Below are 52857 nucleotides of genomic sequence, written 5' to 3' on the forward strand. Positions count from 1 at the left end.
TATATATTATATATATATATATATATATATATATATATATATATATATATACACATATAAAGAACACGCGTAAGGCAAGCTCACAATATATAATGCTTTATAAATATGGTACATATAAATATACGGATACAATTTTTCTTTTTAACGCTGCTCCGGCTGTCCCGTTTCAGTCCATTTTTTGTTTTGAATGAGAGGAAATGAAACAGAAGGAAACTTCTTTTATGTTTAACTTTAGTTGAAAAAGAAAACAAACGAGAACGTTTAGCGATATAGATCGACCACAACTGATTGCTGTCGTGTTATATATATACATATACATAATGTCTACTTAAGCTTCTGAGGAGATAAAAAATGGAAATTCTTAAAACGACGTTTTGATTATAAATAGTGTAAATTTTTTATATAGCGCGAGAAAGGAAATATTCTTGGTTGCGCGAGTTCGACGAGGTGCGGCGTGCACCGTGTATAAAAAAATGAGAGAAGTAAAGCAAAAACGAAATATCACGCACACATGCATCTCGCGCGCATACACACATGAAAGGCAGAGAAAAACAAAAGAAAATACAAGAACGAGGAGCCCACGTGAGGTGTGGTGAAAATCACGCACACAGGGTTTCTCGGGGTACATGGAGACGTTCTTCTCGATCTTTTAGAACCCAGTGAACTTCACGAGAACTCAAAAACAAACCGTGGAACAGTTATTTCTCGTCGTTCGTTCTTTTTTTTGTATACCTTGCATTACGGATCGCGCGATCCCAGATCTGCGCGTGTCTCTATGTAAAGAGAGGGAGAGAGAGAGAGGGAGAGAGAGAGAGAGAGAGAGAGAGAGAGAGAGAGAGAGAGAGAGAGAGATATCTGATTCGTCCAGCCAGCGAATCGTTCTTGCGTACAATATCCTGTTCCTCAAGCGTGTTGTACTTTTTGTAAAATATGTAAAAGTGGGCGAGGCCATTCAACCGTATTTCTTGTACACACAGAGTTTGGTATGGTCGTTTTTTGTAAATTTTCTGTGCGAGATGATACACACATGCTTCGTCGACGAAAATCATTCTGTTTATAAAAGAAAAAGGATCCGAATCGCGGGATTTGTAACGCAATCAGTATGTATGTATATATATATATATATATATATATAAGTATATCGACTCTTGTTCTCTGGTCCATTGTGTCGCGCGCGTGTGTAACCAACAACAAGACGACGGCGAATTGCAGGAACGAACGACCGGTTCGTTCGTTCCTAATCTGGCAGCGCGCGTATGCGCACGAAATCCTCGACAATTCGAAATTCTCTTCGAGATGAAAATACCGAATTGGGAAACATGCGTTCGAGAGATTTCACACGCCCCAAAGGACAACCACTGCTGACAGTAAATAATTCGATCTTTTCTTGCGACGCCCATGCTAATCGTAATTTCTCTGTGTATATATAATAACGAGTCAGTAAAAAAAGCAAATTTCAGTCCTTTCCGTTTTCGTATCAATCGTGACAGAAAAAAAGCCGCCGGACTCGCCTCGATTATCACGGTGCCCAAGAAAAAAGTTCTCAAGCAACCGCACACAATCGCTCGTCTCTCATTCAGTGAACAAAAAATCAAAATTATGCTTTCTGTATAGGAGAAAGAAAGGAAACATCTGACCGCTCGTTACGAGGCGTACAGATGAGATGAATCTTCTTTATATCGTGCGAAAGTAATACGACAGCGTTTCCACACGTTGCGTTACGTATAATCCCTTTTGCGCTGCTCCCACCCACACACCACTCCCCTTTTCAATCAACGATATTTGTACTTTAGATACGCGATCGTCGTCTCTCTAATCGCTGTTTCTCTTTCGTCCTCTTTAACAAAACCCCCACACGTGGGAGAGCTGTTCCAGCGTGAATATACGACAGGGAGAGAGATTGAGAGATTGAGAGAGAGAGAGAGAGAGAGAGAGAGAGAGAGAGAGAGAGAGAGACACAGAGACAGAGAAAATATAAGGAATGAAAAGAACAGAAGGGAGACGGAAGGGGTTCCCGTTTGGGACCGCGTTCACGAGGATTTGAAAGAGAACACACAATTAAGCAACCCTATAAATAATTGATTATACATATATACATATACATATATATATATGTATATACATATATGTATATGTATATGCATACCTTAATGAAAAAAAAAAATGAAACTTTGAAACCTATCGGTATCTGATATATATGTAATAAGTACTATTTAAATATTGTAACAATTGTATATGATTTTAATACTACATGCTAATTGTATTATATATATATGAAGGATCTGCGACCTCCCACTTGTAGTACACACCTCGGATCGTATGCACGCAACATTCATACGAACACACACTTGAATCCCCACGATACATCTACACGTGACACGACACTACACATACATACACTCACACGACAAAGACGAACAGATATTGCATCTCAAAATGGCACGTTTCATCAGCACACCCACCGGTTTCAACTGCCATGGCGCTATATATTTATGTGTACGAGCAACCGTTAGTCGAACGACAAAGAAAATGCAGTGAAAAAACTGATTACGCGCCTTTATTCGTAGACGGTGGTGTGACTTGGGCGTTCGAAGGGAAAACGAAGAGGAAGTTAGAGGTTTAACATCCCTCGGGAATGGTGCGCCCTGATATTAAAGACTGATGTACAGTAGCGCGCTATTCTCATCGCGAACCGTCATCTCGTCATCTCTTGTCATCTATTGTAATCCCATATACACACGTAACACGAACATCTAAATCTCCTCCTGTACACACCACCATTTCACACCTATATAGACACACACACTATCATCACGGATTCGCAGGGCTAATTGAACATATATATACACATACACACACACATCGTATATATTTGTCAGATATATGATATATATGTATGCGTACTCATTCGTTCGCCTCATACGCCACACTGGCTCATACACACTCGCACGCGTCGGACTTACCCCTCGATACTCCACGGAAATTTGCTTTCGATTTATTTTCTTTTTCTAGTTTTTTCTTTTTTTTGGTTTCGTATCATCCACACATCCCGCCACGCTCTCTCGACCGTGTGTATGTACGCGTTGGTGACGCGTATACATGTCGTCGTCGTTGTCGGGGGACCGAATTAATTGCCAAGGCAGGTGTTTAAATTTTCTAAACCACGGAGAAGAACAAAAAGGTGTCGCGTCGGGTAAATCGTAAGTTGTAATATATATGTAAGAGTGTAATAGGGTGTAATGTAAATTGTTTGACGTTGCGTTATACTCGATACCGTTCGGGGGAGAGGCGTGAAAATTTTGTGATAGGTCTTAATATTCTCATCTTATTTTGTTCTTCTTTCTTTTTTACTTTTTTTGGAAAGCTCTCTTCTCGTTCTCTTACTTTTACTCCCCCATCGCCGCAGATCGTTTTCTCGACGGTTCTTTCATGATTCGACAAGAAAAAAAAGAAAAAAAACCTCACACGACAACAGAACGGTGAGAAAGACACGCGTGCGAGCAATGTACGAGCCGGTGATGCTTCTGGGACGCACCAGGTAGATATCGCAGAGGGATATATTAAAAAGCGCAAGAAAAAAAATGTATTCCATATTAGCGGATAAAATTAGATAAGTGGGACGGACTGGCATACGGATTAATCAGAAAAAAAAGGAAATCTAAAAGAATCGCAGAACTTGTATATTAGTGTATAGAACGTAGTTGAAACGATGAAATAGCCACGAAGAAGAATCATTTTCGACGATGTTTTTTACAAGCAGGCAGAACAGTGCGAGTAGATTAAAGAGACAAACAAATAAAATAAAAAATGGAAGTAATACATCATTATACCATTTAAGTGAACTAAAAAAGAAAAAACAAACAGAATGGAAACACGGGGAAACAAGTAACGAGAGAGTGAGAGAGAGAGAGAAAGAACACAGAAGAATGGAAAAGAAACAGATTGTAAAAGATGATGTGCTAATGAGAAAACCGCCACCTCGAAAGAAAAAGGAAAACAATTTTAATGAATAAGTACCGACACTTCACATAAACTGAACCCCCACGCCCCCTGTCACGGTAAAAAAAGAGCGTAGATTTTTTTTAAATAGTCACACATACGCGCGCGCGCGCGCGCGAATCGAAATGGTAGCCAAGAACACATATAAGTACCCGAATTTTTGGAGAAAAGCTCGCGATCGAGAGAATTATACTTTTTACGAGCACGCGCGCGAAATCCCCCGACAGCAAAACGAAAAAAAAAAGAAAAGAAAGAACAAGATACCAAAGGACGATCGTTGCGTGTTAAGTTTCAAAAGCTTCGATAACCTCGCCACACCCCCGGACTAATTTTTTGATTTTTCTTCGTTGCAACAGAAGCTCACTGTGTTTTTTTCTGTATTTTGTCTTCATTTTTTTTTACGCGTTCGTCGCTGTCGCAAGTTCCCCCGATTTTTCTTTTCTTTTGCCGGTTGTTAATCGAGAGAAGGAGGGTGAGTATTTGAGTGATTGAGTGAGTGAGAGTGAGTGAGTGAGTGAGTGAGTGAGACGCAGCAAGAATACAGCTTTCTTTTTCAACTCGTGGTGGTAGGCGGTTCAAAGATTGCCCCCAGGCCCAAAAAGGTTCCGTTTCTCCGGCTTCTACGTTTGTACGTTCTGTCGACGCCGACACGCGATGCGTTGATTTTTCCGCCAATTATATATGTATTGTAAAACTATTCCCAGGAACGATCCGCGTCGTTACGGTATTATTATATATACTAATTAGCGTCTTTGTCGATTGTATTTCATATTTTCTAGAACGTTAATAAAAAGGATTTTTGAATCTGAGTATATAATGTGAAAAATGGAGAATGTCGTGATAACTTATTACAATAAAAACGAATTGAAACAAAAATATATTTGCACGCAGAGAAACTGTTAACACAGCCGAGCAGACATTAATTCGACTGTAAGTTCTCCACGATCCCCCTGATCATTCTCTGTCATCACCTCGCTCTTTGAATCCAACGAATTCTCGTTTTGCCAGAGTATCATCATTTTCTATTGATTTCTTTGTCATCCTTTCGTGTTACCCGCGTTGTTCATTCACTCTATTTGCTCTTTTTCTCTGTTACTTTTTACCCTTTAATCAATCTTTCTCCCCCCAAAAAAAAGAAAAAGAAAAAGAAAAATGGTGAACCATAACGATGCAATTGCGCTTTATACAATTGGAAACCCAAAAGTTAATCTAATCGTGCGTCGATCTGTTTCCGTGACAAAGCTATAATCGGTTTCACTACGTATACATATTTTACACCTTTAAGCGATACTACACATGATACATGTAATATTTCTGTCCCCTTTGTTTTGTTTTTTTTTTTAACAGAAAAAAAATACCTACCTTGGATCTTATTTATTGTCATCTTCAGTATCCACTCAAGACAATGAACGCGTAAAGCGATCTACGTTCCTTTTTCCATTGGTATAACCACGAACTGCTCGAATTGTTTGATTCTGATTAGGATTTAAAGATTGATTCGATAATTACGAGAAAAGTCGAAACTCGTGTAGGCTTTACTGGAAGTTGTCTTGATTGTTAACATTTCATTCATATGCAGAATGATCATACACCACACGAAACAAACCAAAAAAACATGAATTAACGATATTTTATATGTAACATGTACATATATGATGTCTGTACAAATGTAACATTTTTTTTCTATTACTGTATGGCATTAATGATGAACAGCAGCGGTAGTATTGATTGCAAAAAAATAAATGAGGTGCAATTGTTTTTTCTGGGGAAAAAAGGGATGAAAAGAAAAAAGAACACGTGTGCGCATCGATCAATGCGAGTTCGGCCGTCAAGAAGACCGACATCGATATCGATCAAATGATTCACCCATGAGTGGTTTACCAATAAACAACTGTTACTTTTAATTATTATTAAGTACCGTTTCTGTAATAACATTATGATATAAAACCATAAAACCATACATTGAATGGCGGCGGCCTACTATTTTCTTATTCCGTTACAAATAACAGATCCAACATTTCGGGTAACTCCGATGTAACGAAACCGATCAGTGTTGTTAAAGATAAAGTTTATTGTTGCTGTTTATAATTCATGTTTTTATCTAGAAATTGCGTATTCGATGCGAACAAGTACCAACAGGTGTGTTTTTTATGGTAACGGGGGACAAGTGCATTAATGAAAAGATTCAACGTCTGATATACAGGCGGGCCAATGTGGCCGTGGACATTGGTAGGCAACTCTTTTCGTTTTATTCACTTTCTTCTTTAGAACGTTCCCTCTCGGAGCGTCTAGATTTCTTCTTACGTCGACTCGGACTTCTAGATCTGGATTTATGCCTACGAGATCGTGATCTCGATCGATGCCGATGCCTATGGAAAAAGTACAAAACATCACATCAGGGTGACAAAGTTGCCGAGAAATACAGCGATAACACAAACGAAAAACGACAAAGGAACAAAAAAGAAACGATAAATACAATGGAGTGCTATTCGAGTGTCAATTTTGATGTGGAGAAATCGCGTTATTTCTTAGCTATGCATTATTACCGCTTTATTACCGTTCTTTGTGGCGATACTGGGATCGGGACCTATCACGGTCTCTTTCTTCGTCCCGCGACATCGAGTCCCTTTCTCTTTCCCGTTCCCGGATCATGGAATCCTTTTCCCTTTCGCGATCGCGATCTCTGTCCTTATCCCGTTCACGATCCCTTCCCATAGAATCTAGTTCTCTGTCACGATCTCTTTCTCTTTCCCGATCTCTCTCGCGGTCTCTAGAATCTCTAGGTGGTATTAACGGTGGAATATTCGTAGGAGGTACCATGGTGGGTATCGTTTTGGGACCGGTATCTTTGTCATCCTCTCCCTCTGTCATTGGAATAGCCAAATTTGTTGGTTGCCATGTCTACGATAAACAAATGTGCAATTTAGAATTCATCTTACAAGTATATAAAAGGAGCGAAAAAATAGATACAGTTGTACATACAGGATCATTACCCCACTGATTATCTTGTGTGGGTTCATAGCTTTGATAATAAGGGTCCGTTTCTGGTATGTAAAAGGGGGCTGGTTCTCCTGGGTATCCAGGCGGAGGCATATCAAACGCAGGGGGCATCCCTGCTCCTGGTGGTGGTACACTCATATCAGGAAAACCTGGTTTCCTAGAATACTCTCTCCTATCAGCAGTCATTACTTGTATCACATTTCCTTTAGGCGGGGATTTGTCAAGATTCCTCCTAGAAGCTAAACCTGAACTACCAATTACATCTATTGTTCCTGCCATTTTTCTTCCCGGAGGTGGTCCTGCTCTCTTAGGTCCCATTATACCGGAATATTTGCTATTATCGTTAGTGATTGCCACCTGCGGTACCCTCATATTGCCTGCACTCCCACCTCCTCCTCCGGCATTCAATATTAAGCCTACACCTGATTCGCTCCTCATTCTCTTTTGTCTCTCGCAGTATGCTCTCCACGTTTCCTCATTGAAACCGTAATTAAAATAATCTGTGATGTCGGCGCCAGGTTGTCTCCATGGTTTATCTTCCAGTTGGTCTAAATTAAATTCATGCGCGGGCATACCATTTATGACCCCTATAGTTTCGAATTCATCTATACTAAATTTCCCAGGCTGTTTATTTAATTTATCTGGTACTCCCGAAGCGTTCGTGAGTAGTCCCCCTCTTTTGATATTTAGACTGCCGTAAGCAGGAGTGGATTTAATATCACCGATGACGACGTGGACGTCATCGTCGGAATCTGAATCGCTGGCTGCTTCTCCATCCTCTTGACTGGAGGGTTCCCTCACTCCATTTTTATTTGGTTCTAAGTTACTATCATTTTGAGTGTTGTCACCTGAAGGAGAGTCCTCTTCTGGTGGTTCTGCTTCTTCAGGTGCCTGCACACATAATAACTGAATTAATAATAATAATATCATCGATAAACAAATTGGAATACAGAAATATATGGCATCAAGACAAAGCACTCAGCTCGGCTGCTGTTTTACTTAACTTACAGAAAAGTGTGTAAGAATAGGTGAAAAATTAATCACTATATAACTTAACACATTCTGAGCCAGTGGCATAACATTATGCTGCACACAGATTATTGCTCTTCCGCCGGTAACATAAAACACGTTTTAATCAAATATTTCGTTATCTAGACACGACAATCTGTTACTATCAATGTATTAGATTAGACTATAAATAGTAATTATAAAATCAGTGAAATATAATAAAAGTAAAACCAATCAATTGTCTATCATTCGGAATAGTTTACAAATGGTGTAGGTTATGTTCGATCAAGGAATGACGCGTGTCAGATTTGAGAGAATGACTTCATTATTTCTCAAAGAAATTGGAGTTTGCAATTAGTATGAGCAGAGTTCCAGTGTTTGTATATCGCCATCCGTGGTTGGTTTATTCGGTTTGAACTAATTCCGGTCACGACAGCCGAGCTCACAGGTTAGGGGTAGCGTACCTCTGTTACTGGGTCAGGAACACTTTCTGCTTCCTGATCTTCCAAATTCTGTGGTTTTTCTTGTATCGTCGAGGGTGTCGAATCATTCTCCTGGCTCTCGGTCTGGACGGGAGTCGGCGTGTACTCTTTTCCATCGGTTGAATCCCCATACAACCACTGATCCTCATTTTCGTCCGCCATGTTTCCTTCTCTCTCGCATGACAACTAAAAAACCATAGACATATATAACAAATTGCACGGTCTTATGGTAGGGATGACGGCGAGGTGACTGGAGGACAGAAATAGCACTGGAGTAGCTCCTCTCTTGCTCGCACATCGGGGGCTCCGTGACCCCACAATCTCAGCCCACGTGATCAAAGGCGCCTCCACCGGGGCCTCCGTGCAGGGTCTATGGCGCCTCCACCAGGGGCTCCGCGACCCCACGCTCTCACCCCACGTGATCAATGGGGCCTCCACCAGAGCCGCCGTGCAGAGTCTATAGCGCCTCCACCGGGGGCTCCTTGACCCCACGCTCTCACCCCACGTGATTAATGGCGCCTCCACCGGGGCCTCCGTGACCCCACGCTCTCACCGTGCAGGGTCTATGGCGCCTCCACCGGGGGCTCCGTGACCTCACGTTCTCACTAGAGATGATGTGAACTGCTACTTGTGAATCACTCGTGATTCGATCACGTTCGTTCTCAATCACGGTAATTTTTCACAGTGATTCGTGATTTAGATCGTTTCTGATTGGTGGAGAAACCTAACAGTTCTTTACACGCGACACATAATCTGTTTTTTTTGCATTTTATATTAACGACATCAAAACAAAAATTCGAGTTATATCGTATAAAGTGAAAGAATAATTAGAAACGATGAAGAATAATGAATAAATTAGTGATTATAAATTATAATCTACATGTTACCTAGCAAATCATTCTTTCAGAATTTCTTGTTTTTTCTACTGATTTTTACAAACACAGTAATGTAATTCATCGTAAAATCATATTGAATACGTTTTTCTGTTTAAAGATTAATGACTTACGATTGCAGTGAGCAAATTCACTCAAGATAAAAAAATCGCAATTTATAGCTGTAACAATGATATCGTCCGAATAGCTGCTTGACGACTATTTATATAAAATGACTTGATTTTGATGTTCAGTTGCATAAACTGCGTCTAAATTTACAAATAGACAAGAAATTTAAGGGATATGTTTCGTATATACAAATTCGAGATACCTGTAGTAATTCGCCATTACGGAAATTATTGTTATCGTCAAAGGTTAGAATTGCGAATCACGTTTAATTAGACACTTAACTATTCTGAAGAGAACTTTTATTTTTTAAAGAGCTCAGTGCAATCACTACGACACATTACGTATTTCCCCGAATGCAACAGAAAGGGAAATTAAGAATGCTTATATAAAATTATCAAAAAAAGTGAGTGTTTCTTTATGTCTGGAGTATTGTCAATATGTACATTCCAAATTTTTCATGTCAGATGCATCCTGATAATAGCAGTGAAGGAAATCATGCAGATTTTGTGAAGATTAATGAAGCTTACACAATTTTAAGTAAGAAACACACAAGAAGAGATTATGATATGAGTTTAAAGCATTATTATCCTTACACTCATCATCCTTTTCGTCAGCATAATGGAAATGATACTTGGAGGTATAAATGCATGCATACTTTCTCTGGAATGTATTGTTGATGTAATACTTTTATGAAGTCATAAAAAATTTGTTTACAGACCTAATCCTACATATGCAGATTGGGGATTTAAAGAATATTCAACAAATCATAAGTATGATCCTGTATATCTAAGGAAAGCAGTTATATATTGTATAATATTCATAATAATCGGGACAGTTCTACAAATTTTAATTATTGAGCGGTATTTGGTTATTAACAGAATTGAAATAATAAGGAGAAGTATGAAATATCAACTGGAATATGAAAGAATCAAAGCAGAAGCTGAAGGGAAAACAGTAGAGGAGCAACTAAAAAATATCATGGAATCAAAGAATAATCATGAATCAACATTCTGGAGTAAATAATGTATTATAATAATTCAATATTGTTGATATCAGTGCATAAATTTAATCTAAAAAGGTGTACTATATTTTTAGTAGAAATTGTATTATAAATGTTTACTAAATGAATGTCTAAGGAAAAGCAAAGTTTATATTTTCAACCTTTAAAAATTACTTTTATAAATTACATCTTTATGAAACTTCTATACATATGTATTTTAGTCAAACGATTTTCAATATTTATAGCACAGTTTGGAGTTCAATTCATTTGTAGTAGGGTAGAAATAATATCTGGTAAAGTTTATTGCACAAAAGTCTGTTACTTCGTGATACATAAACATTGTCATTTTTTAACAATGATGAGAATAATAGCATGTTCATGATAATTTACGAAAACATAAATTACTATGTCTAAAATATGAACTATAACAAACTCTCTTTGAAAATAGTACATTTATGTTTATCACCCGGTATGTAGTGATAATCTTAAAAATCACTTGAATTTAATCAGATTGTTTTCTATATGTACATACATTATAAAAGGGTGATACTAATAAACATACTTTCAAAATTCAAAGTATGTAGTATAAGAAATTGTACAAGTAGTATCGGCTTAAATTGCTGATCACGTGATATCAATTTTCTAAAGTAGTTACGCGACGCTTTGTTATTTCGTATAAAAGTAATAATTAGACAGTATTTTATATAAGTGAAGTTTAACAAAGTGTATCGAAGCGTTTATTTTATTTGTAACCCTGATAAAACCCTTAGGAGAGCAGATAAATGTTTATTCAAGTCGAATTAGTATAAATTAGCCCTACTATGCATTAGCACATACACATCCGCAGTCTGGTAATAAATAAATAGAGACATTAGAAAAGATACATATATAGAAAGGAACGTATTCGTCGAGTAGCCAGCGAGTGTACATATATAATAGTGTATGTGTTCATTAAGAGTACGTTTCTGGTTTTGCGGAGTAATCCTGAACAACTAAGCAGGTACACGACGTTGAATACAGATTGCGCTATGCTTCACAATTTCTTAATATACGTAACAACTGCCGTGTGCGGAAGTGCCGGTGAAAATATAGGTTTACCGTCTTCGTCTAAATATTCTGCGTACGGTAGCTTATATATCAGTTCGAAGCCCAATCCCGCGCAAAGTTTGCCAGAGAAGAAGGACGAACAGTCAACGCGCATAATATGAAATCCATTCTCCCTTCCGATTTCACTGCAAGAGGAATATCTCTGGTTAATTTATAAGTAAAATTTATTTTGAATATCAATTCAGAAAAAAACTCAGGTGACTAAAGGACCAATGAAATACTTAAAAAGCAACGGTCTCGATGCTTACGTCGTTTTCTCCATAAGAGCTTTGCCGATACCTTTGCCCCTCCAGTTGGTGTCCACAGAAATTATCCTAACCTCGAGGACATTCAACCCTCGGAACTGTCCGTCACGGGTCACGTTTCTATCCACGTGGTGCAATAGCCTGAGGATCTTCTGAAATTTCGGATTTTTGCAGGTGGTGATGTATTCCGGTTCCTCCTCGCTCGCAGGTTCCATTTTTCCTGCGTATTGGGTAAGCCTGATTTAATTTATTGCTCAATTAGAAAACGCGAGCTTATCGCTAGCGAGTGTATTCTACATGTCCGTGTCCACTTTGTAAAGCAAAGCCGTGTAACCTTTTGAATACTAACGAAGAGTATAGTTTGCGTAACTCGGAACAAGTACATTGATAACGAATAAGTAACATTCAGAGCGCAAATACATATACTGTCGCGTTCAGGTAGTGCGCTACAAACGTTTAATGAGATACATTGTTGCAAGGTATAAGTTCAATAGCAGCGTATTGAATAGTGAACGGCGACCGTAAGTACGTAAATCTTACTCTAAAGGTCTTCAGTTATCATAAAGTATAAAGCATGAAGTTTCCGGTTATTGCTCATCAGCTATGACCCAAGTCCGATTTTAATCCCCGTTCATTTGAACTGTTTCAGGTTTCAGCTGCCAAGTATCCATTTCGTTTATCAAATAAACATACTTTCCGTTTCAAGGAGTTTCTGTTTCGATTTCGATAATACAGAAAATGATCCGTTATCGATTGTACCGCCATTACAACGGAGCATGTGTGTTACATGCGTTACATGTGTGTACAATTAACGCCGAGACTTTATCAATGGCAATTAGTCGTGTGCTACGCTAACGAAACGAACTATGATAATTCACGTTAAGGTAAACTCTTAACATTCGTTTCGCATTTGCAACGACAATTAACGGGAGTATGTATTTCTCTACCGACGTTTTCCGTTTTCAGCGTCGCAGGTACGGAATTTATCGAGCAAAACGAGCGCGTTTCGGGATCGCAGAGAAAGAAATGAAAATAAAGGTACAAGTAAGTCGTTATCGATCGGCCCTATTATAATCACCGGAAGAACGGTCGTTAAATCCGTTCGTTGATAAATCTAAATCTTTAAAACACTTCAAGGACCGAGGAGCGACGCGGAGAATTGTGTACCTACACATGTACACGCTTTTATTGTTACTCTTTCTTTTTTATGTGTACCTACCGTTTAAACTAACTTTTATAATCTCAATAACACGCGACTAACTGGATCTGTCGATAGGGTAATATAATTACCAGGATTGCGACAACCGGCGTCGATTAATAAGTCTCATACGCTTGCACGGTACTCGCATTACAATTTATGTAACGTTGATGCTAGTACCGTTTTGTAGTAGGTGTGTCTCCTCTCCCTGCCCCCGGTCGACGACTATTTTTCTATTATAATAGATTTCGCGCGAGGATAAAGCTGTGTTCCGTTCACGTGGCGCGGCTCTAAGGATAGACAAAGAAAAATGTTCACCGATTCGCGAGGTCGTCCCATCGCCGATTCTCTTTATCTCCTCGTATCGATCTATTTCGAATCAAATAACGGTGGCCTTCGAGTATATACGAACGGATTACATTATTTCACCCGTTTCACCGTATGCCGGTCGGCCACAGATTCGTTCCGCTCTGTTACTGCGGTAATCAATCGGTTAGTCAAATTCGATGGAAATTCGTCGTGGCGACGTCGAATCGGGATTCGTCATCGTTTCGTGCTCGCGGAACGTTTTGAGCTTGGTGTGTCATCATTTTCCAACGAGTCCAACACAACACGCGTTCTTGGTATACGGTATACTTACACGGGGGATCGTGTTATTAACCCAGATACATCGGCGGACACCGCGTAAACAGTGCCACGGACCCGGTCGGCTTTCCGTGTTGTGTAAATAGCTCAATGAACCAACGAAAACAATGATATATTCTGGACCTCAGAGCCAGAGTGTATTAAGTGCACTTTTTTTAAAAACGATATCATTTTAGTAGTTTCTAGTATGATAGTGTAAAAATAATACAACGTCCGTATTTTGTTCCAAGCGAAATGGTTTGAAACCATCGTTTGTGTATATCGAGATCGAGACTTGTCCAATACGTTGTTTGAATCTAGAAATTGTTTCTCGTTGAATTCTTACAGAATGCCTCCAAAGTAACAACTTGGAAACAAAGGTTTTTTCACCTTTGTTTCGCTCTCATCTAAAGTTTGAAAAGCTGAGGTCCAGATATACATGTACATATGTAGGGATCACCGAGGCAGAGTAATTTCTCGGGTTAGGTGTGACGGAGGAGTGGGGGGTCTGGGGATCGAATTCTTACCATTTAACGCGATCCCTACTATAGTGCTGCTCGTCGAAACCGCCATCACGCTGAGATTGTTTTCCATCGAGGACGTGCTGCAATATTCCTCCAACTCGAGGCAGGTGCTGTCCTCGCTCTCTGGTATCAGCTGGATCGAGTGATTAAGCGGTTCGTCCCTGAAGAAGAACCGCCTGAGGAATTTTAGTATCCGAAGTTTGTCATCTTTCGTGATCACTTGAATGTGGTAATCCATGCCGATATTTTTCGGGGCCGTTGTATCCGCCAGCTGAAAAATTTTGATGCCCGTGAATGGATCTCTCTCTTCGGGAGAGAGAGAGAGAGAGAGAGGGAGAGGGAGAGGGAGAGACAGGATCGTATCCCTCTTCTCACCGGCGAGGGATCGTATCGTGAACGAAAGTGAATCCAGAACGAACCGGAAGTCTTTGCTTGTACCGCGTACAAAGTAGCCCATGATTGTATATCTCTGATCGTTCGAATTCTCGGTAATAGTATACATCTCGCGAAATACGACGTATGTATAGATAATGTCTACATATACGGGGAGAATGTAACCCAATGCAACAGAGTCCGTTAAAAACAATAACCGGTTGTTTTTGCGGCTACGGAGGAATTGAATTAGCGGCTTTCACACGCGACAATTGGCCGGTTGCATGGTGGCCTGGCGCTGGGCAATTCGCGATACGTTCTCGTTTGTGAAACGATTTTATCTCGATCGGTTTGTTACACGGCCAACATAGTCGGCCAGCGTACTATCGTTGATCTACTTCGATGCGATAAATTCACGAGACTGTTAATGGGATCGTGTGGCGCGGTATATGTATGTAATGGGAGCGAATCTGTTTGATATTTTCTAGAAGAAACGCATTGCTATTGCGATAAGTAAGATTTAAATCGTAAGTTTCGTATAAGTGTATTCAAATAATTTACTCGTGAAAATAATAACGCGACATCGTGTAGCGGTTAGACGTCACGTTACGTCATGTCGAACGAGACGCATGCAACGAACGATGAAAATTTTGCTAGACACTTCTTTTGTAATTATTAAATTCCCCGTAATGACCCCTCATCTTGTCTTATATCAGAGACCCGGTATCGTAATAATCGCCTAAGTTGTTTCGCGTACGTAACAATGACATTAAGGATCTCCTTAACGTCTCTGGAATATTGGAAACTTATTTCAATCAACGACATCGAAAACCAAGCGGCGGCGGCGGCGGCGGCGGCGGCGGCGGCGACGACTTCGAATTCAAATCACGCGCGACGGGTGATTGACGGGAAATTTAACGGTTCCACGTTTGGCGGGAAAATTAAATTCGGAATGATACCATCAGGCTTACCGTGTACTTCGAGATTTTCGGCACATCTTTCGCGAAGTTCGTCTGACCTTTGCCAACGTCGATAGTAGCGGAATTTCCGCGATCAGTGGCCAGTATAGTATCCATGATCGAAATGATTTCCGGTGAATTTAACGATCACGTGGAGGGTGGTTATGGTTTTATGGAAATTTCGGGCGCAACGTGTATCGATTCGTTACATCCGACAGGTTCACTGGTGTGCTGCTGTGGCACCGTGGTAGACTTTGCCAATAACACACGATGCTCGTTGTTGACGTCGAGGTGGTAATCTAATACTGCGCTTTGTGATAGGACGTCGTCTGTCTTATATACGCTCAGACCGGGCAAAAGCCATTCTTACAGGGACAAGCGAATATAGTTTAGGAAGCTTGGGTGATCACTGGCATTATGATTTGATCTTCGGCAATAAGGGAGTCTTCACTACTATTTCACTATTATCCGAATCTTGAGGGAGTTAGAGGGATTGTTCGTATTTTCATACGGTCGGACAAATATTTATTAAGGGGAATCGATTTGCATCTTTTAGAACCGGAAAAGATACTTTACGTAACTGACGCGCGCGCACGCGCTCGTACCTTCCGCCATTTTTAAACGACTCCCGTTTCATTCTCTCGAACCGTTCTTTCAACGAGTGATCGGGCGCGCGCATTAATATCCGCAAGAGTCCTCCTCCACGATGATGAAGGATCCCATGGTAACTCATTCCGGACAGAACAATCGTCGGGGGAAGTATTTAAACGTTCCACGGAAATTTCTGTTTAACTAAAACATTTATCGTTTTCTATCAGTGGATGCAAATTAAACGACACAGAGAGAGAGAGAGAGAGAGAGAGAGAGAGAGAGAGAGAGAGAGAAAATACTCCGAGGGGAACGCACGTTGTTCAGCTTCGTTCGCCACAAGCGATCGACGTTTAATAGAAAACTGAAAAAACAGTGAATTACTACCCGGCTGGATTACTTTCCATTGTGTGTAGTTAAAAAGACCCTGGCGCACGCTGGTATGATTATAGAGAAGAATACCAATGGTATTAATTAAAAGACCTATCCTCGAAACCGTTACACCGCGAAGGTAATGAAAGTGAGATGTTAGAACGACGTCATGTTTCTTCGATTGATATCACGCACGATAATTGATAAATGCGTTAATTGGTCGGTAATTATTGATTTATGAGGACAGTAATTATGTTATTCGGAGGAAACAAACGTTCCAACGGCGTGCGAGATTCTCTTTGAATCTCTCTGCATATTATTTAAGAATTTTTAAACACTTCCGTCTATTAATTCGAGCTCGAAGCATACAAATCAGCTTAGATTTCTGCTGAAAAAAATGATTCTTCAACGTGTTGACCGACGCTTCCGGTTACATCAAAAACCGATTAAGCTCGCGAGAAACCGATCGGTTCCGGAAAATTACCGACAACAGCGTTCCGTGAATTCTTCGTCGTCGTCGTCGTCGTTTTCGCATACTGCGAATCGAAATGTTTACCATATAACGAGCAAACGTGCTCGATTGTATTTAAATGCACAGTGGGGGCGTGTGTATATCGGACTGGCGTGGCGAATATCGAGTGGCAAGCGGAGTTTAATACAACGCTTGTGAAATTGAAAGTCGAGACACCTGTTATATGTATGTCCTTTCATACTTCGTTCGTCTTTCATTATTCTCCACGTATCGCGTTACCATCGAGGCTCGAACCGCTCGCTTCGCGTGCATAACACCGTTTGTGCTTTTCAACGGATATAAACTTTCCGAGCTACCTAGCTTTTGACGGGACTGAAACTAAAAAGAACTATGGACGTTGCAGGTTGTTCGGAAATCGTTGGAGGAACTCGATGACCAATCCATGACGAATCGCATAATCAGATCCGAAGAACCAGATGACCCAATATGATCAGGTCATTCACCCCTGGGAGGGTGAATTATGTAATTCTGCTGAATTGTATGAAGCAGGAAACGTGATCCAGACCGGTCACGGAACTATCGTACCGATCGAAATCCCGTGAAGGTCGACGAAAAGAATCGTGATCATACTACCGCGTAGGCGGCATTCAATGACATCGAGTCGGAACTCCTGCTGGTCATCGAGTCTCGAAACAACAATGTCCGCTTTTAAAACACGAAACGAAGCGATATAAATTCTGTGCTTGGAATCATGATGTAAGGATATTTACATCATGCTTGGAAGAATGAAACTCCTTGCGACAAGATCGACGCACGAGATTCAGGTCTAGATCCATTTTTTTTCGTGAAAATTTGTTTCCCCTCGTACCAATTTTATAGGGACATACAGTGTGTGTATGTCTGTCGATCGATTCGCGAATACTATACATATATCCTATGAAACGGACTCGTACCAATGCAAACACAATCACCGTGTCCGCAGCCTTTGATCGTTAGGCCCGATAAGAGTGAAACGATCAGGCAACTTGCGTATATATGTATATGTGTGCGCGTGTGTGTGTACACACCGGAATGAAGTATAACAATCGATCGTGATCATTCCCGGAATCCTTTCGAACCGGATTCGGTAGCCAGGCGTCTCTGGACGCACGCGACTTCCGCGAGACGGAGCCTGACCTTTCTCGCAATCCTTCCTTCGTGTCCCCTATCGCGATTTTTCCATCGGTCAACATTACACTGTGACGTGTTCTTTTCTCGTTTTTTTTTGTTTTGTCACGTACCTATTGTTGGCTAATTTCTTACAAATCGGTCGGAGTTCTCGAGAGATGAAACGATAGGCGTTTACAACACTTTAATCGCGCACGCAGATGTAATATCTGTCCTATTGGTCTGTTAGAAAGTTGAATGTTGTTTTTCGTTGGCGTGATACCAATACATCTATCTTCTAAAGTCTTCTGTTTAGTATTCTTATCCGAAAACAACATAATTTCCTCAACAATTCGATATCGCCTATAACGAGAATCGTCGTAATAGGAGAAGGATTGTTCAACCGGACGATCATCAACCGTGATTTATTTAAAAGTTATTACAGGTGTATTACGACCTAAATTAAAGTCGGGATCTCTTCTACGGGTAGTCGTTGGGTACCCGATAAAAGCAATTATCCGTGGTCGATGATTACACGCGGCGATCGCGAGGCACCTGTTTGCTCAACGTAGCGAACCTGAATGGCTAGGAAAAGCGGAGAAGGATATACGTGTATCGAATGTACATACGGTTACTTAGGACACGTTACAGGTGAAATCGAAGCTGGATAAGTTACCGAGCGAAGCCGAAGCTACTAGATTTTGTAAAGAATTTAACGAAAGTACCATAGCGTGAAACGATGGACGTTGAAATCGAGGCGATTAACGTCTAAATCACACACCGGCGGCATTAGATTTTCAACGGTAAAGGAAACTGGTCTAATCTAATCTCGTTGATTAAGTCAGCTCTCAGTGGTCAATTAGTTTCCATTTTTTCCCACCTCCCGCGCCGGAAATTTTTTTCATCCATTTTCTTACAATCTCTATATCTCAATATCTCTGAACGATCTCATTCGTCCGCGTTTATCATTGATACATGTGTAAGCTTGTCGTGACGTAAGCACCAGGCCGCCCGTTGTTAAGTGGCTTTACGGACACGTGCTGTACGTGTATCGTTTTAAACTTTAAACGATTCTCGATCGATGTGTCGGAGGGGCGGTGCCTCGCTCGTAAGTGGCAAACCAATCAGAACAATGCACACCTCCTCTCCCCCCGCCCCCCTCGCACCACCTCGTAACATTAAATAATCCGTATTTAATTGAATGCAAGTTATCGCCTCGAGGTGAACCCGAGAATAAAAGCGGCGGCGACTCGAAGTCCGCGATTCTCTGTCCTTTGTCTCCCCTCGAACCCTTATCACTGTCTCTCGGGTTTTCGCGGAATGTTTTAAACGCCACGAAACAAAAACGGAAGTTTCACACACGATAGCGACACATACGAACGGCCTCGTTCCGCGACCGCGACTCGACATCACCTTGCGCAGTTCCTACACGCTTCCCATGTAGTGTTGTCGATACATACATACATTTGAATTGCATCAATACTTGGTATCGATACGTATTGATGTCCAGAGTAACGATACACCTATATATCGCGAATAAAATAGTTCATATTATCGATATCGATATTTGAAATTAAATTAGAAGTAATAAAATCGAAAAATGAAAACAAATCGTTTATTTAAGCAGATATTCGCTAAGGCGGATTCTTAAATAACAGTGCCGATCGATCGACCAGCGAATGCAGTGATTGTATCGAAATTTTGATATTTATGGGTCAAGTATCGATACTGGAATATACATATGTATACATATGTATAGTATATCGTTACTGTACTGCCTATCACTACCCTCGTGTCTTGTAGTCGTCTGTAAAACCACGAAGCTTCCCTCCGGAGAGAATCAGAAAGTTCAAATATCGAGGGACAGACATACAAACACGACATCTCGGGTGTTCCATTATTCTCGATCTCCTTGGAATAATCACAATGAAACGTGGCCTGCGTAATAAATCCACATCGGTGGACAGAACGCGCGTATTAATTAACGTCGAAGACCCCCATAGAATCGCCTATCGCCGAGCGTTATTACGCGGGAAACACACAGCGGCGGATACGCCCACGCGAATGCTGATCTCATTGTACCGATGTGTGATGCGGATAGGTTAGGGACCCAGCAACCTGTTTTCTCAGGTGCACCGCGGCGAACTGTCAAGGTTTCGAGATTTAACAGTAAATCCTCGATGAGGGTTCGAAGGTCTCCACGGCACTGAATATTGAATATTTCACAAACTAATGGCCATATGCGGCTGAAAGAAATATCATTGACTTCAGAATTCCAAGCTCTATCATTGTGCTGGGTCCTCATTAAAAAGTCAGCGTTACCTCTCCTTGTCAGTTCCGAGTGAGGTTTCGAACACTCATCGATGATTTATTGTACTTTTCGAAACAAAAAGCCTGCCTACGGTGTAATTGGAGCGATTAGAGTTGCAAAAGCAGGATCGACGTGGAGAGAAAACAATCCAGGTAAACACGTTGCACCCGAGTCGGTTTTGTTCTTCCGTACCAGCGCGTAACAATTACTTAAGTATCGACGGCAAACAAAAAATAACGGCGAACAGTTATTCCTCCGTAACCATTTACGCAAATCGCTGTACCACCCTATTTAGTAATTCGAGCAACCGCGCTATTCGCGCGTTTATCGCCTCACAGTACGCGCTCTCCCTTTCTTCTCGTTTTTGTGCTCGGGGTAGGGGGAATAGGAACGTAAAAAATTGTCGTCGGTTCTTATACTTATAATGAAGTGCGTTCTGTCACATGGCCATGTTTGTCTCCTTCTTTTTCACTAAAACGTAATAGAAACTGTTCGGAAAAATTTGTATTCAAGCACCGCGAGCGATCACCGTGTGCCATTTGATTGCGCTGTATCGGCGCAATCGAGGCTAATCTCGTTTAGCGTTCCGGAGCTGGCTTGTTCATGCACGTTTTAGAGCTCGTCTTCCATGCTCGACGGAAAAATCATCGGAAGGAACTGTGACACGGTCGCGAAACCTGATGCCGGAATGTCGTTTGATTGACAAGAATTCCCATTAGTTTCGACGCGTAAATAATTACATTCAGACACGAGTATATCACGCGCACACACACACACACACACACACACACACACACACACACACACACACACACACACAGAGCATTGTTACTGTTCAGGCTTTCACGTGTAAGTTATTCACAATACAATTGTCGAACAAGTTGTATACAGAACGATGGTATACAATCTGTTTTATGGGCTGTCATATTGTTCTCGAAAACTTGAAAAAACTAACAACTGTACAAGACGCCGAACCATGAAAGGCTTGAATCTCGATCGAGAATTAACCGTCGTCCTTTTGACAACCTTTCGACTCGATAAAATCAGACGCACACGACGGAAAAGTGCTCCGATCATCACCAGACAGGTCGGTCAGGTGATGATCATTTGAAACTTACGCTCGAGGTATAATACGCAGCAGGACCGAATTGAGAATCGAAGCAGGTATTCGATGTTTTGGTCCGTATTCCCCCCCTCCGTCTTCCGTTGTTTGACGGAATTGTCGGCCGGTACGTGACACACGGCGCGAACTCTCGGCCTCCGCGAGTCGTCCGGATATACATATGTATTGCGGGAGCGACCAAGCTGAAATTGCAACGGGTTCCGCCGCTAGGATATTTTGTACTTCGGGCACGTGCACTCTCCTCTCGAAAACTCGGACCATGTAATCGAATTAAACGCTGACACCAACGCAACAACGGGACGAAATGACTTCGATGTTTACCGGGCTACACGAGGTGTCGACTCCGCGTGCAACAGTCGTCATAGTCTCTGACTTGCAGTCGGCTGACCGTTTGCTCGCGGACGTCGCTGTTTCCGTTATCGGGCGGATAACATTGTTTTTAATCGCCCGTTGCTCGACCATATCGAGGGCTACATACATACATTCTTCTTATCAATTTAACGCCGTCGGGAATCCGAGGGGACGTGTCAAAGATCCCGCGGGCTTATCCGAGGGGTGCTGGCCCTAAACAGACTATATGTATATAAGTAAATATGTCCGTCCTGTGTTTTCGTTTCGCATGACTTTTGTAGTTTTGTATCAGGTCGCAGACGTCGCAGTATGTACCGTCGATCGATAGGGAATGCGATTAATTTCCTCGGCCGGGGTGAGATACACACGGGCCGCTATTTCCGTTTGCGAGATGCGCCGTGGGATTCGTCCGAGAATAGACGCGAGAGGATCGTCGCGAATACTGTCTCGCCGTTATATGTATGTATGTGTATATGTATCTTTGGCAGGGACAGTTGGAAAGAAGTCGTCTTCGTAGCCGCGAGTCTATTGAATAAATCCGGTGATCGGATTATTCTAACACGCAAGGAAGAGGAGAATCGATTTATCGATACGCGCAAGAAAGTTGCTCGATGAAGAGCCAGTCCCTTAGTCTGGCGCGAGGCTTCAACAATGTTGAGGCACTGGCTGCTACTACGTAGCCGCGCGATAAAAAAGGCAATAGAGAATGAAACGAGATACAAAGTCTAATAAAAATGTTTACGGGTGATGCTATATCTTCGCCTAGCTGTATCGTTCTCGGCGGCAGAGTTTTTCTTTTACTACCAGTTTTCGCGCGGTTTTCAAGGCGAGATGATTCGAGGAAAAATTGTTCGGTGATTGAAATACGAGTGTGTATACATATATGTATACACTGCTGCGTATCACGTACCTGGAGTAAGCTCGCCTAGACGTTTTTTTTTTCAAGGGGCGGATTTTCAACGTTTCAAAAGAACGAACCGCCGCGCGCGTCTCCTTCGGTCTATCGCCAACTACGCACTGCCAACAACGAGGACAAAGTTCGAGCGATAGGGTAGGGTCATTACCATCCGGCACGTTAATATCCCTTCGTCGGCCAGCCCATGGAAAGAGTAGCCCCGGATCTATTTTGTCCATTGAATTTGATTAGATAGCGAGATCTGGACCTATTAGTAATTAGGCCTTCAACCGAGGACGCCTCAGGTCAGGCATTCACTGTCCCCGTTTAATCCTAACAAAATTAACCAATTTAATGTTGGTTCATCGCAACCGTGTCAATGCATTCATGCGCCGTCGGTGAATCGGGTGCTCCGTGAGACAGCGTAATCCGAACTTCTCACGGAAATCTCGATTACTCGGTGATGAGCTACGGAGGGGTTCGGGCCTATACACGTTTAAGGTGTCAATTGAACGATTTTACGTTTTGGTACGCGTCGATGACGACGAAGCGTTGTAAATCCACGCTCGTAAAATTTACCGTTTCCATATCGATTCTAACGTTTATTCGCGGCGGTTTACAACGACGATTTTTCACGTAAGGATACGATCGTCTAATTCTAATTGCACGCGCGAGCCACGAACTGCTAGGCCGGTAGCCACTCGCTCGCCCGTAATTACCGTGAACACTTGTAATTACTTATCTCTACGACTGTAATTATAAAACGATACGGACATCGTAACAGATAGTGCGAACTATATTGCTCACGTTAATTGAATGTTCTCGTAGCGTGATACCGAATTCTTAACGATAACATTATATCATAAGGATCTCTTACACGATTATGACGTTTGGAATGCATTCTTCTGGATAATCGAATCAGAAAATGAAATTTCATTACACCCCACCAGGTATGGTTTAGACGCGTACAGATCGAAGGGCACGAGCATGGGCGTAACCGACGGAAAAAAGTCGATTTTGCACTACTTTAGAAGAAAAAAATTAGACTCTGCCTCCCCTCCCACCGACTGATAATCCGCCTACGCCCTACGTTCATGGGCACAAGTCTTCTGAAATTTATCATCGAACTGCAATTTATCGTCCGTACCTGCACGTATGCGACATACAGCAACGGAAGAATGATCGATTGCGTTCTATTAGACGTGATTCCGCTCGAGTTTTAATGGAATTACCGTAACACTTATTTAGATATTAAATTAATGTACTGTGTAACCTGTCGCTATGGAAATTAAATACATTTGAGAACGAAAGCGATAAGACGGGAAAAAGATCGAAAGAAAACTGGGTGTAGCCAAGACTGCTAAAAAGTCCTATTACACAAGTATTTACAGACTTAGGTCGTTAAGAATAAATATCTGATGATGATAGATATCTACCTACATGAGAAGGAAGCTGTCAATCTTGCATCGAAACGAAGCCAAGTATAATTCTTTTAATGCACGAAATTGCTTCCTTTCTTTGAAAGGTACTCGACATAAATTCCCTCTTCTAGTCTCCATTGAATAATGCTACGAAAACGGCATAGACTTATCCTCGTTCCGAGCGACGTGCAAATCCGCCAACTGGTAACCGCCTCTAATGAATCTTTTATATCAGGTTCCTTTTTTTTTCAATTGCAAACCAGGCCCGATTATCCGTGTCCTTTTAAAACGATCGTTCCGTCAATTATCGAGATAAGGCTCGCGAACCAATACCCATGACTTAGAAATAAGCCTGAGAAATCACGTCACTGATGAGCACTTTAAACACGTGACGTATTTTTCACAATGTAGCTGAAAAGGATCTCGAAAAATCTTCCGCTTGAATCACCGCTTCAAACGGCACGTGTTAAATCGATCGTTTGCCGTACCGATTCATCGTCGATCGCTTCGGTTTCGATAGCATTTAGATCACGTTCCAGGGGGAAAAAAATCATATCCGTTGCCTTTATTAATTACCGGCTCGCGTCAACAATGAGATTTATGCGTGATATTACCAAGGGTAACCACAATTCCTCTATTATAGTGTGATTTTTTCTTTAATGTCCCGCACGAGCTACTAACAGGTGAATTACACGACATACTGGCCCGGTACGAATACTTGCAACGAAATGTTAAACACTTAAACAAAGAGATACATACCTATTTACGCAACGCGGCATTTTCTAAGAGCAGCAAACTAGGGCAGGTATTTTCGGATGTTGTCCTTTCGCGGATGACTTTATCGCGCTGACGGATTCGTTCTTTTGCTGCTGAAAGAGCAGGTCTGCAGCGAAATGTCAAAAACAGACCTTCGAATATAAAATTCCCCACCATCGTATAATGTAATGGTTGCTTCAGGTGAGAGCAAGGCTGCGGCAGGTATATCAAAGCCTGATAGACCCAATACATTTTTTTCACTTTATAATGGACGAGGCGTGGCTCGGCAACACGCTATGGTTATAGTCTTCAAAGAAGTTTGTTATGTATAACTACATCTTGAAAAAATAACACATATTACATATAGAATACATATATCGATGTACTTAAGACGCAGGAAGAAGAATTTAGAATATTATTTTCACATATGTTGTCGCTTTTAGTGTTCTTATAAAGTGATTTTTTTATATGTCATTATTCTTTGTTGAAATTGTTAATATAATTTAAATTTCATGCTCAAACGAATACGACGGCGCCTTGCGACGAAAAGCTGGCACCGCCATTGTAAATGCGCTTCTTTACCGATTAGTGATAACTGTAGGAAGGCAGATAAAGCAGGTAATTTTTTATTTACCGACAGCGTCATGCATACTGATGTTTTACCCGACGAGTAAAAATGCGTATTCCAGGATCGTATGTATGTGTATGTACATACATAATAAAAATCCGACACTTGAATACATACGAACATATACACATACTAATATGTAATACTTTAACACCATTCATAAATAATTAAATAGTGTTAGTATATGTAAAAAAAAACAATGATGTAGACCGTTTCCACTAAACCTACTTTATGATGACAGATCAATGTTACGATGAATATTGTTACATAGTGCCTATTGTTGTATAGCGAAAGAATGTTTTACTTTTTGAATACGATAATACTTCACGAGATTCGAAAAATTTCAAATCTATCATTCAAATCTTGTACATAAATCGTTACTCTATTTCAAATTACATGCATGTACATATATGTATATTCGAGTTTTGGATAACCAATGTTTCATGTGTACGTCACTGGCAAACGCTCGGTGGCATCGGCGCGCTCAGCCAGCGGTCGTCATGGCGACGAGCAATCATCTTCCCCCACCACTTTACAAACGAGCCCCCTCTGCGTCAGTCATTCGCGAAGCCTCGCATGCGGCGGATTGTGCGTAGTACACCGATGGTTTTTGCGTGTTCCCTCGCCCTTTCTTACTCTCGCCCCTCGTGAAAAACCTTCAAGGGGAGCACGGTGCGCCTCGGAGGCGCTGCCTCAAGTGTACGGTGCCGAATTTCATTGCGGTGATCCATTCTGCTCTCGGTTGTCCACACGGTCAATAATGAGGGACATGGCGGGCAAGATCGCAGAGTTGAAGTTCGAGGCACCCCTCGCACGCTTCGAGGAGGAAGACACGGCCAGTCTGAAGAACATGAATCTACTGACAGGTGCGAGAAAAACACGGCTCGTGTGTATATTTCTTTTGTTCGCGAGAGGCTCGTCACCTCGTTTTACGGACTCACGGATCCCGCTCCGTCGCGTAACCTCCTATGGATCGAAAGTTTATCGCGATGTTCCCGATACGGGATTGCTTTAGTAACAGCGTGTGTCGCGTCGAGTGCCAAAATTACGCGAACTGAGAGTTACACCGGTCTCGACATCCTCTACTCTACTCTCCTCTACTCTCCTCTACTCTATTCGCGATCGACCTCCGACCATTTCGAAAGTGGGATAATCCTACTTACAAAGTAATAAAATGTTTCGCGGACGGTCATATGAGTCTTCTTTCCGTCGAGAGTGTGTGTACACTTAACTTGCAAAAAGGTGTATGTGTACAGCGAGTGGAGATTTTGGGACCGAATTCCTTCGTTCCTGTCGTGTGCGATCATGAACCGCAAAGAAAGTTGGTGCTATCGATAAGGAATCGAGAACAGTTTCTGTGTGTTCACCGCGTGGTGTCGGTGTCATTCGTCCCGGTTTTCTTGAAGCCGGCGCCGTAGTGCGACCCGTACCTATAAACGGAAATTTCGACACCGAAAAAGTTGTCTCCCGTGGTGGAAACAGGTTTCGTGGGTCTGTCCGAGTATAAACGGCGTGAAACGCGCGTGTGCATGCGTGGTCACGCTCGTTTTGCGATCCTTAGAAACGAATAACAAGGGTGGTGTGGCGTACTTAGCCACCATAAAGAAGCGACCTTCGAACCGCGACAAAAGGCGCACGTCACGCGTACAATTGCCGTCCAACATCTTGCCCGTGTTAATTCTTCTTGAGACCATAATAAGAAACGTCAATACGTTCGCGGAGACCATTAAAATTTTACTACGCGTTCCCATTTTTAACGCCGATCAAGCGAGTAAATATTAAGGCAATTATACAATATTTTCCAGTTCGGATGGCACGGTGATGGAAAAGGTAGGATAATTGAGGCTTTCACGAAATTCTGAAACAGCGAAAGGTATATAAGTACTCGAGCACTCGACAGAAAAGATGTGTAGTTCAATCGTAAAATCGAGAGGAAGCTAAGGTACTCGTGTTTCAGCCGCTGGTACAAAAGTATTAACAAAAATATAGAATTTAAAGTGTGCCTCTAAGTGCTGTACAATGTCAGTTCAATGTCTTTCTGTTTTAATTCAACGTCGATAGCTATTTAAATCCAGGAAGAATTTCTAGCATTGCAAATACTAATTAATATTTGTACGTAATGCAATCGTACGCCCTCCAGCACCAAAAGGGAACTCACATATCAAGGGTTTACTTTACGACTGCACTGTATTTTTTTTCCATCGTCCATAAACGCGAACATTCTAATGCATCGGGCTATATAAGTAATGCCTCGACACGCTGGAACCGTGCAATTCCAGCGTTCGCTTGAAATTGTTGATTGATCATTTCGTTATGTCATATACACGCGTATTTCCTGAAATGGAACGCAGTGTACATTTAACTCTGTTTCGAATAACATTATGTATTTCGAAAGTCTCCGCACGTGCCTTCGAGCACGACACTCGTGTCACTTTTCGCGACATCGTAGAACGCATTGAAATCCTCCCGCTGCGACGAGAATCGGAGGCAGCCCGGGAGCACGGAAACGCGAAAAACCTGGTGTTCGGGGAAAACGTGAAAAAGAAATCATGGACATTCGATCCTGCCCAAAACATATACGACACGGTCTGCTACGTCACCGATCCTCCACAGGAAAGTCCCTGAACTTTATATAAGTGATAACAACCAACAACGCGTAGACGTGTATAATTAAATATGTACCGGTCGAGTCGGACGTCATCGTTGTCCTCGTCGTAAGTCAAAACGCTTCTGTGTATGTGCCTACAAACGATGATCCGTCTTTCGCTTTTGCCGCCGACCGCGTCCCTCTTCGTTCCGCTCACTCTACTTGTGTTTACTCTGGAATCCCGCTAGAACCGATGACTCGTACACGCTCGCGTGTCATTTAATTTAATTGTTTTAAATAGCCCACGTCGAACAGACGATATTTTTTTCGATGTGGCAACAGATTACGATAAATGGAACAACAGTTGTGCAGTTTTGTATACTTAATTATAATAATAAACGTGAATTAATAATTAATTAGAGTTATTTATACTTTTTCGCTATTAATACAGTACGTCCGAACTGTCTGAGTACTCGGTTAAGAATAAGAATAGGCTTTAACATTTAAAAATAAATTATTATATTAGCGATAGATTTTTTATAGATAAATTTTTTGCGGAAATTTTTCACATTGGTGTGAACAGCCTCATAAGACGGCATGCATTTTAAAACTGTTGCGAATCTATCGCTGTTGGTTTGTGGGAACCTTAAAGTTAACGATTCGTTTTCTGTACAGAACAATTGTTGGACGCCAGTTTGGACGGAGGCTATAGTGAAAACTGCAACGCGAACGAACCGGCAGGGACCCATGAGAACGGTACCGATACCCTCCAAGAGGGTACGTTCAGCCCCTTCAGTGGCAGCCTCGAGGATCTTGTTAATACCTTCGACGAGAAGATAACAACCTGCTTCCGCGATTACGGCACGGACGTCGAGTCTTTGGCACCTGTGCAAGTGCGGACGCAGGAGGAGATCATGAACGAGTGCCAGTACGTTACGATATTCATTACACACACACCTACTGAAATAAAAAAAAGGGGCATTAAACCAGGCTAACGGTGACGAATTACACTTTAGACGAAGGATAAACATCGTGTTTCGCATCTTTCCTCGAATACAATCTACGGGCGACAACCATAATCAGTGTCTACCACCCCGCGAGTCGTTGCTCGAATGACGACTAAAGTCAACCTCGGACATTGAAAGAGCCACGAGGGGGTTGGGGGAGGGGTGCGAATGAAAATTACGTTAGTTAGCGCACGCGACTGAGCAGTTTCTCCCTTGATCCTTGGGTCACGCGATATTCCTCCCCCCGCGTACAGTTATACCGGTTCGCGATTTAAAAAACAAACCACACCACTGGTGGTGATGGCGGCAGCGGCTTTGGTAAATGAATAGGCCGAAGATCGAGGTGTGTTATCGCGTTCAAATTGTCGCGTTTACCTTGAGATATCTATTACCACAGGACGGCCAAGCGCGCGCGCGCGCGCGTGTGTGTGTGTGTGTGTGTGTGTGCGTGCGTGTGCGTGCGTGTGACGACGACGATGATGATGATGATGATCCACGTTTATGTACACATATGTATACACGTCGTACAGTAATGATGGTCGACTCGTTCCGGCCGAACGGAAGTAATCGTTTATGGCATCGCCGTTATATTATTCGCGCGGGAATCGTAACTACCATATCGGTACGGTATTTCAATGACATAATTGAAGGGACGTTGTCCCGGGCGGCATTAGCGTGCCGTAGATTACGAACCGGTTGAATTTATTGTTCCTATAAAATCGCGCAAAAAATGTTCGCCAGATTACGCCTTTCGTCGCCGTTCATCCGTCCGTTCGGCTGTTTTACAGATAATACATATCCCGTTTAAATAATACCCGTGTTAACGCTTTCTTCGGGAGTCGTTAAGACGCGCGAGTAGCAATTTCACTCAATGCTCGAGTAGTTAAACTAATATCGCTGAACGATAACTGGTACATACGTGTTCATTGAAGCTGGATGGAGTCGTACAACGGGGTGTCTATAGACATAGATATTTGGTATGGTGTCAGGTCCGTGTCGAATTAGCGTTTATGAATGTCTCTGGGGAAAACTAGTCAGTAATCGTGTAAATATCAGGCAGTGACAACGCTCTGATTTACTGCAATGTCAATTGAATGTTACTTTTGCGCAACTATAACTGTCTTCTTGGAAACTAACAAGTGAAGGACCTCAACTATTCGACTTCAATTTTAACGGGGTTTTGTAAGATGATAGGTATACAGGTTCAACAATGAAAGTTACGAACTTTCGAGTGTAGGTAACTTGTAATACAAGTTGAAGTTATCGAAGTTGCGTTAGAAAAGAGAAAGAAAAATATTATATTTTGGTGAACGAGAATCGATCCCAGGAGCTCCGATTTATCAGTTAAACAACCTTATACTTTGATAAGTTTTATAATTGTACATCTTAAAGGTACACCACTTTGATTGTTTATAAGTCTTTAAAATTATCGAGAGTCTGTACACTGTATATTATCATCTTACAAAACCCCGTTAAAATCCAATTCGGACAGTTGGGGTCCTTCCCTTGCAAGTAAATAGAGATATTTGGGGCAGTAGTTTATAGGGTATGTATCATGTAGTATGTATGTTTCTATGCGGGTTTCTCCATTTTTTTATGAAAAGTTAATTATTTTCCAATCGTTTCGGACGTTCCGTGGCGTGAATATACTAGCGGCAAGTCTGATCTCGGAATTATGGTACGTATCGATTTTCCAACTGAAAAGTGTGCCGCCATGAGTACTCTCTACATGACGTTTGCGGCGCGTTCTGCAGCTTTCTCTCCGCGATGTGGACAGCGCGCGTTGAAACAAGAAGCGGGTTGCCGTCTAATTAGAATTAGACTATGGGATCGATTTTAACTAGTCGTCTTTCGTACTGAAAATGTTTTGGACTGCTTTTGAAGTTAATTAGAGTCGCTACACCTTATCCATACAGTTATTTTAGAATTTAGGATGATTAACGGTGAACCGATATGAGAGATTTCGATAATCGATCAGACAAATGCTCGTGAAGGGATATCTGGTAGAAGAAGTGTCGGGCAAGTTTATCCGTTGTCAAAATTTCGATGGTCAGGTGGAAAAGTATCCTTGAAGGAAAGTTAGAATTCCCGTTGGTTAAGGTCGAAGGGACACTCTAGGTAAATATTTTCAGCGAACAATGTTCATTGTAGCCGCGCCGCAGGTGTCCGACAAACCGCCCCGAGACTGCAGGTGAAGGCTCAACGAAGCGCAAAATTGTATCTTCTTCGGGTGTATAGTAACGCGGCGGCGAGGCGGGGCTCTCTTAAACTCGTTTGTACTTCATTGTCCACCGTTGTGCATAATTCCTTTCAAGTCCCGCCGCTGTCTTCGCAAAATCCGTCTGGACTTTTATCAAGTCAGTCGGAAGAGGGTTCCGGTAAATAAACTGAAAACAACGAACAGTCTCCGAATACCTACGATGTACACCAAAAATTGACGGCACTTGCTACGTTTATATTACGAGCAAACTTTGAATTTTCAATGATAAAGTGGGAGATCTAAAGGTTCCCATAGACTATAAACGATACGATTTGTCGTACGACATACAGTAAATCTTCAATGAGTATGCGAAGGCTCCTCGGCACTTAGAAGGGGAGGTCCCCAGGTGTAACGCTGACTTTTTAATGAGGTTTAGCACAGTGATAGATCTTGGAATTCCGAAGCTAATGATATTTGTTTTAGCCGCGCGTGGCCATTAGTTTATGAAATATCTAATGTTCAACACCAAGAAGCCTTCGAACACTGATCGAGGATTTACTGTACATCACTTCGACGGTTGGAACTGTCGTTTAGACGATCGAAGCGACCTATTTAGGTTATACGATCAGTCGTACGACAAATCATATTGTCTATGGGGCCGCGTAAATCCTACTGGATCAAGGTACTACACTCTACACTATACAGGCGACTCAGTTGATTCTAACCGTTCAATCCATAAACCTCGTCTTGACCTTTACAGTGTCATAAGGAAAACATGAATCTAGGATGGAACGGGTAGTTGCAACCGTTGCTTATTTCACGCGGTACACCCGGTATATACATTTTTTATCCGTATCTGACCCCGCCCGGCCAGTTACGCAATTTTTGCAGTGGTTTCATCTTCGGCCGAACGTGTTTTGCGAGAAGTCGAGAGGTCAGCGTCCGAGGTTCGCAGAAACGACATGTGTTATCCCACGTGTTTCATTCAACATTGCCTCACTTCTTTTTTCTTTTGTTTTTTCTGTGCATGCATTAGGCCAGGCAACGAAAGAGTAGCGAAACGCCCGTGTGCACATTTACACCGCCAGAGAGAGAGAGAGAGAGAGAGAGAGAGAGAGAGAGAGAGAAGTCCCCGCGTGCCATCGACCGTAATTCAATTCGTCGCGGACGAAGACACTCGCTCGTCTCAAGGATCGGGGGGACCAACTTTTCACGAATAAAATCTCGGGTCAGGCAAGGTCGTATATTCGTTGTCGCTTTTGGCCCCTGTCCCACTTTGGGGGAGTGGGGTTACCCCTTTCAACGCTGGCGAAACACAGTAGCCTCGCGAGTCCTTTTCACTCGACCGAGCCGAAAGACTTTCTCGGCCTCGCGGCATCGAACTTCCTCTTCTTTCTGACGTCTTCATTGCTTTTTTATCCCGCGACCCCTTTCGAGACCGAGTGATTCTTCGTACCCGTGATGCTCTTGCAGCGACAAAGTCTCTCGTCACGACGGCTTCGCCCCGCGTTTCAATACCCGTGGAATTTGTTTTGGTTTTGGTTTATCCGACGTGATTTTAGGAAATATTCCACGAACGTTGGAGAACCATCGAGCATCGTTCACTCTGAGCTAATCACCTATACAGGTGTGGTACGTTATTTCGTTGGTCGCCATTTATGGAATATTAGGGTTAGCAAAAAAGACTTTGTATACCATAATTTGATGAATGACATAGGTTGTCGATAGGTCGGGAGTTGGAGCTTTCTTTCTCCGAATCCGATTAGCCGAACAAAGTGAAGCCGAGAAATATATGTTATGGCCATTTCGCGTAAAAATATATGTTGTAGGGCATAAAACGAACCATGTGGATAGTATACATACATATACAAATCATTAGCACGCATCGTACGAGTTATTCGAGTCTTCACGGTGAACATCGGCCCGAGTAAAAACGGTAGCCAAAATGATCGAAAAGAATGCGCGAGACAACAAAATCCGGTCCCCGGGTACTTACGGTCAATAACACGACTACCTCGCGGCGAAGAAATTGTGCGTGATCGAATCGTGGAGGCATGAAAATTTGATCTCTGTGTTTTGTTCCGCCGTTCGTATCGAGCCATCCTCCGGATGGACAAACGTCAATAAAACTGCGCACGCGCTATACGGACCCACCTTCGTTACGATGGTTCCTCTGACTATCGGGCGTACTCGCGCGTCCCGTTTCTTCGGTTCAATTTACTTATTCAGGGAAATGAGCGCAGATAGACATGTATCTCGATCTTGCAGAAGCGCACACAAGATGTTACTCTTTCGATGCATCGTATCAACCCATTTTTATGTCTCCTTCAATCGTCTCACGCAAAACGATCGTCCATGTTGATAGAACACCCCAAATTCCCCAGGGCCGAAAACCTCTTCCACAATCCTGCGGTAACTAATCGTTGCACAACCAATACGTTTACGAGGACATTGTTTTCCTCTTACCAGGCTATTCGGCGTTACGCAACCGATGGCGTACGGAGTCTCGTCGCGGATCATTGAACCGAACGATGAATTAATAAACAAGTAGCTTTTTTCCTGTGAATTGAATTTCCCTGCAATTTTCACGATCCAATTTTATTGGAACGGACGTGTATAGAGAACGGAGCAGTCATCGAACCACTTACCAAAACAAATGTGTTTGCAGGCACAACTGATATTGATCGCGATTCAGTGTCATCCTAATTATTACGATATTCCTCTTTGTTTTCCGTTTCCTGTATTGGTCATGACGGGAAACGAATGAGGCCAAAAAAAAAGAAGACAAGTACTTACAGTTAACGTTTGGTGTATAATTCTCGCGGCGAATGTTTACGCAAATGTGGGTGTGCGTTTTTTGTTCTCCCATTATGACGTCGTCTATCTTTGGAGCGTATTGATTTTAAACCGCGACGATGATTCTCTCTCTCTCTCTCTCTCTCTCTCTCTCTCTCTCCCTCTCTCACCCACCCATATGTCGCCCCTAGTCTCTGTTATGTTTAGCCGTTCATTTCGATGCGACCAACATACGGCGTGGCGGTCTGGGATGAAGTCACTGCCTTAATGCACTTAATATTAATGAGAAACTCAAGTGGGTCGAATTGACCTCCATTTGTTAATCCGACACCATCGACCGAGCTGGTTTCTGTTGCGCCGCGAGAGAGCTCCTTTTTATTTCCGTGGCTCGCCATCAGCGGTGACGGCGGCGACGTCTGCCCCCTCGAACAGAAAGGAAACAAACCATCAGTTTAATCAATGAGGAGGGATACGTTGATGGAAGAAGGAATCCGAGGACCAGCGCGACGAAAATACAGGGATCGGGACGTTCATTAAACCCAATTAAAAGGGGGCCCATGTCTGCGACCCCGAGCGTTGAATTCTTTTAACAGAACGTTGCTCTTACAGCGAGTTTATATGTATACCAAAGGAAACAGAGCAAAAAACGAAGACTACATATTATGTATTATGTAGTGCGCAAAGTGTGCAGAAAATTGTAGAAAATCTTTGATACCTCGTTCTACTAGTCTGAAGAAAGACAGATACGTGCCTAGGGATTTTAAATTGAATGGATAACGAGAACAAATAATTAGAATACAATCGTTCGTAAGTTCTGTAATACACTGTACATGTATAAGGTAGATGTCCCAATTATTGCTACTGTAAGATTGTAGGGTAACTACATGTAATCGTTTCACATGTTGTTTAATCTAACGCATTTGTTATGTAATCGGGATTGTTTACAAATCAGAGATGTGAGACTAGGCGCATTGATCGAATACGTTCATGGGCACTATCGTCGTCGATTCATACCGGACACATTAATTTCCTTGAAACCGGCCACCTCTATTGTTATCGAAATAAGTTACTCTCTGTTTGCAGGAGATCAAATGTGTGCGCCGCGTGTGTCTATCTGTCGTGCCTATACCCAGGAAACGCCTACGAAAGCCGAGTGATTCACACGCTATCCCAGAAAACGAATACTGAACAGAACGTCCATGTCGATGCTGGAGAATCTTATCGCGCCTTTCGTGGCCATTTAACGCTTAAACGTGCCTGGAAACAACCTGCGCCTCTTTTCTACAGCGCTTTCGATCTAGATCAGTTTCACAGTGACTTGCATCGAGCAACATTGTTTACCAGAGGCTAATGACAACGGGAAAATTCGTTCGATCCACGTGACTGGCGATTCTTTAATGTAAAGATTTCACATATCCGTTCGATTGGTACGGATTTCAGACGATTGTCGGTGTTGGTATCAACATCAACACGATGAGATTTCAAGGCACGTCAAGACTTCGAAGATCGTGTCTGAGGTTCACTCAAACAACTGGTCGCAATTATTGCAAGACTTTCGGTGTGTATTTCGAGTGGCGGACGTTTATGTTAGAAAATAAAAATCACGGAGAGGCTCAGGAGTGTAAATTCTGAGAAAGTGTCCAGCTCGCGTCGAGGCGCAAAAATAGAAACCCGCTAATTCAATTCGTAGTTTGAAAACGTCGGTGAACAATTTAGCAAGAGGATATGAGTCAGCTGTGGTGATGTCCGCATAATTAGTAACACGCCCCAATGAAGTGTGTGTGTGTGTGTGTGTGTGTGTGTGTGTGTGTGTGTGTGTGTCTATTGGGGAAAAAATAATTCGAAGCGAAGGCTAGGGACGTTCCTCTTTTTCCTACTCCAGATTCTTATTAAAAACGGTGATATATTGTAAATCATTTAATCGTGTTATGTATGTTGTTTAGAATGTGGTGGACGATAACCGGCACTTTTGGTAACATACTACCAATTGACTGGAGCAAATCGTACGCCAGGAAAATGCATATGCCCGCGTTGAATCTAAACGAGACACCGCTCTCGAACGACAGGTGAGTTGTTTTGGCCGTTTTTTTGTCTTTTTTTCCGTCAAATATCTTAGCTGCTTTCGTTTCTGGAACAGTCCATTTTCTGTGACTGTGTCCGCAAGAAACAGAAATTCGGAAATCTGTAGCCGGTGAGCAAGACGCGATTAATGTCTGCCAATTGGTCGCTTTCATTTTGTTTGCTTTAGACAAGAGCTAGAGGAATTAAGTAGCGAAGACGAGGCTGTCGCGACTGATTTGGACATGCATGCTTTAATCTTGTCCAGCAGCATCGATACACACTGCCCTGAGGAACAGTTGAAGACAGCGGAAGAAGTGCTCCGCGAGATAGACGATATAATGCAGGTGAGGCTGCCAGTATTGCGCACAGTAGCTATAACAAGTATTTGCAGACTTGGTTGCCATAAGTAGATCGATATAATTAAAAGATACGCAATAGTGAGAAAGATATTACTTGAACAGAGATTTGAGGCTTTCACGACCCGGCATCATACAGTGTAAGCCTCAACAGTGAGAACTGTACATATATTACTTGAAATTGCTATTGGCGGTGCGATGATTATAGAAACTGTTAGAACATAATCTCTAACAACATAAAGAAGTATTTAAAAACGATATATGTATAGGAGCAAATAATTAATCCAACTACTGTATGCACATAGCTTCAGTGGCTTTTCTTAAGCTCTAGAAACGTACAGTCTGACATGCCTGGGATTAATAATCGTGTTTTCGTAGGAGAGTCCTTCGATGGAACGGTCACCAGACTCGGATGGTTCATTACTAGACAGCGACGAGGCGTTGGAAAGGAGCAGAGAAGTTCTTGGTTCGCCGCTCCACGAGAAAAGTACGTTTCCATCGATCGATCTGAAACAATAAACAGTATCGGAATATGGACCCCGTTAATTTGAATCACGATGTTTGTTTTAGAGTTAAAACAGCTTAGCTCCAGTCAGTTGACCGAACTCCTTGGAGAGATGGAATCGTTGGTGGGCGCCCTAAGCGAGACCCTGATCGCCGAACTCGCGTTGAGAGACGAGTTGGAGTACGAGAAGGAGCTGAAGAATCAGTTCATCTCGTTGTTGCTGGCTGTACAAAACCGACGTAGGCAGCATCATGTAACGAAAAAGAGAAATCAAATGCAAAATGGTACTAGTCCCTTGCCACAACATAGATCCCTGCAAGAATCTAAGGTAATGCTCGACGTGCGAAAGAAATTTTGTTAATTAATATGAGTGGCGAAGGAGAAATAATAATATTCTATGCTTTTTTTAGTATTTGACAACTGTAATTCCATACCATACGGACAGTGGTCCGCCAGACAATCAAGCCTTGCAGGTCCTCATAAAAAGTAAGTACTAGGAATATGTATCGGTGATTGTGATATTTTGTTAGACTGAAATGTCATAATTTGTTACAGTATTAAAAGCAATTAACGAAGATAGTCCAACTGTACCTACTTTATTAACGGATTACATACTCAAAGGTAATGAAATTTTATAACTTACATATTAACATGAATGTCTATAGGGATATTCGTGTATTATTATTGGAAGTGCAATCATTCAGGACACAATTGTACATTTTCAGTACTGTGTCCCACTTAGTGAGAATACCGTAAGTCTCACGGGAAGGACAATGGAAATCAGGAAGAAAGATATTAAATATTGAAGAATACCAATTGCTCTCTTCTCCTTGCCAGTACGCTTTCAGCCGTTGTTGTGTCGCATATTCTTGCGTTAAGGCAGGTGATTTTTGCTTCTGAGTTGTGACTCGAATTACACTCTCTATTGATTGTAGATCGTAGGTAGGGTCCCCTGACACTCGCATCTAGTCTTACTTTATATATTATAATGTGTATATTGATTTTACGTAAGATACAGTTCTGGTAATCTATGTATACGCTCTATGGAATATACCTCCTCGTCGTACATGAATTATACAATCTTCATTTTTGTATACGTCATTATGAATTTCTCATGCCAATTCAGTTTTTTGTAATTTTTTGTACATAAAGATTTTATCGAAATACGTGTGAGCGAAATTTACTATATCACCGAGAATACTTATATTTATCTAGAAAAATATACAAGATAACTTGTAGATCACTCTCTGTCAAAGGAGAATAGAGAGAGAGAGAGAGAGAGAGAGAGAGAGAGAGAGAGAGAGAGAGAGAGAGAACAGTATAACTAAGCTTACGAATTTAGTGCGTATTGTTGTAATGCCCGTATGTATCTAAAGTTAAAATAACTAATAACATTGACGCGCTAAGATACAAGTATCTCGTTACTCGAATCACACTTTCACGGATGTGTACTTCACTCGAGACCTATTACATGACTGTATGCAAGCTGGCATTAAAAATTCTTTGTGTACAGCAACACAGTTGCTCCAATGCATTGTGCATACTCTTAGAAATATTGTGTTTGTTGAAATAAAGAAATAAACCGGACAATCTTACTACTTGAAAGAATGTTCCTCGACCATATTTAATTAAATATTCATTATGGAAAAAGCAATGATTTATCATTAGACTGTGGATTTTCATGCAAAATGATGTTTTCTACAGAAATTCATACAGAGCAGAGCAAATCTAGGGATTACATTCTTTTCTTAAGTATTATATTGGACTCAGAGTAAACTAGAAAATTTATTGGATGTTTTCAAATTTCTGTTTTTTACTGTATTTTACAGGCCCCTATAGGCTATAAATGCATAAAATCCGTAGTCTATTTATCATAGTCCAATCATATGATTAAAGCGTATATTATTATCATGATAAATACATTACGATTATATATATTTTAATCTTATTTACTTATGTTTATAATAGAGCTCAATTTTATTTTTAGAATGTAATCATATTACACGCTCGCCTGCGCGAATATACAGTAGGATTTGAGTAGATATTGTTCCATCCATGAAAACCTCTCCTATTTGAACAATACTTATATGTTATACATATATATGTATAGCAATGTATAGTGAGAACAGGGTACAACAAGGTAACAAGGTTATTCGAAAAGCATGTAAAAGTGAAGAAAATAATTGATTCGTGGATTATATTAAAGATTGACTTATAGGTAAAGGTACGCACTTTATATACTTAATAAGACAATTTATACAACTCTTTTTTTCTTTTTTTTTAACCAGAACTCCAGAATTTTCGTGCTGTATAGTTTTCATAGGAAAATCTAACCTAAAGTTTCTATTTATATAAATATAATTCTATTTATATCGTACTTTTAATACAATTCTATATATAAACAATGTGCTTATAATTTTCGGCTATTTTTGTTAATACTAACATAGGTTAAGAACTGCTTTCTTTTTACACAGATGCCTTCACTTCAAACATTAGTTGGAATAGCTGGTTTCGGAGGTATTATTATTGGATGTAGTGGTTATGTTTTCGGGTATAAATATCAAGAACGACTACGGAAGACAGTAACTTATCAGAGAATCTTAGAAATTCTTCTTAACCACGAGAAGACTGTGAAACATTTAGGAGAACCAATAAAAGAAGGACGCATAAAATTTCTTCCAAAGAATGGCAACATTAGAAAGTTTACAGTTCCTCTGACAGGATCAAATACAAAAGGAATATTAGATTGTGAAGTTGAGCTTACAGAATCAGACTTGAAGCCAGAGATATCAAAGCTAGAAATTAAGTTTGCCAATATTCCCAACAAAATTTTTGTGGTTTATAATAATCAGTAGACAAACTAATGAAATACATTGTTGCATTTTGTTTCTCTGTTATATTTCTGTGGTATTGCTTAAAAGTGTACAAGAGTCTGCTAGTGTACAAGCTGCAGAGGAGAGAAAATGTGGTAACTTGATTACATTTAAATTTAAAGAATATTGCTTAAATAAGAACAAATGAATTATTATCTAAATGTTTGTAAAGGCATATCAGTAATTCCCTTTGGAACCTTAAGACCTCTTCTTGTGTAACCAAAACCAGCTTGTATAATATGTATGGCAGCTTCAATAGTTAAGTTCACATCACGTGGACTGCCAATTAAAGGATTTACCTCTACAAGATCAACAGCATTTAATCTGTGAGTCCTATACAACTCTTCCATTAGATGAACAGCTTCTCTAAGAGATAATCCTCCACGCACTAAAATCATATGCCCTTTAAATATTTTTGAGAACTGCAATGAAAATTACTTGGGTAGGATTACTTTGAACTAATTAAAGAGAAAGGTTTTATTTACCTGGAGTTCCTGTACTTGGTGCTTCTAAAGGATCAAGGGAATCAATATCAAAACTAACATGCAATGACTTGGAGTCATTAGGATCTACCTTTTCTATTGCCATGTTAACAACATCATGAATTCCTGAATAAAATATTTAAATGAATAAGCAGTAATTGAATGTAATATATACAGAGTTTAAAAATTACCATATCGTTCAACATCTTCCATACCAAAAGCAATAATGCCAAATTTTTCAATGACTAATCTTTCATAACGATCTACAGATCTTAATCCAATGTAAGCCACATTTCTTATGGATAGCCTGCAATGTAACATTTGTAGTATTTTTATTATATATGTGTAATTATATTTAATAATTTCAGTACATGAATCTTTCTAAGAATTACATTGGTTGTTGCCAATCCATGCCTGGAAGGTGTGGCCAATAATCAGCTAATTCAGAAGTTAATAATGCTACAGGCATACCATGAACATTTCCACTTTCACTGGTTTTATTTGTATTAAGATCTGCGTGTGCATCAACCCATATTACACCTACATCTTTCTTTACCTTTAAAAATATAGTACAATTCTAATGCATGTCTGCAAGTATACTTTTCGTTTGAGCTATACCTTAACATGACCATCTATTGTTCCAATTCCTACACTGTGATCGCCACCAAGTGTTAATACTCGGCGGCCATCGTTTAAAATCTTTTGAACTTTTTCAGACAGACAACCAGTGCAACCAGCAACTTCACCTAAATATGACATGTTATTCACACCATCGACATCTTTCGTTTCGTACGAAACATTGCCATAGTCTTTCACGTCCAAGCCTTATTTACCATGTTGAATGAAATAGTAGTTAATTGTATAAGTTTTAAGGATACCGAAAATAGATGCAATTGAATAAAATAATTACCTAAGGATTCTAACTCTTGCAGTAATCCAGCTTCCCTGATTACTCGTGCACCATGTGCTACACCTTCTTTGTGCTGTACAATTAATGTAATAAGTAAGAAGTCATTATAGAAATAGTTTAGAAAACATACCTGTCCTTTTTCAAATGGTACACCAATTACTCCCACTTTGCAATAATAGCGAACTACACATCTGAGAATGACACTTTCTATTTTAGATAACATATTGATTTTGTATCTGTTGTTTCAGTTGATGATTGAACACGAGCTAGTAGTAAAGTAACACAAGCATAATAGCTAGACATTGACCTATACCCTGAATTATCTAGCTCAGATAACGCACGAGATTCGTGATTCACAAATATACAGAAATGGTAATAATGTGCTAGGATGTAAATGTGTTCAGGAAACATCATCTTTTAGGAAATTTAAGTATTCTATATTTGTTGTTTGTAAAATTTACATAAGTTATTAAATAGGAAAGACTAAAGACATAAATACAAATACGAAATACATTTCAAATGTACAATAGTAGTTTTAATGGCAATTGGCAACATTAATATTAAGTATTAAACTTTAACAAAACATTGTGTTAAAACATCTCCTATCGCTCGAATAATCAATTTATTTGGGACCGATCATATTTTGGGGTTTGACCCACTCAGCAAATTGTTGTTCAGTGATACCATTCTTCAGTGCTGACTCTTTCAATGTAAGATTTTCTTTGTGTGCCTGTTTTGCAATTGCAGCAGCCTGAAACAAAGTGCGAATTTTATTGTACGTACATTAATAAATCAAAACATCAGAGTTCATAAAGTTACTAAAGAGGATCTATGTAGATACCTTATCATAGCCAATGTGTGGATTTAATGCTGTAACAAGCATTAAACTTTCGTTTAGTAGTTTATCAATATTCTCCTTGTTTGGTTTAATGCCCATTACACAGTTCTTCGCAAAGGTAGCACAAGCATCACCTAGGAGTCTTGTAGACCTCAATGTGTTTGCAACCATGACAGGTTTAAATACATTAAGTTCAAAGTGGCCATTACTTCCACCAATAGTTGTTGCAACATGATTTCCCATTACTTGACAACAAACCATTGTCAGTGCTTCACACTGTGTCGGATTCACTTTACCGGGCATAATTGAACTTCCAGGTTCATTTTCAGGAAGAGACAGTTCTCCCAAACCGCAACGTGGTCCACTTCCCAAGAACCGAATATCATTGGCTATCTAAATAAGAAATGTACATAAAATTTCTTTTATATTATATTAGTTAATAATGTAACATAAATGAATTTCATTAAAATATATACCTTCATAAGTGAAACTGCAACTGTATTGAGTGCACCAGACACTTCTACCATGGCATCATGTGCTGCCAAAGCTTCAAATTTATTGGGAGCAGTTACAAATGGTAAACCAGTGAGTTCTGCAATCTTTGCTGCTGCTTTTTCTGCAAAACCCTTTGGAGTATTCAATCCGGTACCTACTGCAGTACCACCAAGTGCTAACTGATATAAATGTGGGAGAGTATTCTTTACCCTTGTAATACTATTTGTCATTTGTGTCACATAGCCTGAATACCAGAAACATATATCGGTAATAACTTATATTTTTAATGTCTATTTCATATCTACATATCCTAATACTTACCTGAAAATTCTTGACCTAATGTCAAAGGTACAGCGTCCTGGGTATGTGTTCTACCAATCTTTATGATATCTTTCCATTCTGTAGATTTTTCGTTTAAAGCCTCACGTAAACACATCATTCCAGGCAATAGTACCCTATCAATTTCTAAGGCAACTGATATGTGCATAGCAGTTGGGAAAGTGTCATTACTACTTTGAGACTTATTTACATGATCATTTGGGTGCACTGGTGTCTTTGAACCAAGTTCACCACCAAGCATTTCAATTGCACGATTTGAAATTACCTAAATGATAATTATAAAGTACTTGGGAGTATTATTTAGAAAAACCTTGAAGTAATATATACTAATAAGTACCTCATTAGTATTCATATTGGTTTGTGTACCAGAACCTGTTTGCCAAATTACCAATGGAAAATGATCATTATATAGTTTGCCACAAATAACATCATCTGCAGCTTTGCTGATAGCTTCTGCTACTTTTGTGTCCATTCCAAAGTCTTTATTGACTTCTGCTGCAGCTTTTTTCAATATACCCATTGCCACAATAACACCGTACTAAAACAAATGTAATAGATAAAAGTTTATAAACGCATAAGACAGACAGAATTTATAAAAACATAATAATTTATTGCATTCTCTTACAGGCATACGTTCAAAGGTATCACCAATTGGAAAATTCAGTACTGATCTCATAGTTTGTGCCCCATAGTATTTGTCTTTGGGGACCTTCAGCTCACCAAATGTATCTTTCTCAATACGATACTCCTTACTTCCATCCTACAATTATAACACCAACATCTCAGTAAAACTAGTTAAATAAATTTCCCAAAAAATACTTTAACTATATTTATACCATGGTGAAAGGAAAAATTATGTAATTCAACTGAGCAAGTATAATATAACCCAAGAGACTTTAAAGTAGTCTGAGCAGGGGAAACTGAAGGTCAGTCCAATGAAGCCAGTTAGTCACGATAACATGTATACATAGAGAATGTATGTATGCAGATACACAAAACAGTTCTAAGTAATCATAATGTGTCAGAGATTCTAAACAAAAGTTGAATGAAACAATCAATATATAGATGCACAAACTAACAAAAGCATCATGCAAAATAAAATTCGAAAAATGCATTTATTAAGTTTACAATCATTTGGAATTAATGTTTGTATCAGCAGAAGGACTTTTATGAATATATTTGTTTTTCAATCAGAAGGGAAGGTAGTTCGGTAAACATTTAGAAAAATATAAGAAATCGCTTCGTACCATGTTTTTTTCGTTAAATCTTTGCTTTTGAACTTTCTAATTCCATTTAAAAAATACATTGCATTCTTTCGAGAGACTGATTAATGATCACATATCAAACGTATTCAATTGTTATATTGCAAAACCATAGGATGACATTTCGAAAGGATGTGGATAAAATTGTCCGTAAGTGTCACGGAATTTTTCACGGTAATCTTTCGGAAACTATTTTAGGATCAAGTTCTTCAACGATTATGTAAAAACGGCTTTTGGATCGCCTTAAAACTCGTGAACATCTAAATTCTGAAGAGAAATATACGAGCAAACGAATGTAATGTCATCGCGCGACGCAACTTATTGTATAACCACTTTATTTGAACAAATTTGTACCTTACAGCCTTTGGAAATCGCCGATGTGCTTAGAGACAGTCTCAATGTTAAAAGTCCCGACAATTTTTTCAACTCTCTTAATTCACGACTAATTAGGGAACATCCTAATAGATTCAACGTCATTTTAACCGTCTATCACTGTTTATTTCTTTCAACAATCACGCAGAGTGTTAAAAGATCTAAACTAATCCAAGTAGACAATTGTCGAGCACGGCGGCAAGTGAGCGGTGAGCGGACAAGCGGGTATATAAAATATACGTTAGTTAGATAGAAACTTATCAACATGATGACACTTCCACGAATTCACACTCTGCAAATCAAACAGCGACATCACACGCGCGAAAAGAAACGTTTGCGATTGGTTCACATTTCTTAATAAGTTAAATTTGATTAATAATAATCGAACATTGAAGACAAAGTAGAGTATTCTATTATTGTATAGCAGATCTCTTTATGTACAATGCACTTTATCAGTTATTAATGTAATTTTCAATATCTTTTGTTGTAATACTACAGAAAAAGTGGAATGGTTCAAACGACGAGACCGCTATTTTATGATTGGAAGACCGTTACAATCTTAAAAAAAAAAAACGTGCAACTTCGAACATACTTACCTTACTTACTGAACCGAAGTTTATTCTATCTTCTAATTATCATTTTTTTCTTTCAGTTCACAGCTAAGTAAGTAGTAAATCGATCAACGAAGTATACGTTGATCGTCGATAAGATCAATCGCAGTATTTAAAGCAGCCCGTTAACTTTCGTCGCCATTCTATTTACGTTACGTCCGCTGTGGTGATTTCGCGTAATAGCAGACGCGGCGACCGGACTATGGTGTATTTTCGAAAAAATGTCATGTGGATGGTTGAACGGAGTCGATGATATTAGTTCAACAATGGCTTTATATTAGTAGCGGTGCGTGAATAAAAATTGACAATATTGCGAGCAATTATCCAACACGATAAAGCCACGCGGCAAAGCTCGATTGATTTCGTTGCTACATTGTTGTTAAGACTCCGGTCTCATGTAAACAGCACGCGGTTCTTATGTGTCATCCGATCTAATGATCCTTATTATGTAATTTCTGTACCGGTCGAATGCTATGCTCGAAAAAATCTGGATGAAAATTATCGGAGTCGCGTCACGAGCGGTGTCTTTCGAAAATGACTGACTCTTCTTCCTCTTCTACTTTCGCGAGGTAAGTTGTGCCATTCCCCATTGAGGCGCGTGTCGCGAAACCTTTTTCCGCTTCTTCTGTCGACCTACCAAAAAAATTCGTCTACGTGTCCTTGAGACATTTGATGACAAGCTTACGTTTCGTTTTTCCGACGATATTAATTATTTGGTCCTATTCTTAACCTAGAATCAGTATGGAGCCGGCCCTTATGCGGTCAAGTAACGCAATACTTTGAACAATTTAAGATCATTTTAAATCTTATTTAATTTTAGTTTTTTTCTGCCAATCGGTTGGTTCTACAGAATTTTTTGCCAACGTATATACCGGCGATTGTGGCATTAATTTAATGTGATAATATCGGTTGAAATGAGTCGACAATAAATGTAAACTGAATCACAATTTTTTTTCCGTTAACTCAAATCGTTGATAACGTTTTAATGTTTGCTTACATTTATTTGCGATGTACGGGATACTTTTATAGTTTTCGAATGATAAAGCATTTTCAGCGTGATATTTTTAACTGACATTTTAAAATTACAAACGAAATTACTTTTGCAACCGGTTGAACTTAAATTGTAGTATGCAAATAGAAATGATTTCTTCATATTTTATCTTTCTGGTGTACATATTTCATAGTCCTCGTGTTTTTAAGTAAATAATATTTACTTACCGATATTTTAAACAGAAATAAGTGTACAGATAATATTATCCTTTTACATGATATTTACTAATACATGTTATATTACAATAGCTTTTCCTTTAATGTAAGAATCAGCATTGGTATTCAGTTTTATATTAAATCTTCTATTTATCGATTGTCAATTAGTTTTAGCACATGAAAAAACATAAAATTAATTGTATAATTTGTTATCTTACTAGTTTGTAAAAATATATTACAGTAATGTCTGTCTTACAGGGTAATCAATAATGTATTAACGTTTCTAAAATGTGTCGTTCGAACCAGCTTTGTGATATTAAACAATATGTATTGTATACCAACATATGTAGTATGGATGACATTATTGTTTCCTGTAAAAGTTTATCAACCTCAAGTATATTGGCGGATCGAAGGACTATTTTTCCATTGGTTATTAGCAATGGTATCAATGTGGACCTGGTCTGCAGGCTATGACAGTAAATATATAAATAATACATATAAAATTAAAATCTATATCAATTATGGTATAAATATTAATAATTGCATTTCGATTGGCAGTAATAGAACAAGGTGATGATATACAAAAAATTATTAGTGAAAGAACATTAGTAATAGCGAATCATCAAAGCACCGGTGATGTTCCTATGCTAATGACAACATTCAATTCAAAACCAAATGTATTGCCTAATCTAATGTGGATTATGGACAGGATTTTTAAATTTACCAACTTTGGTATAGTTTCTATTTTACATCAGGACTTCTTTATTGTATCTGTAAGCCTTCAAGTCTTATTAATTTAATAACAACATATACAATTTATTATACATAATGAAAACACTTGTCTTCTAATATTCATTAGGGTCGTAAGAACAGAGAAGAAAGTTTGAAACAATTAGAAAAACATCTAAAAGAAGCATACATTCCACTTAACAGAAAGTGGATGGTACTGTTTCCAGAAGGAGGTTTTTTATGTAAAAGAAGAGAGACTTCGCAAAAATATGCTAAAAAGAATAATCTTCCTATTCTTGAAAATGTAACCCTGCCACGTGTAGGAGCAATGCAAACTATATATGATACAATTGGTCCATCACAGGATAATAATAGATCGAACGAACAATTGGACAATAGACCAAGTAAGTAACCTTATAAACAGTACTTGTAGGTGTGTAGGACAGTGCTACTTCGTATGGTATTAAATTATTTCTAAAAACTTTTGATACAGGTATGACAGTAGCAAAACCAGAAATCAATTGGATTCTTGATATAACAATAGCATATCCTCAGGGAAAACCAATTGATTTACCTACAATTATAACTGGTTCCAGACCACCATGTGAAACAGTACTGTTTTATCGAGTTTTTCCTAGTTCTGTGGTAAGTTTTCAATATTTTATTATTCATTTTTTTCTGTTTATCATAGAAGTATTTTAGTGTATCATCGTCTTTTAGGTTCCTCGGGAACCAGAATTATTATCTAAATGGTTGTATGATAGGTGGGTTGAAAAAGAAGCACTTTTGGATAACTTTTATAAGTATGGAACATTTCATGGTACACAAGCATCGGCCAGTGAAGGTTCCAAGATCCATCAGGATCCATTAAGATTCCTAGTCCTTCATTTATTTTTTATAACATCTAGTTATATACATTACAATATGTTTGCATATGTGCTCTCTTACTTCTGGTAAAGCGTTTTATGCTATATAAGAAATCACGTTCGAACATGAGTGAAATTACAGTGTAGTAATCTAAAAAATATTCCTGCCTTAAACACTACTCTTGATGTTGACTAATAAAATTAACGAATGTCTGAATTGTCAATTCCAAGTGAATGTTTATGACTAGATACAATATAGCTAGTTAATCGCAATCATTGCTTCTATTGCTATGAAGAATTATTTAATTATGAAGTCTGTTATATTGATTACACGAACATAATTCTATTGATTTTCATGTACCTATCATGTGATATAACAAAACTTGATATCACAATAACAAAATTTTTGTTTAAGTAACGAAGTTCCTTATGGAAAATTCTTGCACAGTTGTATACATCTTTGTTATAGTTGGTCATTCCTTAGAACGTTTATTTCAATTTATACAGTGAGACATATTCCTCATGACATTATATTTGTAACATGACATTTATGATGTAATTGTACAAATTATGTCTTTGGTAAAAGACACAAGTAACATGAAATAGTCAGAATTACAATGACAATTTTATTTTATACGGACAAAAAATAGACCAAATTCATTTCAATGAAGAACTACGAAGTATCAAGACGTGAGCAGTTTTAAAAGTATAGTCATAATTTAAACTCCTTTTTATAGAAAATTCATTGTAAATGATACAATTTAAGATTTTAATGTTCATACTTATACAAGTTAAATGATTTAACATTTGTTAATTCAGTTAGATATTTTAATAATGCTATCATTTGCGTGCTGGTTTCAAATGCACTGCGTCGGCATACCTAGATGTTATCCTTTTTATTATTCCATTTATTACGAAGAGTGAAAATGTGTCTACACTTGATTATGTGTCTGGAGGACTTGGTAGCATTTCAGAGGGATTCTCATTGTATCCAGTATGTGTGTTTCGTAATTCAGTATCTTGAATAGAATCACAAAATGTTCTATGATGTGGAATTGCAAAGATGTAATAGCAAACTGTTGCTGCTACTGTGTACAAATGGTAATAGTGAGTACCATTTCAAAGAAATATCCATTTATTTATAATACATGATAGAAAAAAAAACAAGATATTTTTTAATGCGAAGTCAATCATAAAAATAATTTTTTAAATCACATATTAGAAACTTTATACATATATGTTCATAATTCTATGAGGTAGATGAGAAATTTAATGACAATTTGTTCGGAAAAAATTAGCAAAAATAAAAATCACGTCTTTTAAAGTCTGCCGAAGTGAGTAAGGTGTATACTTTATTGCTAAATCTCAATCAATAACGACGCTGTTCAGTAAAAAAAAAAAACAGCTGTGCCTTGTTCCTACGGACAAACCTCAGTGTTAGTTGTATATATTCGTATGCGAATCTCGTACGTAATCTTCATGGCTGAACCTGTGCCTACTAATTAACTTTAAGATTACTAAGGTTCCACCGAATGAAAAAGAAAACCATAGAGAAATAATACAAGCGTGGAAGGCATGTCATCTATGCTGCCTAATTGGATATTACGAGGTAAAAATCTATTGCCGAAATTGAAAGCAATTTCTAGACTGATTTATTCAAAAAGCTAAAATAGTTGAAGCACATAAGAGTGAATATCAGTTGTCCTACAATACACATAGTAATTACAATTTTTCTATGGTTACTCTCATAACAAGAAAGATTGTAATTAAATATTTTTACTTAAACGTTAAATCAGAACTTTATAAATCAAAGGATTATGATTGTACAACAATTTCTGTGGGACCGATGATAGTTTCCTTAAGGATAGGCACATACATAATATCATTCACCTATCAAAAACATTAAGTTCCCGTAATATTTGGACATATCGAAAAACGAAAATTTTATATACTTACATACAATAATAGCATACCATTGCAACATATGAATGTTTTGTGCATTTCTTTGCATTTAACTCAGAAGCTATAAGAGAAATGTCTGCGGAGTTTATATATCATTCACAGATACAGAGTTTAACGTCATGGTAGAAAGAATGATAAATCAAAATTTGTATCACATTTGAGACTTTTTATTTAGTAACAAAGTCACCCATTTTTGTTAATATCTAGTTTCATACCTTTATGTTTATGAAGTATTTAAGGGAATCGAAGCTACCACGATAGAATGTTTCTAGTCTTGGTTGCAAATCTTTCAGGTAACAAATACAAGATTTTTAATGTACTAGTAATTGTACTATAAGAAATTTATAAGTTAATTAATAAAATTTGTTTTGCAATACGATAATCGTTAGGTATCGCTCGAAATTATTCAATCGAAGACAATGAAGAATGAATTGAATTTTGATTTTATCGCTAATCAATAAATCGCAAATATACACTTACTAACATTTTCTTACTAGTAATGTGAAAATTGAACACTGATCTATAGCTAAGGACAATGAATGAAAAGAAATCGTAATATAATTGCAATTGCATAATATCATATTTCCTTCACTACAAGGGCCAATATTTTTGAGATATTTAGATACATTAGATTTTTAATGTAACACACGGTACAATAAAAGATGGAAACTACTCAAGTTTCATTACTAACACAATGCAATGTAATTAAAAGAAATAATTACACTTATTAGTGATCACAATGAAATGTATTTATTATATCTGTAGTTATAGCGTATAGAATTTGTTTTTATATTGAGTATGAATTGTAAACCATATATTAGTGAAATTAGTGTCACAGTTTGTACAATACACTTTACATTCAAATATCAGTTCAGTATTTATTAGTTAAAAAATCGAATGAGATGTTATAGGTCTTATCGATTGTGCTTTAATTTCGTTTATTTTATTCTCGTTATTAAGTTATAAATAAAAGCAGTATTACTCATATGGATTATTTCTGAAATTAAATTGTACTGCAAATCTTGTATATACTTGAGTAGCATTTTTTTGTTATATTTAAAGAATGTTTAGAATATTGTATTCTTCAGTTAAAGGTTGTACTTCTGTTATACATGTATTATCTGATAAGATGTAGAAATGTAGATATGATAAGACTAACTGTTTAGTTAGTATTTAGCAAACATAAAACTTACACCATTTAAGCAGCATTACCAAGAAAAAAAGTGATGTACTAGGATTATATATTGCCTGATACTGATATTTATAATGTTAGTGTGTTGTATAAAATGTGCTTAGAAACTTCAATTCACTTTTCAAATACCGACGTACTGCGAACAGATCTACAAATAATATAAATATATAAATAAAAAACGTTGAACTATTTTTCCATAAAAAAGGAAGAAGTATGTTTTTTTAATGCCCACGTAAGAGATTATACAGTTCAAAAAACCTTCATCACTTTGTTCTATGCACGTGTAAAAAATATTCGATGCAACATTCTTTTATTATGGAACTATTTGCACAATTCAACGTGTCTTCATCGTATATTGAAACGTGCATCTGATTATGCAAACATTCTGACTGCATACTAATGTTCACAAATAATATATAAAAACAAATGCAAATGCAACCTAGCGTAAGTTCTCTAAACTTTAAGGGAGAATGTAACTCGCTTGTATTGTCTTTTCTTATAAGAACTTTAATAAAATTGTTGTTTTCAAACTAGTTTTGAGAAACTCAAATTTTAAGCCACAAAACTCCTATTTAGTTCAAATATGGATTGCCAAAAAGGGTCAGCGTTTAGCAGTGAAAAAAATGCAACTAAAATCGACAGTACATTGTGCATTTCAAAATTGGCCGAAAAACTAAATTCGAGCAATTATTAAATTATGGTAGCCACCTGCTGGCGGAAATTTGAATCAAAGCAGAAACTTTTAAAACTAGTTCTGGAAGACGCTGCCAGACGTCGCTAGTTTATTGATTTTGCCATTTCTCGCGAGTTTCTTTTAAGTTTCAGAATTACTTCCAATTTCTCGATTTTACAGTTTTCTCACGATTTGTCACATTCAAATTTCGTTGGATTTGTATAAATTTAATAACAATTGCCTTAAAACTACTTATACATAATACTACCACCGACTAGGTATAGAATAGACCTATCATCCAATGCTTTTTTCTGTCCCACGTTCATAGGGCTACGTAGCCCCGTTACCATTGTAATGTCAATATCCGACGTTACCGATAAAGCATGAATTCTGGGTATTATTAGCACCAATGAAGTGTTATTCCATTCATAGTGTGTGTATCTATATGATGTGACGGGAATAAAAATATCCGATGCTTCAGTTTAACGTTAAGGGATAAATATGACAGTCATGAAACATGAAACGGAAAAGTATATATTTTCTCACTTAACTACAAGACAATTTATTCTAAATGCATGGTTAATGGATTTCGTTCGTTTTTATATCTTGCCTTACATTTGTGTATTTGTAACAGATAAATTCAGAATAGATGTAGTTTCATAAATAGTTTATCAAATCTACCTTTTGGCCGTTGCGGGAATGCCTTACCTTACCGTAATGAGCCATCTCATGGCCGCGGGATTCCGGGAATCGGGTGACGTCACGGCGTGCGAGCGAGAGCGGTAGAGCGAGCCGCGGTATCGGTGCTCTCCGTCGGTGTTGACGGGTGCCGAGGAATTTCGGTGGTCTATGGGAGGGAGGTGTGCGAGCGAGAGAGTACGGTAGAGCGTGCCGAGTATCGGTGCTCTCCGTCGATCCAACGCGCTAGTGAGTTGCGTCACCCAGTTTATTGA

The 52857-nt window shown here is 39.3% G+C and overlaps 8 protein-coding genes across 10 annotated transcripts; 4 read left to right on the forward strand and 4 right to left on the reverse strand.

The window, feature by feature from the left end:
- Positions 1 to 5872: 5872 nt before the first annotated feature.
- LOC107193515 (pre-mRNA 3'-end-processing factor FIP1) lies at positions 5873 to 8698 on the reverse strand. Its single transcript, XM_015582975.1, has 4 exons — positions 8472 to 8698; positions 6982 to 7890; positions 6557 to 6900; positions 5873 to 6368 (listed from the first exon to the last, which is right to left on the reverse strand). The coding sequence occupies exons 1-4, from the start codon at positions 8649 to 8651 to the stop codon at positions 6248 to 6250; spliced, it is 1554 nt and encodes a 517-aa protein (XP_015438461.1). The 5' UTR covers positions 8652 to 8698; the 3' UTR covers positions 5873 to 6247.
- An 857-nt stretch (positions 8699 to 9555) lies between these two features.
- On the forward strand, positions 9556 to 10513 carry LOC107193415 (dnaJ homolog subfamily C member 4-like). Its single transcript, XM_015582855.1, has 4 exons — positions 9556 to 9735; positions 9803 to 9893; positions 9955 to 10127; positions 10207 to 10513. The coding sequence occupies exons 1-4, from the start codon at positions 9665 to 9667 to the stop codon at positions 10511 to 10513; spliced, it is 642 nt and encodes a 213-aa protein (XP_015438341.1). The 5' UTR covers positions 9556 to 9664.
- Positions 10514 to 11248: 735 nt separating this feature from the next.
- On the reverse strand, positions 11249 to 15829 carry LOC107193506 (dopamine N-acetyltransferase-like). Its single transcript, XM_015582966.1, has 4 exons — positions 15532 to 15829; positions 14192 to 14459; positions 11846 to 12062; positions 11249 to 11722 (listed from the first exon to the last, which is right to left on the reverse strand). Exons 1-4 carry the CDS (start codon positions 15634 to 15636, stop codon positions 11524 to 11526), a joined length of 789 nt encoding a protein of 262 aa, XP_015438452.1. The 5' UTR covers positions 15637 to 15829; the 3' UTR covers positions 11249 to 11523.
- Positions 15830 to 26157: 10328 nt separating this feature from the next.
- On the forward strand, positions 26158 to 38676 carry LOC107193523 (fasciculation and elongation protein zeta-2). Its single transcript, XM_015582988.1, has 9 exons — positions 26158 to 26448; positions 28845 to 29097; positions 36116 to 36238; positions 36421 to 36577; positions 36968 to 37076; positions 37160 to 37422; positions 37505 to 37580; positions 37650 to 37715; positions 37820 to 38676. Exons 1-9 carry the CDS (start codon positions 26343 to 26345, stop codon positions 37834 to 37836), a joined length of 1170 nt encoding a protein of 389 aa, XP_015438474.1. The 5' UTR covers positions 26158 to 26342; the 3' UTR covers positions 37837 to 38676.
- A 547-nt stretch (positions 38677 to 39223) lies between these two features.
- LOC107193528 lies at positions 39224 to 40220 on the forward strand. The gene is made up of 3 exons (XM_015582994.1): positions 39224 to 39318; positions 39569 to 40062; positions 40140 to 40220. Exon 2 carries the CDS (start codon positions 39569 to 39571, stop codon positions 39947 to 39949), a length of 381 nt encoding a protein of 126 aa, XP_015438480.1. The 5' UTR covers positions 39224 to 39318; the 3' UTR covers positions 39950 to 40062; positions 40140 to 40220.
- On the reverse strand, positions 40081 to 41773 carry LOC107193416 (arginase, hepatic). Its single transcript, XM_015582856.1, has 8 exons — positions 41673 to 41773; positions 41490 to 41595; positions 41360 to 41432; positions 41068 to 41273; positions 40842 to 41005; positions 40641 to 40756; positions 40453 to 40575; positions 40081 to 40355 (listed from the first exon to the last, which is right to left on the reverse strand). Exons 1-8 carry the CDS (start codon positions 41771 to 41773, stop codon positions 40120 to 40122), a joined length of 1125 nt encoding a protein of 374 aa, XP_015438342.1. The 3' UTR covers positions 40081 to 40119.
- Positions 41774 to 41808: 35 nt separating this feature from the next.
- On the reverse strand, positions 41809 to 44854 carry LOC107193493 (fumarate hydratase, mitochondrial-like). Of its 2 annotated transcripts, none has more exons than XM_015582946.1 (7): positions 44648 to 44854; positions 43657 to 43791; positions 43369 to 43569; positions 43014 to 43296; positions 42674 to 42936; positions 42201 to 42590; positions 41809 to 42110 (listed from the first exon to the last, which is right to left on the reverse strand). In XM_015582946.1, exons 1-7 carry the CDS (start codon positions 44768 to 44770, stop codon positions 41982 to 41984), a joined length of 1524 nt encoding a protein of 507 aa, XP_015438432.1. In that variant the 5' UTR covers positions 44771 to 44854; the 3' UTR covers positions 41809 to 41981. The 2 variants fall into 2 exon arrangements, with proteins under 2 accessions (XP_015438432.1, XP_015438433.1); XM_015582947.1 differs by lacking the exon at positions 44648 to 44854 and adding an exon at positions 43868 to 43877.
- A 584-nt stretch (positions 44855 to 45438) lies between these two features.
- On the forward strand, positions 45439 to 48240 carry LOC107193558 (acyl-CoA:lysophosphatidylglycerol acyltransferase 1-like). Of its 2 annotated transcripts, none has more exons than XM_015583027.1 (6): positions 45439 to 45845; positions 46741 to 46958; positions 47041 to 47255; positions 47342 to 47615; positions 47705 to 47856; positions 47932 to 48240. In XM_015583027.1, exons 1-6 carry the CDS (start codon positions 45811 to 45813, stop codon positions 48166 to 48168), a joined length of 1131 nt encoding a protein of 376 aa, XP_015438513.1. In that variant the 5' UTR covers positions 45439 to 45810; the 3' UTR covers positions 48169 to 48240. The 2 variants fall into 2 exon arrangements, with proteins under 2 accessions (XP_015438513.1, XP_015438514.1); XM_015583028.1 differs by lacking the exon at positions 45439 to 45845 and adding an exon at positions 45965 to 46207.
- Positions 48241 to 52857: the final 4617 nt, after the last annotated feature.

The sequence above is a fragment of the Dufourea novaeangliae genome, unplaced genomic scaffold (assembly GCF_001272555.1).
Source record: "Dufourea novaeangliae isolate 0120121106 unplaced genomic scaffold, ASM127255v1 scaffold6, whole genome shotgun sequence".
NCBI lineage: Eukaryota > Metazoa > Arthropoda > Insecta > Hymenoptera > Halictidae > Dufourea > Dufourea novaeangliae.

Bases quoted from the DNA above. Each gene is read 5' to 3' on its own strand.
- LOC107193515 (XM_015582975.1), bottom strand. From the start codon at position 8,651: ATGGCGGACGAAAATGAGGATCAGTGGTTGTATGGGGATTCAACCGAT. The intron at 7,891-8,471 runs GTACGCTACCCC...TTATGTGTGCAG, and splicing joins TTCCTGACCCAGTAACAGAG to GCACCTGAAGAAGCAGAACC. The intron at 6,901-6,981 runs GTATGTACAACT...TGTTTATCGTAG, and splicing joins ATCAGTGGGGTAATGATCCT to ACATGGCAACCAACAAATTT.
- LOC107193415 (XM_015582855.1), top strand. From the start codon at position 9,665: ATGTTTCGTATATACAAATTCGAGATACCTGTAGTAATTCGCCATTAC. The intron at 9,894-9,954 runs GTGAGTGTTTCT...TTTTCATGTCAG, and splicing joins ATATAAAATTATCAAAAAAA to ATGCATCCTGATAATAGCAG. The intron at 10,128-10,206 runs GTATAAATGCAT...ATTTGTTTACAG, and splicing joins AATGGAAATGATACTTGGAG to ACCTAATCCTACATATGCAG.
- LOC107193506 (XM_015582966.1), bottom strand. From the start codon at position 15,636: ATGGATACTATACTGGCCACTGATCGCGGAAATTCCGCTACTATCGAC. The intron at 14,460-15,531 runs GTAAGCCTGATG...AAAATTTTTCAG, and splicing joins CGAAAATCTCGAAGTACACG to CTGGCGGATACAACGGCCCC. The intron at 12,063-14,191 runs GTAAGAATTCGA...CCCAATACGCAG, and splicing joins AGTAGGGATCGCGTTAAATG to GAAAAATGGAACCTGCGAGC.
- LOC107193523 (XM_015582988.1), top strand. From the start codon at position 26,343: ATGAGGGACATGGCGGGCAAGATCGCAGAGTTGAAGTTCGAGGCACCC. The intron at 36,239-36,420 runs GTGAGTTGTTTT...TGTTTGCTTTAG, and splicing joins ACACCGCTCTCGAACGACAG to ACAAGAGCTAGAGGAATTAA. The intron at 37,423-37,504 runs GTAATGCTCGAC...TGCTTTTTTTAG, and splicing joins GATCCCTGCAAGAATCTAAG to TATTTGACAACTGTAATTCC.
- LOC107193528 (XM_015582994.1), top strand. From the start codon at position 39,569: ATGCCTTCACTTCAAACATTAGTTGGAATAGCTGGTTTCGGAGGTATT.
- LOC107193416 (XM_015582856.1), bottom strand. From the start codon at position 41,773: ATGATGTTTCCTGAACACATTTACATCCTAGCACATTATTACCATTTC. The intron at 41,596-41,672 runs GTATAGGTCAAT...CTGAAACAACAG, and splicing joins TCTGAGCTAGATAATTCAGG to ATACAAAATCAATATGTTAT. The intron at 40,757-40,841 runs GTAATTCTTAGA...GTTACATTGCAG, and splicing joins ATGGATTGGCAACAACCAAT to GCTATCCATAAGAAATGTGG.
- LOC107193493 (XM_015582946.1), bottom strand. From the start codon at position 44,770: ATGACGTTGAATCTATTAGGATGTTCCCTAATTAGTCGTGAATTAAGA. The intron at 43,297-43,368 runs GTACTTATTAGT...ATTATCATTTAG, and splicing joins CCAATATGAATACTAATGAG to GTAATTTCAAATCGTGCAAT. The intron at 42,111-42,200 runs GTATCTACATAG...ACTTTGTTTCAG, and splicing joins CACACATTGGCTATGATAAG to GCTGCTGCAATTGCAAAACA.
- LOC107193558 (XM_015583027.1), top strand. From the start codon at position 45,811: ATGACTGACTCTTCTTCCTCTTCTACTTTCGCGAG. The intron at 45,846-46,740 runs GTAAGTTGTGCC...TCTGTCTTACAG, and splicing joins TCCTCTTCTACTTTCGCGAG to GGTAATCAATAATGTATTAA. The intron at 46,959-47,040 runs GTAAATATATAA...TTCGATTGGCAG, and splicing joins CTGGTCTGCAGGCTATGACA to TAATAGAACAAGGTGATGAT.